The sequence below is a fragment of the Silurus meridionalis genome, chromosome 2, assembly GCF_014805685.1.
Source record: "Silurus meridionalis isolate SWU-2019-XX chromosome 2, ASM1480568v1, whole genome shotgun sequence".
NCBI lineage: Eukaryota > Metazoa > Chordata > Actinopteri > Siluriformes > Siluridae > Silurus > Silurus meridionalis.
The window spans coordinates 14806269-14878357 of record NC_060885.1 but is presented as its reverse complement, the minus strand read 5'-3'; the positions used below and the strand labels follow the sequence as shown (position 1 = coordinate 14878357).

General features: G+C 39.7%; 1 protein-coding gene across 2 annotated transcripts; it reads right to left on the bottom strand.

Annotated features, from left to right (window-relative positions):
• Positions 1-14117: 14117 nt before the first annotated feature.
• bcl11aa (BAF chromatin remodeling complex subunit BCL11A a) lies at positions 14118-58910 on the bottom strand. Of its 2 annotated transcripts, none has more exons than XM_046875141.1 (3): positions 58373-58910; positions 54867-55205; positions 14118-19280 (listed from the first exon to the last, which is right to left on the bottom strand). In XM_046875141.1, the coding sequence occupies exons 1-3, from the start codon at positions 58425-58427 to the stop codon at positions 17236-17238; spliced, it is 2439 nt and encodes an 812-aa protein (XP_046731097.1). In that variant the 5' UTR covers positions 58428-58910; the 3' UTR covers positions 14118-17235. The 2 variants fall into 2 exon arrangements, with proteins under 2 accessions (XP_046731097.1, XP_046731105.1); XM_046875149.1 differs by having other exon boundaries at positions 54867-55202.
• Positions 58911-72089: the final 13179 nt, after the last annotated feature.

Below are 72089 nucleotides of genomic sequence, written 5' to 3'. Positions count from 1 at the left end.
TCTAACAATCACTTTTCTGAAATTGATCACAATACAACTTTTAATTAATATTTTTTCTTCAGTTTGTGTCCTTTTTTGTAACAACTGCTTTTTTTTACTTTTATTTTAAACTAATAGTCATACAAGCATGTATGTGAGACATGCAAGTGTTAATATGGCACTATGGCACCAGTGTCATCTATCTACAGTGGTCATGAGACACTAGAGACATAGCAACAAGACCAAAACCAGAGAGAGACACAAGCAGGAGACCTGAGACAGCAGTGAGACATGTGTGTGTGACAGGGAAGGAACTAAAGAAGAAAGACAGAGTGTTATCTGAAGCAGCAAAGCCATCTCTGGCTGCAGGGATCTTTGATGGTGGAAATCAATAGATACTCAGAACACAGTGGCATAACCTTGTCAAGGCTGAGCAAAGGTATACTGGCTAAAATAGCAGGAAGGAGAAAAGAGAGAGTGAGAGAAGCAGGGGAAGTGAGAGGAGGAAAGAAAGTAAAGGGATGACAATGGAGGAAAGTAGTGTCATGTGGCCACCCACAGCAGCTTAGTGCCTGAGTGGTCAGTAATCATGGCCTTACGGGCTTTTTAAAAGCCATCTACTGAAGCGGCTCATCTGACAATGACCACAGCAGAGCAGCCCACTGATCTCATGGCTCACACTCACTCACATATACAGTATACACTGTAACAACCATACTATTAGTTTCCAAGCATCATAGTACACACACACACACACACACACACACACACACACACACACACACACACAAAGAAATAAACATGGACAGAAATCAATGTCGGGGGAAAGAAAAAGCACCACATACAAGATGCTAAAGCAAGCATAGTCTAAATTCACTTATCCTCTAACATGTAGATGTCTTTAGGTCCAAACGTCTGCACCTTCATAGCTCAGGGTACAGAAGAGTTGGGTTGCATGGCCCTCTTGACCTAGTCCCTAGGTGCCAGTGGAACAGACATGAGCACATGTCCAGAATGTGTGTGGGGTGAAGGAAAGAAGCCAGTGCTGGTGCCAGGCACACTGATTTTGACTCAGCTGACCGTGTCAGTCAGGCCTTCACAGCTTTATAGATCACTGCGGGTCAAAACACAGAGACCCGAGGACATCTTAGAGCTCTGTCGCCTGACTGTCTGCTACATGTCTACTCGCACTTGCACTTGCAGGATTACTGCAGTAAAACTAAAATTTCTACACCATTCTAATGAATTAAAACAAGTAACCTAATAATAATAATAATAATAATAATAATAATAATAATAATAATAATAATAATAATAATACATGTTTTTTGCTCCAATAATAAAAAAGCAAGCATGATTGTATATTAAGTTAGTAAGGTCGTAATTCTTTGGAAAATTAATCACTAAAATAAAAACGTAGGAAATATAAAAATAACCTGAAATATAGGAAACAAAACAAAATAAATGCACCTAGATATTCTCATATGGTTGTTAAGGTTTCCTCCAGGTTCTCTGGTTTCCTTCCACATGACATATGTTTCCTCTTGACACTGTTATGGTTCCTTAAAATTGCCACCTTAGATAAACCTGCCTCTAAAAATGCAAATAAATAAATACATACATAAAAAGTAACTTTATACCACACCAAATTTTAAATAAAACAACTAGCATGCATGTGCACACACATGCAATATATAGATGCACATACATTTACTACATTTGACACTTGTATCCAATGTAACTCAAAAGTGAGCTTAGCAGATGAAGGTCACAGGTCCTACTCAAAGGCCTATCTGTGGTGTGTTACCAAGATGTGAAATTTTCCAAACAACCTGCTGAGTCAGGCAAGTTAGATGTTGTTTTGCCCCATTTACCCAGACTTTTGATGTGTTTCCTGCTTCCTGATTAACGGTAATATTTAAAAAGTGAAAGGCACCCTGTAGCTTCCTGTGTGTGCATGTGTGTTAATGTTGCTGTAGGGAAAGGTCTATCAGTCGAGGTTGCAATGTTGTCTTGGCTCTAAACTCCAAGAGTAAACGTGACTACAATTATAGACGCTGATGGACTGTCACTCTGCTTTTTTAAGCTTTTATCCTTATTTGCTTTTATGTCAGTCCGTCGTTAGTCACTTTTTCTTTCTCTTGTTTTCATATTGTGAGAGGGCACGGGGCTGCCTTTGCCTCCAGGAAATAGCGGGCGATTTGCAGCAGCTGTGACACACAATAATTCAACAAATTCACTTGCTGAATGACAACGACTTTGTTGACAAGCCAATTCAATTAACCAGTGAAACCAACAGGAGTAACACACACACATAGGCAAGCAGACCCAGGGTCTCTATCTCCTTTTATTTTTCACTTTCGCTCTGTCTTCCAATGACTCTTTCTCTTTGTCCAAATGAGAAGATGGCTGTGTGCCTGTGTTTGGCACCTAGAGAGAAGGTCCAGAGCTCTGGCAATGATGTAGTCAGTGAGCAAGCACTATATACATGTAAAATAGAGAGAGGAAGAGATGAGAGGCAGTAGTACTGTGCACGGAGTGATGATAATTAATAATGGTCTTTCACACTAGTTCAGCAGCAATGGCAACTGCATTCCAGCATGGCTCTGACCTAAGCCCAGACGGCCTGGTCCGCCAGCTTGACCCAGCTAATGACGGAAGAGCACTGCGGGCTGCTATTATAGCCTGATCAATCATCCACCGATGGTCCCATGCAAAATGCATTGCGCTTGTCTTAGCTAATGTATCGATATCGGACCTGAGGAGACAGCTTAGCCAGAGCTGCTCACTTGTTAGTTTAATTATTTCCCCAACTCTAATATCCTGTCCGTAACATGCATATAAGGGAGCGTTAGTCATTTTGTCACATTTTTACTTTAGTACACTGTCTTCTCTCTCATGTCTTATTCATTCCTTTTTTTGGCCCTATGGTCAGGAAGACTCTTCTATTAAGCCGAATCCTGACTAATGTGTGCCGTGATGTTTTGCACACGGACTCACACCAGACTTGATAGACAAAGACATATATGTACATATACTGTATATAACTGTTTCATACCAACAAGGATTTAAAGTGTTTCGACCGGAAAATAAAATATGAGACTGAACTGATACCAAGAATTAGTGATGCTGTGGCTTGGGGGCAGCATCACTATTAGAGGGACTTCTTTGGCAACTACCTTGTGCAAGATATAGCTGCAAATGTAAATATTGTGGATCAAAAAGTCTGTCTGGGAAAAACTGTGCATCTCTATACTAGCAAATGTCTACATGTGATTTATGTAAAGGTTCCACTGTTTAACGGGTGGAAACACAAACTGGTTCATAAACTTCTGCTTGTCTCCTAGAATAGAATAGTCTAACGGCCTTTATTTGTCACATATACATTAGAGCACAGTGAAATTCGTTCTTCACATATCCCAGCTTGCTCAGAACCTGGGGTTAGAGCGCAGGGTCAGCCATGATACGGCGCCCCTGGAGCACAGAGAGTTAAGGGCCCAAGAGTGGAAGCATGGCGATACTAGGGCTTGAGCCCCGATCTTCCGATCAGTAACCCAGCACCTTAACCACTGAGCTACCACTCCCCCTAAACATCTATCAGAGTTAAAGGGTTTGTTACAATATAAGTATACATATGATGCCACTCAATGATGGGGTCACAGTGTTGGGAGAGTGGGCGTGTTTGAACGTGGCATTTTTTCAGTTCATTCATGCCTGTTTTCTAAAGAAAGAAGATCTCTGCAGATGGGCAATGGAATAGGAGATCAGCAACTAACATATTTAGAATTAAAGGTTAAATGGTTTATTGATTCAAAAAGATCAATAGCATATTATTGTATACAGGGTACACTCATAATTACATATTAACAATATAATCAATAGTAGTTAAAACAAAAGTAACCTTAATGTCTCTTAACTGGCATCTTTTGTGGTATTATGTAATAAACATATAATAAATTATATGATTTAAAGTGGCTCCCATTACACTGAGTCTGGGTCATTCACTCCCAGTTCTCTCACCTAGTCAACTTTCTCTTCATGATTCAAGACAGTCAAGACAGTTGATTCCAATACCAATGAAAAAAAGCTGTGTATAGGAGAGAGAAAACATTCACAGAAAGGGCAGGATCTTAGCAGTGTATGTAGCTCAAACTTTCTTGGTCAACAGATCTGAATTGAATTAAGCATTATATCAAATGTACTTTATTGCTTTCAATCCCCAAGTATATATTTCACTACAGTTTTGAGTACATTTTGCTGTATTCACCAGTGCTGTGAATTATCAGTTTATGTGTTTGTGTTTTTTTTTTCTTTTTGGTTGGAGAGGGAAAATACAGTCCCAAGCAAATAAATAGATTTTTCTCATCATTCAAAACCATATCAGTATATGTTTTATTATTATTATTATTATTATTATTATTATTATTATTATTATTATTATTATTATTATTATTATATTCATGTTTTGCTTTGAAATAGCTAAGACATGAGATGAATTATTGAAAAAAATTGAAATGTTACAATGATGCTCCTTGTAACTCCAGAGCTGCACATTGTGGAGATGTATGCTGCTGGTGGTTTGGTGTTAATTGCCATTAAAACTCTGATCACAAGGAAAACGTTTATAAGATCATGCTCAGCTGCATTTGTATTTTTGGTTTTCTTTTTAAATGGTTTGGCCTCTTGAGTTGTGCAGCTCTCTAAGCACTTTTGAGAAAGATTTTGAATCTCAAGTTTGAATCCCAATGATTCCAACATCCATTCATGTCTTAAAGTCCTAGAGTATAATTGGCAGAGCTGTTTGGATGGGAGGAACACTAGCTAAATGTGGTCAGCTCAATTATACGGAAGGGGGAAGTTAGTGGTAGTTGTCATGAGGTATTGAAGATCTTGCTACAATTTCAAAGAGAAATACAACATCTCTAAAAATAAATGCAGCTTATTATTAGTAGTGATAATTATCACATTTAGAAGAGCAGAGTCCATGTTTTTGCATTTCTTGGTTTCATTGAGTGATTGGTGGAGTGTGTGGTCTCTCTCTCTCTCTCTCTCTCTCTCTCTCTCTCTCTCTCTCTCTCTCTCTCTTCTGTGCTGTCTGAAGGGAGAGGAGAGATTAATAAAGAGCTGATAGTAATTTAAAAAGCAGGCATGCATATCTTGGGTTGGCCATGACACCCCTCTCTCCTCTAGCCTTCTCTCTCTCTCTCTCTCTCTCTCTCTCTCTCTCTCTCTCTCTCTCTCTCTCTCTCTCTCTCTTTAACTCTCCCTCTCACTATATGCACACCCATTTTTCTTTTTCTCTTCATTTCCTTTCCCTCTACCAGACAATCAATTTCCGCCTCGGGCATAGCATAGCGCACCTCTCTTTCTCTTCCTTTTTTCTCTCCCTCTCCCACTGCCTTTCTCTCCCTCTCTTGTTCCTTCTCCTGGTCAGACAACTGGAGCTGACCTTTTCACCGAATGCCGTTATTAGAGAAACTGACATTCAAACCCCAAGCCCAGAGGACACAGAGTTGCGGTGGTGGCCCCCCGGTCCCCCCTCCACTGCCCCAGGCTCACCCATGACCCCCTATTCCATACTATGCACCCTCATGCCAATCACAGAATATCATCTCCCAGAATGCACTATGGCTTTTCCGGTACATGTGTGGACTGTTACTGCCCAACTGGGCAATGCTTGCAGGATCATGTGACTTTAATGACCATAATTATTCTATATACTGGATAGAAAAGAATTGTATATAATGGGCATTAGACAGATCTTAATTCCACAGCAGGTTAGTGCTTTGAGTTTCTATAAGGGGTGTCCCATTCAGTGTGTTCCTCTATGGACTGTGAGACACCAAGCTGACATTTACTACCACCAAACAAGGCAGATAGATGATTGCCTCCTGTTGCTTCACTTCTTTGTTGGACAAAAGTTGGATTTGGAAAAAGAAAAAAGGTTAGAACAAATAACCTACATACATGTGCATAATGGCAGTAGTTCATATTCATCACCTATTTCATGATATTTAGTAGAGTCATATGCAGATTTGGACATAGCCAGAACAAGAAGTCGTTATGAATTTCTAATAAGCGCTCTGTTCTACCATGTAATTGCTGAAAGCTACAACAGATGAGGAGTTTAAAAAATAAATGAGTTTTGTTATGAGTTTTTTTTTTCACATGCACTCATAAGATAGACTGAACAGCCAGTCAGAGAACTCTTTCTTGCAAGCCTCCAATGTCCATTCAAAATGCTCAGTCGGCACTGACAGGCTTTGACAAGGGCTGACTAGTGTCAACAGGCTACTACTAGCCCTACAGCCTCATTCTTTTGTCTCAGTGGGGTAAACCACATGAGAGTGATTGAAATGGACAAAAGAACTGAAACAATTTTAATGAAGACTGAGTTTTTGTTAAACATTCATCACTACAGGAGATTATTAGGCATTAGTTGAAGGAAGAAAAATGAAGAGAGGGTTTTATAAGGCACGGGGGGAAAAAAAGAAGTAGTTTTTACACCAGCATTTGTGTTTATTGACTGACTGGATGAGATGCAGATACAGGCAATTTGGACAGCTCTACAGCATTAGAGAATGAAAACACACTTTCTCCCTAATTATTTGGCCTTTGCCTTGGCAGACTGGGGTTATGATAATTTTGTTATTTTTAGGTAATTGTTTCCAGTGTGCAAGTTCAGTGACATAAAAGAGCTTGCCATGTTTTTAATCTAGAGGACGACGGTTTAAAAGGAATCGTGATGTGCTCTAATGACATGAGAGCCAATCATCTGCTCACTTTTCACACAGGAGGCAAAGCAAAATAAACCACACTAGGCTGGATTGCTTCTCTACCTAAAACAAAATTCTTTGAGAGGCTGTTGTGTGAGCATGTGTAGTTCTTTGTGTATGCATTCAAGTTAATGTGTGTGTATGAGAGAGAGAGAGAGAGAGAGAGAGAGAGAGAGAGAGACAGAAAGAGGGAGAGAGTGAGGAATAAACAAGCAGCAAGTGGTAGTGCATGGCCTTTGTGCATGTGTGTACATGAATGTATAAGTGTGTGTGTCTTCTACCATTGCATTTGCAGTGAAAAAGAGCAGCAAAGCAGGTATGTGAGGAGGCAAGGCGTGGTCCAGCCCAGTCAAGCAGGTCAAGCATGTGACCACTGGCAGAGGTGTAGGGTGTGGAGCAAACCAGTGATTCTAGGAAAAGCGTGAAAGAGATAAGCAGAGCAGGGGCCAAACAGCTCAGAGTCAGTGTCAGGTACAAAGTATGCCTGGGGGAAGACGACCAGAGGTAACACACCACAAACAGCTTTAGGTGTGTTTCTCTAGCGCTCAAACAACACATTATGTTCTTTCTCAGCTTGTTTTGTTTAACCCAATATTGTCTGTATTGTGATTTTGTACACACAGCTTTTGCACATTGGTATTACACCTATTAGAGACACAGGGCATTCTGAACATTATATAGATTTACAGAAACTTAATGTAAAAAACTATACTATAACCAGCATTACCCATGAGTGTCTATATAACACATTCTCTTTTTTCTTTTCTTTATCTGATCTTTTCTCTATTAATTTTTAAAAATTTTCCTGCCAAAAAACTCTTGTAGCCTTGAGTCAGGGCTGATTTGCACTTGCCTAATGCAAGTGGCTCACACTCAGAAAGAGAGAGACATGGATGAGAGAACAAAAGAGAGAGATGGAGCATTTAGTAGAGAAATAATTAGGATGTGTAGGACTCATAAAAGGCACACCATAGAAAAGGTTAAAAATTACCCAAGCTGCAAGCCCAAAGGCTTACCTGAATTTAACTAGATTTTAAAAAGAAATAACACCAGTTTGTGTTATGAAGAACAAGCTGCAGTGCAGAAGTGAGTAACACACTGTTAGTATCACTTGTTGGGTTAGAAGCAGCAGCAGATGATGATGATGATCATGATGATAAAATTCTGGTCCAACTTTAATAGTCTTGATAACTAACAGAGCTAAGAAATAAGGACTAGGCTCAGCAGATGTAGCCAGTTTGGGGGAATTTGGCATGAGGCTCCTCCTTCTCCCCTCTTGTCCTCCAGGGTTCCGGAATGTTGACCATACTGACCTGAGCCATTTAGCATGATAAGTAATGGACACCTGTGCCCACCCCCAACATTCCTCAAAAGGCTGGGAGCACCAAAAGATACAATCACAGACTCCAAACCCAGCTCACCAGAACAGGAGCACAGAGGTCAGGGAGTCCACGTACGTACGCACTCACACTCACACACAACCACACACATACATTTAGAAATGCATACGTACACACCACCTTGAACAAGCACATATTTTGACATAATGTCAAAGACAGCCTTAAGGAGAAACAAATGCATATACCTTATACAGATTTAAACACAACAAAAGCACATAAAGCAGATCAAGCCTGAGTGATGGTTCTTTGTGTGCATGTATACATATACACAGAATATGTGTGTGTGTGTGTGTGTGTGTGTGTGTGTGTGTGTGTGTGTGTGTGTGTGTGTGTGTGTGTGTGTGTGTAAGAAAAGGGCTCCTTAGTATGATGAATATTCCTCACCTGTCAAACAGCAATTTTTGGCTGGTCAGTGCTTGCCTGACCTTGGCTATGTTACGCTTCTTATACACATATGCAACGTGTGCACACACATACACACAGATACACAAACACACACACAGACAACACCCCAGAAAACACTGAGCAAAATGTTATTTAATGTTATGGGCCAGCAATCCACAGCAATGGCAGGCACTGAAAATGTGGAAGAGGAAAGTATTGAGGTTGAATTGATCTGGCCATGATAGTTCAATATTACACAACATGTTTAAACTAAATTTTTTAGCTGTCATATGCAATTTTACTTAAACCTTTATGAATTTAGTAAAGTTTTCTGAAGTCTGAAGTCTTTCAAAAAAGTAAAAAATAAAACTTCTCTGAGTCAGGGTTATGAAAATTTTGAATTTTATTAATCGAACAAGAGGTGAGTTTGTCTGCAGAGCAACTGCTTAACACGCTTTGGTGCGTATTTTTTGCACAGATCATATCAGGTTTTTCTTTTTTTTTCTTTTTTTTTTCTTTTTTTTTTATACAAACAAAAAGCCTCTTGGTTTCCCCACCACAATCATCTTTGGTCAAGGTCACCCTCCTGCACTTTTAAAGTATTCCACAGTACTTTTGCTTTTATGTTTTCTTTAACAAATCTTTATTTAAATAGCTAAACATTTAAACATAAAATAGAATGTGTCACTAAACATTGCATATACTGTATCATAAATAAAAATAAGTATGGTGTAACTACTAAACCCTCAACGCAATTCCACAATGTTTAGCATCTATAAATAAAAAGAAAGCAAAATTATCTGCCATCTATATTTTGACTCATGTAAGGCATAAAATAAAAGGTAAAAAAAAACCCTTATATATATATATATATATATATATATATATATATATATATATATATATATATATATATATATATATATATATATATATATATACACTCCTGAACTCCTGATAATGGAATATTTAAAAAGTTTTTAATGTGAGTAAAATGTTTATATACAGATATATATATATATAAAAAAACATTTTACTCACATTTAAAACCAATATGTGGCTTTTTAAATATTCCATTTTCAGGAGTTCAGGAGTGTAACAATGATAAGGTCCAAACTGGCTCAATAAACACAAACTTTAGTGAGGCCTCTCTTTCTTTCAAAAGCCTATGTTGAGCCAGACATATTGTAATGCATGAAAGGAAAAGAGAGGCTGGGGTTCAACTTGATCATGTAGCGTGCTGAGTTGAAAACATGTCCCTTGGATGAGCAAACATGCTAGGTGGGGGCTGTCTGTGTGGGATAGGGGCTTATTTGAAGGGGTGCAGGGATACTTAGGGGGTGGAGCTCCATAATCCTTCCCCCAGACTCAGACATGCAAGTTCCATCAGACACTTCCTTTCTAGAGGGCCGCACCAGAAAAGGTGTTCAGTCATGTGAAACTTAATCTGCAACCCTGCAACCACTGACCTCTAACCCTGACTGTCTTTAGCCTTAGAGAGACAGAGAGGGTGTTGAGTGAGATGGAGAAGAGGGACTGAGGGTGGAGGAGAAAAGGACAGAGAGGGAAAGACCTTGAAGTTGTAAAATAAAGATGCAATGCCCTTTTGAAATTTGTTACAGGACAAGAAAAATGCTTGCGGCACATTTCTAGTGTATTCTTTCATATGTGCATATTTCTCTGTGCGTGTGTGTGTGTGTGTGTGTGTGTGTGTGTGTGTGTGTGTGTCTGTGTTTTGTGTGTGCATACACTGGAGAGCAAGTGCCAAAACAGTCTGAGGCTGCAGACAAAGTGCATGGGGGTCACCTTAACACAAAACAGTGTGTATACTAGACATAACATGCAGCCTGCATTCCCTAGCTGAGACGTGGCCATGCTGCTCCTCTCCCTCTCCCCCCTGCAGCCATTATCAACTGGGCTGAAAAACCTCTGTGGTTCAACTTTAGCTGTCCTCTATGATTACCTGTTTTTTCTCTACTTTTCCATAGTGAAGGTGACCCTGCCGGTTCGGCTCCGCAGCAGCAATTAACCCGGGCTGCCCCATGTCCTTTCCTCAGCTGAGCAGGAGCGACACGTGTTAGCAGTGGCCACAGACAGGCTTAGCAGAGAATGTGAGAGTGTGTGTAAGGATGTCCATTAGTGAGAACTTCTACAATATCACAACCACAAAACAATCATTTCTACAATCATAGAAGAAAACATTCCAGCCAGTGTGTGGGTATATAACGAGTATCAGAATCAGAACTACACATCCCCAAAAAACTTAGATTTTTTTAACTACCTAGAATAGAATGTTTCATCATGTATCTTCCACCAACAGCTGGTTGAAGTACAGAGGACTGAGCAAAGAAATGAGATCACTGTCTTCTCAAGCAACAGTTTTGACTCTCTGACCTTTAAACTATAAACCAGGGCAGTACCCCTTCCCCCAATCTTCGCCAAACACACACACACACACACACACACACACACACACACACACACACACACCTCCCTTGCCCTACAATCTCCATAGTCTGAACTTTATCTCAGTTGTCCACACCTTGCATTCCAGCTTCCTTGTCTATCTATAGACTTTAGACTCTTCACCTCTGTAAACAGCCTGGACTAAAGCAAGGCTAGTTATTATTCTGTCACACTAAATGATGTGAAAGACAGAGAGAATGGAGGGTTGGTGTGAGTTTATCGTAAAGGCCACAGAAATGACCATACAATACTATAAAACTCTGATAAGATAATGAACTTCAACCCCAGATAACTGATAACCCAAGTTCAACCTGCAAGAAGTGTGTCCAAGTGCAGCGAGTGAGAAAAAGACAGGAGAGAGTAAATGAGTATGTGTGTGTAAGTTACTCATGCAGAAATCAGTTTTCTATTTAAAAAAATACTAAAATACTCTTTATGAAAGTGTGTGTGTGTGTGTGTGTGTGTGTGTGTGTGTGTGTGTGTGTGTGTGTGTGTGTGTGTGAGTGAGTGTGTACGTGCTTCAGAATCTGTTTATTCAAACCTAAAGGGCATTGCAATCTCCACAACAAAGTGTTCACCTGGGATCAATCACTTAGCTTATTAAAGCACTCATATTCAAACTATGCTGCTGCCTTGTGCATGTTTCCCTCCTTTGCACCATTTGTGATTAATTATCCCACACAAATCTAATCATGGCGCACACATGGCTGCTTCTAACTATCTATCTATTGTCCTGCACTTGAGGGGAAAAACAGAACAGTGAAGTGAATGATTCCTCCTTTAATGAGAATGGAGTAGGGGCCAAAGTTGCAGAGGCACTGATCGACCCCCATTCACAATGCAGGTGTCCATCTCTATGGGCTCCTTGAGACTACATTGACAATACACAGAAAAAAAGTTACGGGTAGTGGAGTAAAGTAGATGGTGGAGAACACGATGTTATCTCAAATGCTTATTTGTACAAGGTTGAAACAACACTTGACTGAATAGTGTCTAATCTAGTCTGTGAGTAGAAAAGCTATTTTTTTTTTTATAAATCTTTTAGTTGGTAAATTGTTATAAATGTTTTATATGTATATCCACTAATCAAAATATTAATTTTAAAGTGAACCCACAATAAATGTGACAAAAATATATATTTCTTTAAGTTAGCAATGTTTTATTTTAATAGATTTTCCTTGCATTTCAATCTCAAAGGGAAAAACTGTACTTTCTGACAACCCATTCTATGTAAACAGATAAAAAATGGTGTGGATCTTCATCATCCAACCCGCACATTTAGATGTGCTGTCCCAAACAAGGTATTCTTGGTGTAGATATGGAGAAAATATTCAAAAGTTGTTGCTGTATTTGTTTGAATTAATACAACATGAAAATGATTGACAATACTATAACTTTAATGCTCCCAAGTGTTTTTGGCAGAATGTAGGAGGTCAAAAGAAATTAACTAAATAGAATGTGAATTCTGAAGACTTCAGGCATGCTGTATAAATATATTTTTCATTAGGTTTGGAGGGATGCATACTTGTTTAATTTATGAGGATTAACTTGCTGTACCAAAAATGTAATGAGTGAAATCTGTGAAATCTTTATTTACACAACACTAATCAAGCACACAGCAGACAACAAGTGCTTAAGACTCCTCACTTAGTAAGTTATTTGCTTAAATTAATAAGCAATGTGATAGTGGCAATCAAGGCTGTTATTTATTTCTTTAGTGTAATTATTACAAATAGCATGTGACCAATGAGACTGCTGCCTCATATTCCTTTGCTCCATCTGGTCTTCAGTAAGACAGGTTTGGAAATTCATGGCTATAATCCTACTAACCTAGATATTCAGATTTATAGGATTCATAAAAGAGTGAGCTATTGGTAATGAATGATTAATGCCAATTTCACTCACTGTGCTGTAAATGTCCAGCAAAGCAAATATATTTTTATAACTTTAACTTAGCGGCCAGTGTCCATTAAGATGCATTTACTTTGTGCATTGGCCTTGTGCACCTTCTTACACCTCAGAATAATTTGAACAAACCCAGAAATGCAACTGCAATGCTGGAAATGAAGCATGATCATTTTCCAGGCCCTTGTAATAGAGCATTAATGTGTAGTTGGTACCACAAACTGTACACAATAAAAGGCAACAATAAATAAAGTTCATTTTATGTCAGCAGTCTAATCCAGTATTGGGCAAAGCCAGGAGAAAATAACTTCCTGCAAACCATAAAGAGGGTTATCCAGGATGACTTCTGATTTTTATTTTTCCTATAACTACACCTCTGGGGCAATTCTACACAGACATACAAAAAATAAACCTCAACCCACAGCATTCATTTTTTTTTCCAAGTGACTGGAGAATTCTATACTATAAAATACTGAGAAAAAACTGAGCTCATTTTCTGGGGATATGGGGTTATTTTTTTAACAGTGACAAATGTGCTCAGCTTCTCACATAAACACAATATTGAATCCTAGTAAACAGCATGAGAGACTGTTGGTGACTCAAGAGTTTTTGAGCCTGCTAAATTATTTCAAATAGAGGAAAATGTCACTGTTTTGTTTCATTCGCCTGCACTTTCATATCTGTGTAAAAAGGTAAAAATGGATAGAGCTGCTAGCTGGAGGAATAAAAATAGTGCTGATTGGCAAGAGATGAGGCTCAGGTCTCACCCACATAGCAGAACACAACTGAACCTAAGTACAAGTGGAACTGTATTGAGTAGAATTTTATTCATTCCATGTTCGAGTCTGATTTAATTAAAGTGGTTTTTTTTTTGAGGTAAAGTAAAAAAATGATTACTGAATAATAATAGACATTAACTTTATTTCCAATCATCAAATGTTGTTATTTAGAACACAGTGGCCTCTTAATTGGATTTTTTAATATATTATATATTTTTATATATTATATATATTTTTTAATATATATATTTTGTATATATAGACTGGTGGCTCCACTGAGAGATTAATTAGAGACTAATTAAACTGCTCTTTATATATGAGTGTCTATCTATCAGTCTATCGGTCTATCTATCGATCTCTTTGTTGTGTATTTGTGTTTTGTCTGATTCATTTATTCATGTCAGTACTACAAAAATAAAGCAATGTAATACTTTGATTTTTTTTTATTAATTGGTTTCAATAAAGGGACAAAATGGGTGTGTGAACAGGATAATGCAGACAACTGCTGGAAAACACAGACAGTGGTTTCTCCAATAAAACTCAACATAGACCAGAAACAAATACAACAAAAAAAGCATAAGTTGTAAATGACCTTTGGTCATTTTTTAAAAGAAAACAATAATAACAAAAAATTATCAAAGAAAATAAACAACAAAAAAGATCCATTCCATGTCTCTGTTTTGAACAGAGCATTTATGTAATAATAAATAGTGACTCCCATTGTAAAAGATAAAGTTCAAGTTCAAGTTACAACAACAGCTTTCAGAACAGGAATAGAAAAGGCTGATAACAAAATATTTCGCATTGCCATTTACAAAAAAGTATGAACTCAAGCGGGCTTTTCCATTAGTTCCATTTTCATTTTTAAATATGCTTTGCATACGAAAGTCATCCCAATCTAAATATAAAGCACCATAGTATTTGGCAATGAAACAAAACCTGCAAAACATTGATTAATTTTTTATTCATTTATTTAAATGATGTTTATTTCTGTACGGATAATTTACTGCATATGACATTTGTTCTCTTTATGATACTGGAATGTATTCAGGTGAGAAGACAGAGAAGCACACTACAGAAGAACCCAACATCAGCTTGCATTACTGCATACAGAATGGCAGCAGAAGAGGAGAGTCTAAAAAAAGAACCGAAAAAAGATATGTACAACCACCTGTTTTAGCTAGTGTGGACATTCTCAAAAGACTCCTCGGGGAAACCATTAGATGGCCTCCTTTATACAATGCCACATACTTTAGGTTTTTTATTGATTTTTATGTAATTTTTAAACATACAAATAATTCGTACTATATTATCCTGCCAAATTAAAAAAATATACCGTGGCAGCTTGTTGTTTTTTCCACTACCAAAAAAGGTACAATAATACCTTTTGAGAGAACAAGCAACAGTTAAAAATACAAGCCTCAATATAAATACTATAGTGCCTACACTAGGTGAACATTTAATTCAAATACCATTCTAGAAATACAGAAGAAAGTAGGTCATAAATGTGTTTTAGCATAGGAATTGACCATGAGTGTGCATTTTCCTATATTTAAGTTCTCTATTATATATTTATATATAATCTTAAACCTTTCCCCAATGCAAGTTATGTTTGACCTGAAGAGCTATGAAGAGCCACGGTGGAGGAAAAAAAAGGAAATAAACAGAAAATCACAGATTTTTTTTCCCATTCTATATATATTGTGATCAATTCTTGAACACCACCAAGACAAAGAGGAAAGAGAAACAACATCAAAATTAAATACAGGTTCCCTAAAAAAATGATTTGCTAATTTTTTAAAAATGCTTTATATTCATATTCTTAAAAAAATGTTTTTGTACAAAAAAATCTTCTTGCAGTGAAAGCAGCAAGTTTCCATAGTCCGTTGTTTGATAGGAGGTTTATGCCCCGAAGCTCGTACTTTATATTGGAGTTGGACTTTATTTAAGGTGGTGCTGGACTGGGTAAAGAGTTGGCTTTATGTTCAACAATGACACATTTTTCTGAACTTAAAAGTAGTTTTCCCTCATGTTAATACCTGTAAACTGGGAAACTTTAACAGTGCACTTTACTGTCTATGCAAGCAGTCATAATTTATACTCAACCACTATACCACTAATCAGAGCGTCAGACACAGACTGAAGAGGCAGAGTGTCAAGTGCTATCTAAAGACTGAAAACATGGTTGTCAAAAGTGGGCAGATGTTTAAATTACCGACAAAAAAAAAAAAAAAAAAAAAAAAAGTCCTCCCAAACATATATTTCACACAAAAGTTGTGTCTTGATCATCTTCCATCTCCCCTCTTTTTAATTGAAGAAACACAGGCATAAGTACTCCAGCCAGTGTTACAGAAAATCGTTTGGGGACCATGATTCATACCTGTAAGCAATTCATAGTTAATCATCAGATGAAATTATTCTTCAAAATGATTTGTTAAAAACACTGCATGACATAGTCTGCAAAGTGTACCTATGCAGTGGATGTTCATACAACCCGATACACGCTTTAGACTGCTTGCTACTGAGAACAGAACCTTCACAAACTATGAGGGAGCTTATGACTGTGGATTAAAAACCTGTACCACCGAGGACAGTACCCTTAACTGGAGAGTAAACATGGTTCAATCTAACACAATATTGGACGTACCATGTATAATAAAAAATACTATAATTGAAGAGTGCATGTGTTATAGGTAGCAATTGATGATTAACTACAAATTAGCTTTTAGCTTTTTGATTATCATCATTTCCATGTAGACAGTGTCAAAGTCAGGTACTTGATGCAAGAACCTCAAGTGAATCAAATAAATCCATTTCCAATATCTGGCTGAGATTCCAAGCTTAGAGAAGTTAAGAAGATTAACCAATGCAGTTCAAGATCCAAGGCACTCTTTTTGTTTGTTTTACCAAATGATAGTACAAATTCAAATTTTGATGACTCCTTGTTTTTTTTTAAAGAAATTCAAAGGCTGTCAATACTTTATGTTCCATAATAGGGGCCAATTAATATTTTAACCCTATGTGGACAGAATATCTTTTTGAAAGATTAGTTTAAGTGCGATTCCCAGCTCCTCCGAAGAGGGTTAAACAATAAACGGTTGTCCTCCATGTTACAACACAAAACTGTACATGATATGTTTTACAGAATGTATGCAGCATGGTTGCTTTTTTTCTCTTCTAATTTTTTGAATAAAAAACAGAACAAGAAAACAGCAACACATTTACTCAACAACTAACCAGCCAGGGACAATTCTTTTTTTTTTAAATAGCCAAAACATATCATGCATGCTGTCTAATTATCAAAAAGGGAAAGAAAAAGAAAAAATACACAACATGTAAATTATTGCACAAGAGAAAGGCTCGAAGTTTGCGTCAATGCAATAGTATTGCCCCGATACAGAACATGCATTCAACGGTAAATGAAGAAGGATGTGCTGGTGGTGCCAAGCACGTTGTCTTAGCTTCCACAGGACTAGCCAAACAGGGAAAATCTACAAGGGTGGGACTTGAGGAGGTTTGCTGCAAGTGTGCCTCCACTCACCATCACTATTCAGTTTTAATTTCATTATTCAATGCGCGATCACTGTGCCATTTTTTCATGTGTTTCTCCAGGGTGCTATACACACTGAAAGGCATCTGACAAATTTCACATTTGTAAACGTCCTTTCCCACTTGCCCATGTGTTTTCATGTGCCGTGTGAGCTTGCTGCTTTGAGCACAGGCGTAGTTGCAGAGTTCACACTTGTAGGGTCGCTCGCCTGTGTGACTACGCCGATGCACTGTTAGATTACTGCAGTTTTTAAACACTTTGCCACAGTATTCACAAGTATCACTACGTCTGCCATCTTTTGAGCTAGGTCTACCAGGGCCAAGGTGTGGCGTGCTTCCACCACTACCTGTACCACTGCGGCCAGAGACACCACCGTCAAGTTCTCCCGGGGGTGTAGAGAAGCGCAGGCTGCCATTCTCTGAGGAGTGCTCTGAAGATGAGGCAAAAGGCGATTGTCTGGAATCCCCAAAATTCAAAAAGGGGTCCTTCAGCTGGCGTGAGGCAGCATAGCCAGCCAGCCACTGGGAATAAACATTCTCAGTGTTAGGGATGGTTGGTGTGGGAAGGTCAAAGTCCTTCTCCAGCTTGATGCGTTTGGAAAGAGGGCTGAGGGAACTAGGGCTGCCCAACAGAAGCTTCTTGGACAGGCCCACAGAGGCTGACTCACTAGGTGAAGAGCCCCTGCCATTGATAGTGGAGCCTTCCTGCACACGATCTGACTCCATTGCTGAGTCTTCATCACAGATATCTCTGTGTGCATTGCTGTCAGAGTTTAGCACCCCTCGCTTATGTTGATGGAAGGCCTCACTGTAGTGCTGCATGCTGGCTGCTAGGCCCATGCCCTGCATCACCTCTGGTAAAGAGCGTGGGATTCCATCCTCAGCCACACCTAGGCGCCCACCATTGTTTTCATGGTGTCTTGTGGCTTCTAGGTTCAACCCAAAATGGAAGTTGTTACGAGTCCCTTCTCGTTCCAGCTCCTCTTCTTCCTCTCCTTCCTCCTCCTCCTCTTCTTCTTCCTCCTCCTCCTCTTCTTCTTCCTCCTCCTCCTCTTCATCTCCATTCTCTGGAATCAGACGGTCATTCTCACTTTTGAACTTGGCTACCACAGACTTAAGAGCATTACTGGCACTCCCCACTAATTCACTGGTCCCAGGTTCAGGGGAACTTGCTGTGGAGAGGCCATCATCAGATTTGACTGTTGTGGGTGAGGTTTTCTGCATGTGTGTCTTCATGTGCCGTTTCAGTTTGCTGGCCTGGGTACAGGCATGGTCACAGAGGTGGCACTTATAGGGTTTCTCGCCTGTGTGGCTGCGTCGGTGCACAATAAGATTACTCTGGAACTTGAAGGTTTTACCACAGAATTCGCAGGCCTTGCTCTTCATAGGTGTGTTGGGCAGTGGCGTTGGAGTAGATTGGGAGCCAGAGGGGGACTGCATGGATGGAAGGGGAGGGGTGGACAGGAAAGGTGGCTTGGCTCCTGATTGGAATGGTTGCAGAAGCCTTTGCATGGGGCTTGGCCGGTTGGGTGAGAGGGGGGGAGTTGACCCTGAGGTGTTGCCAGCCAGCTCTCTGAGCCTGCGAGAAAAGTCCATAGCAGGGGGGTCCAGGGGCATGGGGTTTAGGCGCAGCACCCTGTCAAAGGCACTCGGGTGGTGTGTGGCTAGGGCTAACTCCTCTGGGCTCAGATGTTCCATGCGATGGGGGTCCAGGTGATGGCGGGGTGGTGGACTAAAGAGTGGAGGGGTAGGCGGAAAACGCCCCTCCCGGAGAGGGGGACCATCACGTCCAGAGTTGGGAATTCGAAGCAAGTTGAAGGGGCTGCCTTCAGGCAGGTGAATGCCATGTAAAGGAGGTTGGGAGGCATGATCAGCACCCATCCCAGAAGGGGCACCAACACGTGGTGTAAGAGGACTCCCACGTTCACTCTCCAGGTAGATGCGGAAGCCATGAGTGTTCTGGGCATGCTGCAGAAGAAACCATGCGCTATTGAATGGTTGCTTACAGGTTGTACAGGTGTAGCTACTTGGCTCATCTTTACCTATAAAAAAAAGAGAGAGAAAGAGATTGCAATTAGTCCACCCAGTCAGACACTGGAAGAATTATAGATAAATCTGTTGTGATAATTATTTCTAAACACCATAATACAACACAAACATCAAAATAAGTGTAAACAAAAAAGTATTTGAGTCCACAGGGCAAAATCTTTCAGTAGTCCATTAAATGATTATAGGTCCACAGGTTTAAGAAAGTGTGGAAAAAAGTAACAACTTTAAGAAGCTGGACAAAAATGGAGCTCCTTTCTGCATACTCCCACTCCCTCATCCCCCTGGCTTTTTCTGAGCAGAAAGAGGCACTGCTGATTTACACTTAATCATTCATGAGGTCTCCCTCCTCTCTAGCTCAGACCTTAGGGCCCGGCACAGCCACCAGTGCAAACGCTCCCCAAAGCAGCCGCCTTGCCACCTAATGAAAGTATCACATAACAGTAAACACTGTCCTTATTAAAAACATGCTTCCGAACAGCACCACAGGCCAAGGCTCAATAGAGCCCAGCTTTTTAGAAGGTCCAAACAAAGTGAGGACAGAGCATCTGAAGACACTCTACTAGGGGTTATCATGGTCTTAGAGCACAGTGGGGAATTCAAGCCTGCCTACGCCTGCACTGCGCACAGGCATTTCTACTCACACAGCTGCTCAGCAGCAGGGCTGTAAAAGCAAACAATACCGCCTTCTCAGCTGAGTGCAGTCTTTCATTCATGTACAGAAATAAGCAGGCATGAGGCACAAACACAATATATAAACACAACAGTAGTAGTTCTATTGAAGGTTAGTGAGGAACTAGAGAAAGTAAGAATAACAGAGCATTAATGGCTTAGCACAGCCTGTAAACTAAAGTGGAACCATGTAAGTGCCTTTCCAAGTCATTCGTAGGAATTATACTTCATATTCAACATATTTGTGACATATGTTTACAGTCTATTAGAACTTTCTGAAATAAGATAAATACATAAAGGACATAAATAGACACCAGACTGTTCAGGCACACACACTGAAATGGGAAACAGTTGTGATTGTTTAAAAAGAGAAAATGTTTAAAACTATAATTTTTTCAGCCGTACTTTGGCAATGACCTACTGCATTATTTGCTTCAGAATTTAATTGTTATTCAAATGTAGACTAAACCAAAATATTTTTATGTTTAAATGAAATCATGAACAGTTATTGAGTCTTTTAAAATTTCAGAACAGATACACACCAAAGACTGCAGTTAATTCAAAAATGTATTTGTCCTTGATTTGTTTAAAATAATGAGTCAATTTTTTCCATACAGACACAAGGTTTTTGTCGTTTGCATTTTAAATATATAGTTGTCCAAATAAATATATTATGTAATGCAAACACCATTTACAGCTCCAGTGGAAGCAAGCAGAGGTTTAGTTTGTCTACATGCCTACAGACAAAAAGGTCTGCTTAGTTTAATTACATACAGTAAATTATTGTATATTTGATCAACAGGTAATAGCTTGTACACTGCAAATTAACACTACTGAAGTACCACTCCTGATTCCAAAAGTACAGGGTCAGATAGTCAGAAAAAGGTCTTACACATAATAGGAAAAACACAAGCCCAACAACAAAGAGAAAAAATGGACATAAGAACCGGGCTGAATTCTCCTCCGAAACCAGAGGTCTTTAAACTGCTATCATACACAGTTTTCTCCCCATCCCCGGAGAGGGAATGAGAGAGTGTGATTCGAAAGAACAGTAGATGGGGAGAGAGAGAGAGAGAGAGAGAGAGAGAGAGAGAGAGAGAGAGAGTGTAGAATGGAGCTGAACAGGCAGTGCACCCTCTTTCATCTCTTCCTTTGTTTTCCTCAGAGGGGGTTTCTCTGAAGTCTTCAATAGCCAGCAAAGCATGTAACAAGGCGAGCCCGCAGTGTGGAAGGGAGGCAGGCCGGAGCCACCGAGGGCTTGTGGGATAATCCTGTTAATGCACACAAATGAGGGCGGTTCAGGAAGGCTCGGCACAGTGGCATACAGCCTCTTCCAGACACTCCCGTACTCTTTTGTGCTGTCATGATTTTGTCCAAATCCTGGACCGCTTTTTCCGCAGAGGAACATACACACAAGCACTCACACTCTGCATGCACAGAGAAAATACACTAAAATAACTATATTAAATGGCTATAGTAAACTGAGTTATATTTTGTATATATTTGGGATCACATATTTTCTAAATCAACATATACTGTATAATTGCTCAGGGTATAGAACTGACTTGGCCCTAAAAATGTCATTAACCTAAACATGTGTCAGTGTCATTTTTATCGACATAGGGTTCCTAGGAAAAGCAATCAAAAATATCTGATGCAAACTTGAAGGACCATCTAGATAGACAGAGTGAGGGGTGGCATTGAGCAAAGGGAAAAAACAACACAGTGCAGCTCAAACGATTCTGCCACCCACGACTGCCTCCTGACAATCGAACTAAAGACCAACAGCTGAAAGCTCCATGCCAAATCAAGGCTGCGCACGACTTTATATCAGGGGGTTGATGTGAAGGCCAGCAATGGACGGTAAATTATGGATCATTACAATCTGCAGAAATTACAGTTAATTGCTGCCACCTGCAAATGTTTAACCTAGTATACATTTTTTCTATTATTATGCAAAGGCTATTTTACACAATTTTGCATCAATGAAATTGTGATGGCAGGTTTTAGTTAGCAGTTAAGGGACAGTCCGTTCCTTTTCACATACCATCTTGATTCATTTATTCAATTGCTTCTTAATTACTCGCATTGTTAGCAATATCAATTATCAATATGCATAAAGTTTTATAATCAATAAAGCAATTTGCCTATTTTCATTATTTATTCAAAACCTTGTGCATGTAGCTAATGGCAGGAGGGCATGTTGTATTTATCCTAATGGTTGGGAATTTATGTCTCCATCAGGATGGAAATAGATCACAGTTTACTGAAAACTGCACTTTTACAACATTTTTAAGTGTAAAAGAGTCTGTGTGTCTGTGTGTGCATGTGTGTGTTGGATGCTGTAGTATGAAAGCTGCAGCTTCTCTGGCCATTGGCTGAGACGCAGCTGAAGGACGGCTTACTGCTGCACCATGTTTAACAAGGGCTTGCTTCATTTGATTACACATGGCAAGGCCCGGCAGAATGTGTAATCATCTTTTTCACATGACATTTTGAGTATCCAACTAGACAAATAATTGCCGCAATAATTGATAGCTTTGTGCAGGCAGCGACACTGCCGACTGGCACGACTCTCGCAGACACCAGCTCGTAGCATGCTGGGATGCTGCCTGGCATTCTCACATCCAGCTTCTGCTCAGCTGACAAAACTGCTATAATCTGTCCTAATGACAGGAGTCCGATAAGCCACATTGGACAGGTACTCCAATAATCTGCAATTAGACCCTTATTTTACAAGAGGGAATAAAAGGCAACGGCATGCCAAAGAGGTTGACCTCCTCCATTTTATTTCTCTCAAAAGAGCATTCTTTGTGCCATTTCAGAATTTGAGAGCTCTGCTTTTAAGATGTGTGAGCAGTAAAATCTGAACGGCGACCGACAGCCTCCCAGCTGCTCAATATGCATGGCAGAAAGAGTGACAAAAAAGAAAGAAAGAGAAAGACTGGGAGACACACACTGAAATAAAGAGAGAGAGAGAGAGAGAGAGAGAGAGAGAGAGAGAGAGATCTCCATGCTATTTTTGTCTCATAGTGGCTGCTGGCTCCAGGAGTTTGTTCGGCGTAATGATAATCTGTGGCTTGACACTTTTAAGCATTTATGGGAAGTCGCAGAGCGGGCTTGCTCTAATTTGCAGATTCCTCAGTTAATTAAAAAGCCCTCCAATTTGCAGCGAATGCGGGTTAGCGTGGACAGGCTGGGAGTCTAAGGCAGCTGGTGACACACTCTGGACCGGCCTGCAGGCGCTGGCACACACATAGCCAGTTTCACTCTCTTTCTTGCTCTCTCTTCCTTTCTCTCTCTCTCACTCTCTCTCTTCCTCACACACACACACACACACACACAAGCAAGCCCACAATGCTTGCTGCCAGGTTTAACACGAGGAAATGTCAGAGCGATGTTACAGCACAGAGCCATGGCAAAACCACATCCTCAAAGGACTCACTAATCCATCTACATCTTTCTCACACACACACACACACACACACACACACACACATTTAACGACATTTAGATAAAGGCATGCTAAAACGCTCTTGACGAAAAGGGAGGCTGTGTTACAGTGCAATGATGGCTTGGCAAGGAGCGACCGGTACCCATGGTGAAACAAGAGACTTGGAGGAAGGAAATATGCTGTGAGACACCCTCCCTCTCTCTCTTGCACCCCTGCAGCCCTACTCCCCACTCTCAGATCCTGTACTTTACAAGAAAAACAGGATTTCCAACTGCAAAATAGATCAGTTGTCCCAAATATATATATATATTTTTTATATTTTTAATAAAAAAAAATTATTAAGCTTGAACATGCTATATCATAACAAATAAACAGCATTTAATTCTACAAATACGCATGGAATATTTGATAGAAATCACTATTGTCTAACAACAATTGTAAAACGAGTTTTAGCAAATGCCAGTTCTGTGTTTGTGCATGTGTGTGTGTTTGACTTGATGTTGATAAATTTTTCTGCGAATGTGAGTGACACAGAAATTGAGTGTGTGTATATTTGGAGCCGCATCTTCAGTTGGACTCGCTAAGAAAGCGTGGTACGTTGCTGCTTTCGCTGTCTGGATCGATAGTTGCGGCAGACTAAGATGGATGCCAGATTAAAACAGCTTGGGCAGCCCTGTATCCATGACATGTAGATTCAGCCATTGTTCATCTGCCTCCCACCTCACACACCAGCCCCCTCTGTTCCCCTTTATAAATACACACACACACTCAACAAAAGCGACGGACACATGTACACACCTATTCAAAACCCACACACACATGCATAAGAGTCCAGGACATTTGGACAGTTGGTATTTAGTGTGCCGTTTTGGTGGTGAGTCTTCCTATGCCGAACCCAGCTGTCACTCACAGACAGAGACTCCTTTTGTTTCGTCCTTGACGGTTGTGTTAAGATTCAACAGCACTCAACGATAATAGTTATTGAGGTAATGGAACAATTCAGTAACAGGATTAGTGAGTGCAGGGTGAGGAAGGACAATGTCATGTAAAATCATTTTACTATTTTATCAGTAGTTAATGCTTTAAAGAGCATCTGCATCTATTGGTGTTAGACACATATGCAAACTCTTAAACAGACTTCATTTTCAAAACAGCCGGTTGGAATGCATGAAGTACATAACAAAATGGGTAAAACAGACAAAATCGATGGTTCTCGTGGTGTTTTTTCTATATTTAGAGCATGACTCATATTCCCACCGTTCCCGCTGTCAGTATTTTCTTTTACAGCTATGCTCCGTAAAAACTAATGATAGAACGTGTTGGTGGCCTCCGTATTTGCGAAACTCCTGGGATCTGCCACACTGCCCCATTTTTGGGTATGTGCAGTGTGTGTGTGTGTGTGTGTGTGTGTGTGTGTGTGTGTGTGTGTGTTTGCCTTTGCATATGCATATGCATGTTCACGGATCATTTGAGCTGTGTAGTGTCCATTTGTATTTTGTTTTCACTTGTGTGATTGTGCACGTGTGTTTATGTATGTGTGTGCTTCTGACGTGCATCAGTATTCTCTGGAGCAGTATCATTCAGCCGACCCAGTACAGCTCACACACACTCAGCTCTTTGTCCAGGCCAGACTCTTTGTGGTGTGTCGAGTGACTGACCACAAACAATGGCCTGTTTGACCAACACTTGTTCACAGACAAAGCTGGACGGAGGAAGTGCTGTAAAAGACTAGCACAAGTGGCTAAAACACTTTCTGTCTCTGTCCCTAATCCAAACATTATGCATTTCTCTATTTCTATCTCTCTCTCTGCCAGATATTTTACAGTAATTGTTTACTGCTCTCTCTCTCTCTCTCTCTCTCTACTTTTGCTTGGGAATTACTACAGATATTACTGGGTATTGCAATTATGGAAATATATAGAACTATATAGAAATGTAACAATGCACTTATTTGGTAGTTTTATTTAAGAATCATTTATAAATGCATCCAAGTCTTTATAAAGTTTATCAGTTTGCATGCACCCATGCTCACCCTCCAGCTACCAAGTAAGCAAGTAACCTCAAAAGATTTATAGAATAAAATTTGGCAGTAATTAACATTTATTACTTCAAATAATGTCATGAAAATGTAACGGTTTCCCAACTCAGATTTGATGTCAGTCACTATCCACCCTTCACCTAATAAAGTATTAAGATTCAAAAGTGGAAAACCTGCAAGTGGGTTTGTGCCATTAAACAGACAGCATGAAAGAGAGAGACAGTAACCTTTAAATGATCACATTTAACTTTACATTTAACTTTACATTATACCATTTCTTGAAACCACATAAAAGGCATGTTAAACTTTTATCCTTCCTCATCTAGAAGAGTGCAAGTGAACAAAATGACCACATTATAGTTTTTAGTGTCCTGTCGAGTCAACTTCTGAGAATTCATTTCACACAAGCACAAGGGGAGAGAGAGACCAAGAGCCAGAAAAATGGATATTGATGTGTGAGGGAAAAGAAAAAAAATTTACAATACAAAAAACCCCACAAAAAAAAAACATTTTTATCGTGACCTTTCTGATAAACTTGTGACTCAGCGCAGCATTACTGCAAAATTGTAAACAGCACGACTCAGCCCAGGCAGAAAACATAGCGACACTTCTTTGTAGTCTTATCCATGTAATCCCTGTGATAGCTGAATCCTGCACATACACCTCAGTGCTCAGGCCTGCTGCAACATAAATGCAGTTCACAGCACCTGAGACTTAGACACACCTGACTCCCATTCTTTTTCATTATTAAGGCAAGGAAATATGCACTCATTCGAATCACAAATACAGACAATACAATTGTGTATGCCTGGTAATGATAAAGAGAAAACAACAGGCTTTTGTGAGCAGGATTTGTTTTACTGGCTACTGGTCCAATTCTATTGGTCTGTATATCAGTAAATCATAGAAACACCTTAGCATTGATTCCAATATGTAATATTTATATTAAAACAATATAAAATTTAGATGAGCCTTATCATTGTCATTACATATCATTACATCAATATCAAACAAAAAAATTATTTGTAATCGTATTCATGTTCCATGTTTATTTCAATGTTGTATGTTCCATGATATCCAGCTCTTCACTGGCTCTCACACCTGCACAAGACACATCCTGGACTTGATAAGAATATTCTTGTTCTGAGACAGTGAAGAACCCTATCTTCAAAATTTCATTTAAGCATTTGCCTCACCATCAGCTATAATGCCATCACTGCTTTGTGCTTTTTAGATGTTGTTTTTAAATGTCAACAGTGAGTTTCTTGTGTAATAAGTAAAGTAAAAATCAAGCTTGGTAAAAAGTGCAGTGCCCTAAGTGAGTAAATGTGCATGCGAATGCTTTTCTTAATGCAAAGTAGGCTGAAGTGGAGAGGCTGTGAGTGCATGTGTGTGTGTGTGTGTGTGTGTGTGTGTGTGTGTGTGTGTGTATATAAGAGTAATGAGAACTGTAAAGGACAGATGTTTCTTATAGAAGCCTGCAATTGGTAGAGACACAGATTTAACTTAATAGGTTTAGTTACATCTGCACCATTCCTGCTGAGGAATGTACAGAGCAAGTAAAACAATACTGCATCAAATGTTTATAAACATTTACTTGGAAAATAATAATATATTTAATATTATAGTTACATTTGTCTAAATTCTATTTATGTTTACAATTAAATAGTCATATTTTTATAGCATTACAAAAGCGCAATAGTGTTTGTATATCTCATTTCAGCTCTCTCTAACTCTCTCTGTCATTTCACTGGTGCTGGCGACTTTAGTCTACATTTAAACCCAACCCAAAATGTCAAAATTACAGAGAGCATGAATTACAGGATAAAAAGCTCATATCTTCATTCTTCGCATTTTTTTTTTAAAGCGATGTAAAAAAACATACCAGAAAGTATATTTGCTGCTGCCGCTACTACACACCTGCAGCGAATACGCACACAAACTCACCACACACACACACCAATGCTGGCAGGCACATACACACACTCACACACATGTTCATAGTGCATAAATAGGGGACATAGGCAGACACAGTCTCTAAACCATAGAGGAGAGGAGAGGAGAGGAGAGGAGAGGAGGAGAGGAGAGGAGAGGAGAGGAGAGAAGCTAAAGAGAAAAAAAATGAAATAATACAAAAGAAGGAAGATGAGAGAGACATTTTTACTCATAAATAGCCTAATTAATCACTGCACCAACTACACTGCTCCACATGCTTCAATTAATTAGAGCAAGAATCATTTATTCATGTAGAGAGCTCCGCACAAGGTTTAGCACAAAACCACAGGCTCCACACCTTAAACTATTACTGCATGAAAAGGTAATAAAGAAGGAGCATATCTAAAATGCTCAATCCTTGACAACCATAAGGATTTTTAAAGGGAAAACAAATGAATAATAAAAAAGTATAATTATTATTTTTATGGCATGACTCTTGTTCTCTATTTCATCCAAGAGCCGGGCCATCATCAAGAGTGTGACAACTCATTTAACTGGTTAAAGCTGAAAACAAGTATTTCTGTGAAACAAAAAAATCCAACAGCAATGCTTCATGATCAAAGGGGAGAAATGTCAGAATGTAAAAGCTCCTCAGTAGTGTGGTTGTGAGCTTTCAGAGCTTCACTCTTTGTAGGCTCTCATGGAGAGAAATGCGGCACAGGGACAAGAGAGTGAAATTGTGCGAGAGAGTTATTCGCAGCACGTTTCTGCATAAATGTATCACTGCATCACTAAGAGAGAAAAATTGGAGCAATGCAGAACCAGGGCCCGGGGCATGGCTTCAGACACTGTCAAAACATTTTCAGCCATTTTAATTAGAAGACCAAAGCCAGTTCCAAGGCTCCATAACATTTGCTTTCAAATAATTGCACTTCACTCAGCATATTCACCCTTTTTGTCCCTTCCACATTCAGCTTTGGCAATTCATATTTCCATTAGGACCATTTTTGAGCTTTTTCAATTTGAATATATTTCCTTATAGGTCTTTCAGAGGAGATACGCAGTAGAAGGGTGGGCTATTGCAGGTCATTTTACATATTTTACATTACCTATAAACTTTTTTGTTGTTGTTGTTTGTTTTTGTTGTTGTTCCTTTATTGTCCTGTCAGAACTCTGAATAGTTAAAATATGACTTGTATGTAATTTTTAGATTAGATTACCTTTTCTAAAGAGAAGGTCATTTAAATGATATGGACACACACACGCTGTCACACAAACATGCAAAAGCTTTGCAGCAAAAGTGTTGTGAAGAGAATGAGGACCTGCAAGGACTTGTAGACCTGGCTTGCCCCAGCAGCTGCCGGCCAGAGGGAATCACTCATCACCTTTACAAAACTGTGTACCATCATCCCCTAGAGCAAACACAGGGTGCTGGCCACACACACTCTTACACACACACACACACACACACACACACACACACACACAGACACACAGACACACACACACAAACCACAGAAATACTTTCCATCTGACAAACAGGCATTTCTCCTTTTATTTCAGTGAGAATGCATGTGGGTAGAAAGCTGTTTGGATCAGTTCTTTCACCTTTCCTCTGTCTTGCTCCCTTCCCTTGTTTCTATATCTCTCTTGTTTTCCTCGTACCTCCAACGCTCTCTATCTGTCCATCAGAGGCTGTGTACAGGTGTTTGTTTTTCCTGACCCTGACTATCTTTGGAGCGATGCAGGCTTTCGTTTGTTGCTCATAGGCAGCAGGCCGACTCTGACTCTCCCTCAGGGTTGCACACAAAAGTGGGGAGAGCTGCAGAGAGAGAAGGAGGGCTAAAGGAAAAGTTCAACCCGTAACCCAGAGGCCTCTTTGCACTGCTGTCTCAAGAGGAGAAGCTCTTTGCAAAAGAGACCCACACTCCCCCAGCTTTTACACTCTTCCACACACACCGATATACACACACCTCTCCACCTCCCCATTGCCAAGAGACCTCTCTCTGGCTTCCTGCCGTCCAGAGCTCTGAAAATAAGCAGTAAGTAAAAGGGGGAAGCACAAGAGAGCAACTGAGCGAGAGAACAAGAGAAGAGCAGAGGACAGGACACGAAAGGAAGGAGGTGAAGAAGAAGATGATGAGGGTTTCAGTCACTGAGAACCCACTGCTCGTCATGCTTGTTGGCAGCAGCACCACTTCAACCTCACCCTGTCAGAACTTCTGCACTCTCTACCTCCATTTTCCAGTCTTTCTCTGATGAGGAAACTGTCTTTAAGTGTTTTCATCCAAGAGCACCAATCGATAATCGGACATTTTTAACACGGATTTATCACATCAACAACAAAACTGCATAGCATCTACAACAAAAGCCAAGTGTGTGATTCTCTTGACAGAGAACGGGAAAGATGGAATAGGTTTTTTTTTTACATGGTGCTGCCTTGAACTGCCTCCTGGTGCTGCTGACCCCTCTTCTCTAGGTCTGAAGAGCTGACAGACAGAAAGAAAAGTGTGTCTGATAGCGAAAGAGAGAGAGAGAAACAGAGGGGGAGGGCAGGAGCAAAAGAAAGAGGGAGAGAAAAAAGAGAGTTTGTGCTTGTTTTATGAGTGTTAACACATGGCCAATATCCAGATCTATCTGATTTCTGTCTCTTTTGTGGCAGCCCCAAACACAGACTAATTATTGATAGAAGATTCACTTAGATCTCTGTAATTATACATCCAGATAAAAAAAAAAAAAAAACACAAACCTAATCAGAACCAGAATCAGAATACTCTAAGATTCTTCAGCACACAACGGATTACTCTGGCTCATGGGAGGGGAACAGTTAGTCTAAACCTAATATAAGACATTAATTCAAAAACAATGTCAAAACTGATAGAAAATTAAGTGGAAATCATGGGTATTTATTTAAAATAAGGAATACGTGGAGTTTGAGTCGTGGTTCTGCTTGCCCATGAGGTTAAATCGAGTAAAGGCTGAGAAGAGAAAAGGAAAGACAAGCCCAAACACATCCAGCTCCATCACTCCCTCATGCCCCAGGCCCATCTGAGAGAGCGGGACAAAAAGTTCTCTAAATTATTCAAAGCGGACGGCCACCCATCTACAGAGCATTGTGTGTGTGCATATGTGTGTGTGCCTATGTATGTGTGTGTGTGAGTGTGTATGTGTGTGTTAAAACAGAAAGCAAGAGAGAAGCAGAAGTTTGATCAACAGCAGACGAAAGGCTGTTTTCCAGTAGAAGGCTGCCTGGGGCCAGTTGTGCAACAGAACACAGAGGCACGGGACCATAGCAGTGCAGTCAATAACGGCACAGCCTCTGACATTTACACAAACATGAAGGCCTCGCCACCAGCGCCAAACAAACATCCCAAAAACACTCGGCCTTTAAAGACGGTCTGCTGATCCCTTACCTCCCTCACCAAATGCAGGGGAACAGGGGAAAGACCAAGTTATCAGGAAGCTTTTTAACAGCACACACCGCCTTATTTCATCTCAGTTGATTTAAAGAGTGGGATTGTAAGGAGATTGAGAGGTGTTGGAAATCCATTAGCTTAACTGCCTGCCCACTTCACTTATTATCCACTACGTCCAGAGAAATGAGCTCCTGTCCTGGTTTAGTTTTTATCTTACTTAAGAGAAATGAGATAGGGCAGCAGGCAAATGAAAAAAAAATATATAATTTGCACATTAAAAAGTTCCAGAAAACTATTTGCCAACCTTTTTTAGTTTTGTGTGTGTGTGTGTGTGTGTGTGTGTGTGTGTGTGTGTGTGTGTGTGTGTGTGTGTGTGTGTGTGTGTGTATATGTCTGCATGAGAGTGAGTACTCCATTAGGGCATTTTGAGATCGGCCTAATGTGGCTAATGTTCCCATCAGAGGGAGCCTAAGTGCTACACCACACATCCCCCCATCCATCCACCCACCGGAGCACAGTGGTCGCGAGACCTTCAAATGCTTTGCTTTGAGGAGCGGCCAGCGCCTTTTAGCCAGGCCCAAAAGATGGCCGAATGGGAGAGCCCAGCCCAACCACGGACGCCCTCTCCCAAAGCTACGGGTCCACTAATTACCCCCATCTCAACGCCAACAAACAACTTTTAAGACCTATTAGAGGACAGTTGTCCGGGAAGGGGTTTTATAGCCCATTAAAACCAAGATATTAAATAGCTATTCACGTAAATTCAGGCTGCCTCAGATATCGTTTGCACTCCAGCACTAATAGTGTGTGGGTTAGCACCGCTTAACTGACTCTTTCAAAGATGCCATTCCACCTCACAATTAAAGCTCAAGCTTGAACATAAATGTCTTCCGTTTCCATGAGTTTTCAATGGAATTCATGTCTGAGCATCTCCACACCCTCGCCCGGTTTCTTCCTACTGTCCGCTTCCGACCCAAGATTCTTGTTTACTATATGAACATATTTATTGTCTTTACCCCTTTACTTTTCCTAAAGGCCTAAGAGGAAATGTTGTTGTTGTATGGAAGGAAAGGGTAAAAAGACTGGATGTGTTGGGGCAGGAGCATGTTTTTTTTGTGTGTCAATCAGAACTTCAGTGAGCCAAACCTTCCCAGCCAGCATTATCGTCCCAAAACTATTTCAAATCTTAAACTCATTTCCAACTCCCATTGAGTGTAGCTACCCCACCACTGTTTTACTGACTATAAAGTCCCATCTTCTAATCCAACTATGTGACTCCCACATGTGACACCCATGCCTTTCAGATGGAGAACCATGTGTGTGAACAACAGGGCCAAACACAAATAGTGCATTGTTTCAAGGGCGACGAAAGACAGTCTGATTTCATGCCTCCCTTCAAGCGTTTGGCTGAAGAGAATCTAAAGCGGGTGCTTCAAGTCCAGTTCTGTAGATTTCCCATCATGTCCTACAGCCATATACACAAGGCTTACTCTCTGCACTGCCAAATTCACTTTTCTCTTCTCCTCAACAGGCTATTTCTAATATGATGTTCATTTAAAACCTCTCATAAAAAGCACTCCTACACTAAATTCTACACTATACTATCCATATTCATATCCATATACGATCCAAAATATTAATATATTTGTACATATTTAAGTTCACAGAATAAGAGAGAGAGAGAGAGAGAGAGAGAGAGAGAGAGAGAGAGAGAGAGAGAGAGAGAGAGAGAGAACCAGAATAGTGCTTTAAAGACAAAGTTAGACTAGACTGGCTTTGGCAAAAAACATGTTAAAAGTAGACACTGGCAAAAAGGTTTTAAGGTGAGTACAGAGGCATAAACACACAGGGCAGAACACAACTAGTGTCCACATGTCTGTATAACAATCCTCCTTATGTGTCAATACATTCAGGATTATCATAGAGTAGAGATATTGAGAAAGAGGTAGACAGAGAAATAGCTCATTGTGTATACAGAGATTAAGGAATGTAGAAGGGTAAAAAAGAATATTAAAAATATCTCTCTGCTCCTCAGCTCATTTGATTGCATGCATGTGTGAGTGCACATATGTGAATAGAGAACAGAACCAAAATGTTGCGGGTGGGAGCCGTTAATACAAGAGTACACTGATCTCCGGCTTTACCGCTGGTCTTGGTTTTTTTTTGCATTTGCATTTGCCACATAACTAAAAAATTATAGGGAATTGTTTTTATGGAGTTTTATATTGAAATAATGAAATGTATTAATAAAAATATAATTATTAATTATAAAATGAAGTAAAACGTTAATACAGTACAGTACTGTATACATAAAATAGCATTTTCCGGGTGGCATCCGTTTATCGTGGTTTTTCGTTTATCACAGGCGGTTTTGGAATGTAACCACCACAATAAATGGAGGATTACTGTATTACCTTTACCATCACTAACACGTCTGGAAGATGGATGCAGTGTGTGAGGGGCTGTGGCATCTGCTGTTTGCTCTAATTCTTCTCAGCAGAGTCTCTCAGTCACACACATAATTCGATGTATTCCAATCCATATCACGCCATCATATGTTACCAGCATCAGCTCAGCTCAGGGCCTGAAAAGCTCTCAGTGAATGTACCAGCAAAAGTCTAACTTTTTTTTAAGCATTATCAGGTGTTTTGCCTTTGCTAAAGTGGGTGTTATGACCAGAGCACAAGGCCAAGCTCTGTCTAAATAGCTTAACAAAATTTTGCAGACCCAGTGCCAGTGAGCCAAAGCACTTGCACAACTGTTATAAAAATGCTAATTGAGGCAGTTGTACCTGCAAGCCCTCATAGGCAGCTGAAGTCAATAAATCAGGGTTTAACCTCTCAAAGAGCGAGACCTTAATGCATGTTGAAACACTACCTCCACACCCTGCCAAAAATTGCGTCCATAGTCCTATAGATCAGAGGGCTGATCAGAGGGCTGGTCTATAGGAGGAGAGATAGGCACTATGGTCAGGACTGAGGGAGGGGTTAACTTTTTTCCACAGGTCACCCAGGTTAAAGTAGTATATCTGAGAACTTTATCTTAATTTTCCAGGCTGAAAATTTACTACAGCAAGTTTTAGAAGCAGCTGGGTGGGAGCTCTGATAATATCTAGGTGTATGAGTGTCTTTGACATTTATAATTTGATAATGATGTGTAATTATTTCAGAAAATAGCACCAGCTTGTTTTATTTTTACGTTATTAGATTTGGTCAATTTCTTTTTTCTAGAATTACTGCATATATTTTGCCTGTTCAATGTTTAAAAAGTTTGTCTTGGTTTTAACCTACCCTCTATAGGTGTGTGTTATTTAAAAGCCAGTTATTAAAGTCTTGACCTTAGCAGTAACTGTGCTAAGAACAACAGAACAGCCTGTGAAAGCACTTTTCAGCTTTTTCACACTCTGAACTCACAATGAAGAGTTATTCCTTGCTTAAGGTCAAATAACAAAGCTGGGCCATTTACATGAAATAAATTAGCTAGCTCACTTGTTTTGCCAGCAGCTAATTGCTGATTGCAGACTGGAAAATAAGAAAAAAATTGTTATTGCATAGACACTAGCTGATAAAAAAATTTAGTTATATGTTACATTATATTTAAATACAAATCATCAATTTGTGAATATTTTTCTTGTATTTTCTCTGTTTAGATCACTTTTTTCAAGAAAATATTCAGGAGAAAATTTGGAATAGCAAAATACAAATAAAGAGCAACAATTGCCAACTAAAAGTTCCCTCAAACAAAGGTCACATATCTTAGCTACACGGCAAGGTTCCTCCGAAACATGATATCTCTTTTTACAACCAACAAATGCAGTCCATGTGGCACCTTAAATGACAAACACCCCTTTTATACTGCTCTCTTTTGTTGAGTGAAGTTCAACTTTTGTTTGTGCATATATATGATCATCAATGTGCTACGAACCTACTGAACTGGGTTTGCCTATGTGTTCTATTGAAAAATGCAAAGTTAAATAAATAAAAGAAAGTAGAACAAATTGGGCTGAGAGCATCTAGCAAGCAAACAACATTTATAAACTAATTAAAACTCATTAAAAAACAGACAAATTCTAGCATCTAAGATTTGTGCAGTCTAACATCATTACTCTCATCTCTGCACTATTTAGACAGGGAGCGTGGTGTAAACCTTATGTCATTCGGCACTGAAACCCCAGCCACTCTTCACAGTCATTTACGACTGTCACATTTCACACCTTTAGTAAAGGCTACAGCAGGCCACAAGGGCATTCCAACCCTAACTACAGCCCAGATTTCAACAGCCATAACACATACACACCCATAACATACTGATAGGTGTAGATGCACCAGTACAATATTAAGAGAACTTGTGTGTGTGTGTGTGTGTGTGTGTGTGTGTGTGTGTGTGTGTGTGAGAGAGAGAGAGAGAGAGAGAGAGAGAGAGAGAGAGAGAGAGAAAGAGAATGGGGGAGAGAAGAAAAGAGAGCAGTGCAAGGAAGTATTTAAGAGAAAAATATAAGGCTGCAAATGACACTGGCATATCAGCGGATTAGCAGTCATCGGTACGGCAGTGTAACATAGGCAGGGGCTTAGAACAGGCCAGGAAATCCCCTTACTACACACATACACACACCTGTTTCTACTGGCTGTGTCCACTGAAAACAGGCTTTCACCTGAAAAGACATGCAGAGGAGGAACGAAGCTCTCCAAAACATAAAAGTCTAAAATAGGATCTTAAAGCCTGTTGTAAAAGACAACTTGTGACATCCTCACTCATCGTTAGGGTGTGGGCCACCGCTCATTATCCAACCACAGAACACTGTAAAGGGGAGAACATCTCGGAGTGGCTCTGCTTGGTGAGAACTTAGCTTTTTACCCTGTAAGATGCAAGGCAGCAGCAAGATGGAAAGCAATTTGGTGGGCAGCACCAGCCGTGGCACCTTTTCCCGACGGTACCAGATTACATTCCCAACAACAGCTGCCTCCTTTGTCCACCCGCACCCGAGCCAAACTGCGCCTAAAATTTCATTTAATCTGCTGCAAAACCAGAGTGTCAGCCACTTAAATGGCAGCTAAAAGCACTGCTCTCAGATAACTGACTGACACTTGCTAATAATAGACCCCTGGCAACAGCGGCGCAGCGGCGGACATTTTGTGTAACCATAGACGGACGGTGGGTGCCTGGGAAACGGGGGAGTGGACGATCTCAGCTCCTCTCCCAGGCCTGAGCTGCCCGCCTGCCCCTCGGCCTGATTAGCCAGCGCTAATACCACCACTGACCCCCTTTCCCTTTCTTTCAGGACCCAACCGGCATATAACAATAGAACTGCATGCTTTTGTCTGGAAGTCTGAGGGACAAGGAAGAAAAGGAGGGTGAAAGGAAAAGTGAGACAGAGCAAGTGAGGGGGGAAGGCCGTAGAAAAAGGAGAGAACAAGGATAGGATGATATAGAGGTGGTATATCAAAAGATGTCTGCACACACGACACAGGTCTTTGGAAGCTTGAGACATAACACTAAAGTACTACAGATAACATCCGAGCTGGGAGAAGCAGAGAAGGTTATGGGAGCGAGGGAGGGTCAATGAGAGGCAGAAAGGGGTTATGGGAGTGAGGGAGGGTCAGTGAGAAGCAGAAGGGGGTTTATGGGGGAAGGGAGGTTGGGGTCAGAGGGGATACAGGAGGGAGGGGAAGAAGGGGAGACAGGTTGAGCAGCTTTTTCAGTATGGTGTCATTACAGAAGGTCCCAACACGCTCAGCGTGGGAATCTGAGACAGAACCCGGATGGTACAAGGGTTGTGCCCCGAGCAAGACAGAGCAGCACACATACCGCCATGTGTTTCAGAGCCATGGGCCGTGCAGTAACAAACACGCACATAAAAATTCATACACACTCAGCTACTCTGTCATACACACATCAGTGGGTATTTATAGAGATAAGGAAACACCCAGTGACTGAAAAATAAACACGCAGTGTGCAAAACAGAGGGAACAACAGAAGAGGTTACAGCTCGGTGGCTGCGTAGACACCAGCATTTCACTCTCTGTTTTGATTTTCACTACCTAAAACTGATTTCCGCTGCTCAGGTGTCTTAAAGTGGATCTGTCTGGCAGGAATATCATACCACCAAGGTAGTTTCATGAAGGTAGAGCATAGAGAAACTATTTTCGAATTAAACGAATAGCGTGGCACATACTCTGAAGGACGCAGAAAAGAGTTGTAATATTGGACAAACAAAAGACAGAAGCAGATTGAGAAGAAGAGGAGAGATCTCTCACTTCCTCTCCTCACACACTGAGAGTTTAGTGGAGGATGAGAAGAAGTGAATTGGGGAGTATTTTCACTTCTGTATTTGTCTAAAGGCCAGATGTCTCACCTCCTGTATATATATATATATATATATATATATATAGACATCTATAAGATATATATATATATATATATATATATATATATATATATATATATATATATATATATATATATATATATATATATATATATATATATATATATATATATATTAAGTCTAATCTTATTGAAGCCTGAATGGGCCCAGGGTAGGGGACAGGACTACATTTTTTATTGATTTTAATTTATTTATCTTCATATTTAGTAGCCACTTCATCCTGAGCAGGGGCACAGTGGATCTGGAGCTTATCCCGGGAACTCGGTGGAGTAGGCAGTAGTACACCCAGAATGAGATGCCAGCACAGTCCATCTCTCTCAAACACACGCACACACACACTTATTCACACCTAAATGTACAAATGGGAGAAAACGGGAGAGAATGGCAGAATGTGGGGGAACCCACTCATACACAGAAAATACACACAGAGAGTAACTGAGCTCGAGGATCCACCAATATGTTGACATATTAGAAGTATAGCTTGAGTAAAATGATTTACTGTATATGAAGCAATTATGTATGTCGCCTGGTTATTGAATTATGCATTAATTTATTAACACATCATATAATGCAAGACTCAAGTCAAATTCTTTGATTAAAAAGCACATCCAATTTGATGGGACACAGATGGGATTTCACTACACCCTGACCAGGATAAATCAGTTACATGAAGTAAAGTTTCTAGTCAGAGTTAAATCAAAGTCCACCACTTATGCACTACATTACTGATGTACACATATCACCATAATTCCCTGTATAATAACTTTGTTAGCCCCACTCAATCTATGCAGCTCCCATCATCTTTCTGCACTGTCTTAAGCCTCATCTCATAACACAAGCCAGGGTTGAGGTCTGGTATATAAGAATAACACCAGCTAGTTTTGCAGTGGGCTGTGGATTGTACATGAGCAGGGTGGAAAGCCGAGGTTAAGCAAATTAACCTCCCTACTCTAAACCCGTGTCGCTGGCGTTGGATTCGCCAGCAGTGCTCTGTGCTGACACATGACGGTAGAGGAATCACAGGCTTAATACTGGCAGCCTGCCTCTCCAACTTGGCAGATCGTGGTCAGTGGGGGGGTAGAGAACATGATAGAAGCAGGATTTAGAGTGCGCTACACGGATGCTAATGAGCAGCGGCCAGGCCGGATTTATTTGCATTAGAAGACACAGGCTACTCAGCGTGCTATAAATTTGTTGTGCTTTATTGGCCTTGTGGCATGTATACATCAGAGATAATTTGGTTAAGACTGTTAGGTCTATTACACAATGAATTTCATTGGAGAGGGGAAAACTAACAGCATCGAGGGGTGTTATTAGCAGTCATGTGATGAGAATCCTGAATAACGGGATGAGTGCGTTCCCTCGTTTAAACTGCTAAGGTCTCCACTTAAATTATGAATAGAGTTTGGTGCTTATAAACAGAAAAGTGTTCGGGAAAAGTTACAGCTATTACAGTGGCTGGGAGAATTCTCTGGTCTGCACACACATAGTCTCACTTTCACACAGAGAAAGAGAAATCAATCATGAACTGTGTCGACCCTGAGAATATATATTAGTTCTTGCTGTTTTTGACCGCTTTCCTACTGGACAGCTATATGATGGCACACATCCCTCAGAGGTCTATGCTACCATTGCTCACACCTGTGTTCATGTTTGTGTGTTTGAGAGAGTGATGGATGAGGTCAGCCCTCTCTGAAGGGCAGAAGGGACATGGCTCACAGCCTATTGATCAGAAAGTGAGCTGAACAGTTAGCAGGCCCTGTAGGACCAGTGTTCTTTACTACTTACACACTACATTTTCCTTTATTATCTTCCCTAGTCTATCCTTATTCCCCCATCTGTCTCTTTCACCTGCACCATGGTTGGTGGGGGTAGAGGCAACACAATGTCAAAGATTAAACCATTTTCCCTCATTTCTATATGAACAGGAACTACGTTTTCAAGAAAAGAAGTAAAGAGCTGAAAAGCAAAAGAATAGTATTCGCCAATCCTTCAGACTGCAGGGCAGAAAGGGTCACTGGAGAATTGAGTTTTCCTCTGCTAGCACAGCTCACAACCAAGCTGACTGGTCAAGCAGAAAGGTGCATCTGTGTCTGGCAAGAAGGGTATTTTATGTTACAAATGGCCAAGAGAAAAAAAAACTGTGGGAGAGAAAGAGAAAAAAGAAAAGCACAGAGAAGAAACTCAGAGCGCGTGAAACCCCAGTGGTCATCTTGACTCAACCATGTGCAACATTTGAATAGCATCCTGTGCAGCTGTGTGTGTATGTATGTATGTGTGTTTCATCCAAACACAAATACTGTAAGCCCAGGGAGACCCTACACCTGCTTTAACTGCCAAAAAAGGAGAAAGCAGTGGAGTCAACACCAAAACTTATGTTTTGAAAAACAAAAGCTATTTGCGTGCACACACACAGACACACACAGACACACACAGAAACACACACAGACACAGTATTTTGACTATGGAAAAATGAATGCATATGAGACATTGCTCCTGTGTGAATGTGTGCTGAGCAGAAGCGTGATGGCTGGTGTCAGTTTCAGTCGGTCTTTCAGAACTCTCTCTGGCTCAGAGCTGGGCCTCAGTGACCAGTTGGCCTTTAAGGACATGAAAGAGGCCAGTATCTCTGCTGCTGCACCATTCAGCCATACAAAACGCAAACAAACAGCCCGCCAGACACAGAGGGCCAGGGAAAGCCGGGCACTGGAGAACACAGCAGCCATGCAGCGCCAGTCTACAGAGAGATATGGGGACAGAAAACCCCGCGTCTATCAGTTTTAGCCATCGCAACATCTACAGCCAGCTTGGCTTGAAAGCTACAGAGTCTGAGATCAGTGAAGCACTGGAAGTGCAGCCACTCAAGTCCTACACAAGCACCACTGCAGCTGAAAACATAGTTGCAGAGGCAGCAAATCTGTGGCTACTGATTGAGCAGAGATCGCTTCATACACACACACATACACACACACACACACACACACACACACTCCAGCTAACCAGAATCCCCTAGTGCACACCATCTCACACATGAGGCTGACCAGCAACTTATCAAAAGCATTAACAAGTTTTTGTTAAAAGGCTATAAAAGTCTGGCAGGGTTAGAGTTCATGCTGTCAGCTCTGGAGAACAGAGTAGCATGGCTTATGGAAGCAGAGTAATGCGTTTAACAGTACACAGTTTTAAAAATGGAATGTTGCAGAAAAAAGAGTGTGATAGGGAGGGTGAGAAAGAAAGAGAGAGAATAACTCCTACTCAGACCTCTGTGTGTGCACTGGAAAGCCAGAGTCATAAAACAGTGAACAAAGAGCAGCTAGCCTGGCACAGAGTGTGTGTGTGTGTGTGTGTGTGTGTGTGTGTGTGTGTGTGTGTGTGTAAAGAGAGAGAGAGAGAGAGAGAGAGAGAGAGAGAGAGAGAGAGAGAGAGAGAGAGAGAGTAAGAGAGAGAGGGAGAAATAGAGATAGAGAAAGACAGATAGGAAGGATAAGTTTGCCAAGATGTCAAAATTGTCTCATGAGCTACAGAGAAATTCAGGCAGAAAGTTAGCCACGGTTTCTATTGATTGCACTTTGCTGGAGAATGCTCAGAGGATCAAGTTCAGACACTCACCACTGCACAAAGATAGGTGCCTTCTCCTCCTCTGACTTAACCCATATCGCCCGAGTGCCACTCAGTAAAAAGAAAGTGCAGTGTCATACAAAGAATCTGAGTTTTTGGCAGATATAATGAAGATATAAAGATCTATTAAAAGAATTGACATGGTATCTGATAGTGTTTCTGTTGTCGGAGAAGCACCAGGATGCTGAACAAACACACACTAACACACATGCACAGTGCATCCTGGGCAGTGAGACTTTCTTCAGGCAAACTGTTCATAAAAACGGCACTTTAGAGAGACCCCATACGGCCCAAAGCAAACATTACAGATCCTCCTGCCTCTGACAGCGTCTGAAACCAGACCTGTTGCAAATGCTTCAGCCATTCCCGCAAACTCATCCCAGCAAAGCTTCAAGAAAGAGAAAGACAAAGAGAGGGTGGAATAGTGATATAGAGTAAAGGAGAGGAAAAATAAACAAAAGGCCACATCTAACTTCTTTCACTCCATCACAACTTTAATGCACTCCAAGAATGAAGAGAAGCTCCATTAGAATTATTCAGTGGTATAATGTGGTATTTAGGACATTAAGCGTGAGAGGTCTGTGTGCCTGTCTTAACAAAAACTGAGCCAAGACCAATTTACCTCTATAACCATACCAGGAACTGACAGTAAATAACATAGCACACAAAGTTTTTATGTGCAAAATTAAATTTGGACTAGCCAAAAAAAAACAATCCAGGCCAATTATACCTCAATAAATGCCCTTGCATTGAGAAGTGAGGGGGCAGGTTTCACAGTGATGCTTAGGCCAAAGAGCGACCACAGGTGGCTGTGTGGAACTGGAGGGCATGTGCATTAATCATTGGTACCAATCTCCTGGTCCCCACACACACAAAAAACACCAAAATATGCCACGGTAAACTTAATCCATACATCACCCTCTGCCAGTGCTGACCCCATTAGCAGGGTCTCCCTCCTGGCATTAGCACAGCATCCCCAGTCCCACAAAGGAGCAGTAGATGATGATTATTGCCTCCCACTGCTCCTCTGCCCTCTGCTGCTCCCACGGACTCAGGGACAGCAATAGGACAAAGTGTTGTGCAAAATAGAGTACCTGGAACAGTAGCTAATCCATCTCCCTTTTTTTTTTAGAATGGTTTACTAGTCTGGGTTCGAAGGTATACCATTAGAAGTCACTGCACCAGAGGTCAGTATGTCGAGGCCAGGCGAGCTTTTCCTGAAGCAGGGTCCAGTGCTTTGACCCCAATCATGTTACATGTAAATAAGCCACGTAGCCAGTTTCACACTGTAATACTTAATATGCACTGTAATGCCAGCTGCCTCCCACAGCTCACACAAACACACATGACCCAGTGACTCCAAAAACCAGGCAGTTTCTCTTAGAGCAGATCAAGATGTCATTCTGCACAAACATTCACTAATAATACACAGCCCATTTCTGAGCTCACACACTTTCACATCCACATGCCCTGCTACAGCTCTTAACAGTCAGTCTGAATACAGAAATGTTAATATGTCGGTCAGCCAGCTCTGGTCACTAGAGAATACTGTGGTTATATTTAACTGGCACCAAAAAAAAATTATCTAATTTATTGAACGTTCTAGACCAAGAGCTTCCTTTTAGACTGCACTCAGGCACCCACACAAATAAATATTATTAGTCACCAGATGCACATTTGGAGAAAAGAGCCAGATTCAGCACTGCAATAAAATAGTTATTAAAAAATACATCAACACACTATTTTTGTGAAAATAAACAGTGTGGTCCGGAAATTGCTCATGAACTAAAACACCAAAACCATGGTTATAGATATTTTAGGTATATGATGTTTCTCAGGAGATTACAGTCACTGAGCATGGTATGTTGCCTGCAGGTGAGTGCGTACATTCATACCGGTTTTGCTGGTTTCCCGTCATTCAGACCAGTACTGCCCTCTGCCCTGTCTCTACCATTCACCTTTGATATAGCAGGTAGTTTGCAGCAGGTGGAGATCAGTGGTGTGTCTCTGATAAGAGGGAGCACATTTATTGCCTTCTGTTCCTTAATGGCGGGAACCTTCTGTCCCCTATATGACTGCCAATCCACTAAGAGCACAACCATAACCACTTGAATGCAGCACACACTAGGCAGACAGAGTGGCTGTCAGGGCCAAAGCGCTGCCTCTCTGGACCCGCAAAGGGCTGAACTGGTTAATCAACAACTGGCAAGCTGAGAGAGCCAGAAAAAGAGGTTAAGCATCCTATGCTAAAGAACCTGGCATGCTCAATCAATAACATAGACCTTTCTCAAACTACAAATTGGCCCTGGGTTCCTTTGAGCACCTTCCATCCTAAATAAAGCAGGAAAGCTGGCTGAAAAAAAAAGACGATTGAGTCATGAAGCTGGTTTCCAGCTGGACCTGTGCAGAGAGTTTGGTGGGGGTAGGGGGTCTTGTGGGGTGATGAATAACTGAGTTCTGGTCAGAACTGGCCTAAGGTTCACTGGCCATCCCTCAGAGGAAGAGGAAAAATCGATGGCATCCGCCGCTGACGGGTGTAAGTGGGTCATACATCAGGGGTCCAGGGGTCCAGCGCTGCTTAGCAAGCATAGACTAGGCAGCCAGGCTGGAGCACAGCCGGCAGTGACAGGCAGCATAGAGGAAATGTCCCAGCTAGGGCACAACACAATATGTGGCACTTTCCACCTCAGCCGCATCTTAAGCGAATCTCTTCTGCAGCTTTGAACCACCACCTGACAGTTTTAAAAGGTTTAAAAAATACTGCTCCTCTGACTCGGGTGAAATGTAATTTTTTATGAAGTAAATAGTTTTTCTCCCCATCTAATAAGTCTCCTTTCTTTAGTATATCCCCATTTTATTAGACTGTTGAGGATCGACAGGTTACTGTTATCAGAACAAGACTTTCTTTTTTCTTTCTTGCCTTTTGTTTTTCTTCTTCAAGGTAAGGCAAGTTGACAGAGCACTGGCTACAAGGCCAGCTAACCGGTCTAAACTGGTTCTGGCATGGGGAGGTGCTGGCAGTGAGAAGTGTAGTGTCGTTTTTTGCCTACAGCCAAAAAGAACTGTTGATGTATCGTCAGCAGGTCTGGTGGCAGAGAGAAAGGGTGATGAAGGGAGAGCAAGATAAAGGGAAAAGAAAGAAAGAAAGAAAGAAAGAAAGAAAGAAAGAAAGAAAGAAAGAAAGAAAGAAAGAAAGAAAGATTGTGAAAAAGTTGTGAAAAAGTTGTGAACAAGAAAGACAGAATAAGTAGAAGCAGATAGTGACAGTGTGCAAGAAAGAGAGAGAGGAGGGTAAGAGAAATTGAAAAGGCTCGATAGAGCAGAGGCTATGACACTGTCTCATCAAATGCCTGGAATTCAGCCAAGTTCATCTGTTAATGGACAACCACCGTAGGGCCCTACCCTTCCCCCACCAACTGACACACTCCCCCACCTCCTCCTTTTCCTCCCTTCCTCTTTACTCCAACTCCCAAACACTTGCTCTCTTTCTCACTCTCCTCTTTTCTATCTGAAGAAAGCTAGACATAGATTATTCCTGCGCCTTTCCCTTTTCTATTCAAGATAAACAAAGTGCTTCAGGTTCAGGGCACACCCTGGGACCCCTGACAAAGCCATCTATCATCCTGTCTGGCTGAGCCAGTCTGACCACACTGAGCCCAAGGAGACTAATGGGGCCGCTGGACAATTTTGCCTTTGTGCGGCTGCCCCTTCTGCTCCAACATCGCCATTCCTTCACCCATTCACACACAGATGTGCTCTACCAGTGCCTCTGAGGTCTAGATGAAGCTCCCGTCTTTCTCAAAGAAGCAGGAGTTCCAAAACCAACTAAATCAAAACAAAATTTATGATAGAATAGTGAAATCAAGAGAAAAAGAGTGAATGAGGGGGTTGTGGTTTTAGTAGGGAAGTTAAAGAACAGTAAGCATCATCCCCAGACGTGTTGAGACACATGCGGTTGCTGGAGCTTCCCAGGGAATGACATGCAGGGGAGAAAACAAAATAAAGGGGGGAAAGATAAAAGAACAAGAGAGTGATAGAGAGTGGGAGAAGAGAAAAAAAACAGCTGTCATTCACAGGGTTTAAAAAGTTAGAGCTGTTTTTTTGTTTGTTTGTTTTATGTTTCTTACTTCCTTTTAGTTTTTTCCACTTTCTAACCAGTAACATCAATATGAGATTTCTCTCATTGTTATTATAAGATGATTTATATTTTTTATTGTTAAATCTTGTTAAATCCGTTTTAACACTAAAGGGCTCTGCTCTCAACAGGAGACACAGCAGTGACTATTGTTACTGGCCACTGTCAACAAGGAGAGACTGACATGGCACCGTGCCTATTGTTCCGGCAGATATCTGATACTGAACAAGGATTAGGGCAGAAAAACATAAAGCACCCCTTGTACTTTAAACAACAACATAAAGCGTCCTCCAGACTGGGAGTGTGTGTTCTGGGAGCTAAAGTAAAGAATGTGAAGAAGAAGAAGTTCAGTGTGTGTGTGTGTGTGTGTGTGTGTGTGTGTGTGTGTGTGTGCACACTGAGCTGAGAGAACAGGCTAGAGGCAGAAGCGTCCTTTGGGGATAGGTTCCTGTTCAGAGCACAAACAGACAACAGCACACACACAGTTCACAACCCCCGCTGTGAAACAAACAGCCCGGTGCCTTTGCCAGGATCTAATCCCATCTCATGAACGCACACATATACAGTACCCACACTTCACTCTGCAGATACAACTATACTGCGTTCCATCCAGGACTCCAAGCAGGCCATGCCACTGACAAAACAAACATGTTTCTCAAGAACTGCTCAGCTACGTCTACCACACAATTCTGTTAAGCCCATCTGCTGCTTCTATCAACAAGCCGAGATCAGCCGCCGAGAGTGATAGAGCTGTACACAAAAGCAAAGAAAGAGACTGAATGACAGGATTAGACAAACCGGAGAACACTAATGAGAGGTAAACAGACTGAGCAAGGAGAAGAGGTAGAATTTAGAAAGAAACAGCAAAGAGGGGGAATGGAGAGAGGAGAGTAAGAAAGAGAGAGCACGAGAGACAGAGTGAGGTGTGTGTGTGTGTGTGTGTGTGTGTGTGTGTGTGTGTGTGAGAGAGAGAGAGAGAGAGAGAGAGTGTGTGTGTGTGTGTGTGTGTGTGTGTGTGTGTGTGTGTGCATGTGTGAGAGAGAGAGAGAGAGAGAGAGAGAGAGAGAGAGAGAGAGAGAGAGAGAGAGAGAGAGAAAATGACTGCTTGTAGTCATTTAATCACTGAGCAGAGTGGACTAATCAGCCTCTAATACAGAGATCAGGCACATCCTGGATGGAGCGCTCATCCTCTCTCTCCGTGAGTCAACTAAACCTCCGGCGTCATTTCACTGTTTCTTTACCCATTTTGGAACGATAAATTATCCATTAGATTTCATCATATCTTACTAAAGCAATTACATCAAGAAAATGATAGCGCGTGTGGAATCAATTATGCATGCCCTTGGCCGGAGACCAGAGGCTGGGAAGTCAGAGAAGGCAGTTACACACACACACACACACACACACAGGCCATACTTACATACACATGTATCCAGACACACACACACACACACACACACACACACACACACACACACACACACACACACACACACAACAAAGCCACACACAAACACACCGGCAAAAAAACACACACCCACAAATAAAGATGACTCGAGATCCTGGATCTCACAGATGTGCCCCATCAGTTCATCTTACTACCTAAAAAGTTCATGCACTTAATAATTTATTTGTGTTCTGGATACGGTTTCCCAGCTGAATATTAACAACTTTGAAGCGTGCTCGAGCCAGGGTAGGGCTAAAAGAGTCCTGAGGAAACAGTGCCTGCTGGGTCCCCCTAGCCCTGGCACTCTTCCCTCCTCCTCCTCCTCCTGCCTCTCCTCCTCCTCCTTCTACCTCTCTCTCTCCTTAACTTCTTCATTTTCTCCCTTTTGCTCTTCCTCACTCCCTCTCTCAAACGTTTCCATTAGTGAAAGCTCTGCTTTAACATACACAACTTATTCTCCCCCCAGATTACAAATTCCATTTAATGACAATTGAGATTTCAGCATTTCCTTGTAGTATTCACACAATGCTGGTATGGAATAAAGAGCAAGAGACAAATAAAACATACAACAAGAAAGCAAAGAAATGTAATAAATATTCCTGTTGAGTTTTTGTTTCGTTTGGATTTTTAAAATTTGTTTGTTTATTTGTTGCTCGCTCATGTGGTTTTTCCTGAGCTCGTTATAGGATACTTTATTTTACTCATCTTACTGACAGATTTCATTTTTTTCCAGTTACATATTTATATATATAGATAAAGGGACTTGACATGGGTCTCAATAGTTCCAATGATGAGAGAGAGTGCGTGAGTGTGTGTGAGTGTGTGTGTGTGTGTGTGTGTGTGTGTGTGTGTGTCTGTGTGAAGACTAGTCAACATCTGCTTCCACACAGGGGAGGTGGGGTACATAAAGATCTGGCTGTCTGCTGAGCTTTATACGCATACACAACCCCCAGCCACAGACAGAACTGTGTGAATGTAGAGTGAATGTGTGTGTGTGTGTGTGTGTGTGTGTGTGTGTGGTGGGAAAGAAGACCCCGCTTGAGTGTGTGTGTGTGTGTGTGTGTGTGTGTGTGTGTGTGTGTGTGTGCTGTGCTGAGGCTGATCAGTAGTGATTAACTGTAGCGCCATATGCAAAGTGCTTTAATGAAGGGGTGCCGAGTCATCATGTAAATTAAATATGTCAAATCTCCTGGTGAACTTTCAATCTTAACATGCAAAACGTTTCCTTATTTTACATCTTGCACTTTTTTCCCCATGTATAAAAAAACCCCCAGAAGTCATATACACAATTTTTACCTTTTCAATTTTTTTTTTAATGATTAAACATTCACTGTGTTAAGCAGCACACACATACACACACGCACACACACGCACAGGCACGCTCTCTCTGCAGAAGGTCTGACAGGCCGTGCTGATGTGTTCGGAATGCACATGGTAATAGGCCAATCAAAAATGCAAAACAATTGGCAATTACTGAGAGGATCTAATGGTCATTAGAATTTACAACTAGGTAATGAACTAAAGTCTGCCCATACCATGCATATTCATAAAGCAATTTAGGCCTTGAAGATTAAAGAAGTGCTTAAAATTCAAATGAGCCTGAGCAAATTATCAGTAAGATTCAGTCAGGAAATAGGGAAGTAGGGGCTTGTGTATCTACTTTGTGTGTGTGCGTGTGTGCGTGTGTGTGTGTGTGTGTGTGTGTATGTGTGTGTGGAGATGCAGGGATGTCTTCTGTGTCTAAGCGTGCAGTGTGCCATTTTCCTGTTAACCAGGTTTTGTTAACAGGAAAACAACAATCAGCAGTGTGTGTGTGTGTGTGTGTGTGTGTGTGTGTGTGTGTGTGTGTGTTTTACTAATTTCTTATTCTTTAGAAAAATTGAATGTCACTAATATTACTGACTTACTGAGTTATGTATTTTATACTAACTTTATACTATTGATAACTAAAGTATTAAAATTAAAATTTGCAATATGTGGAATTATAAATATGAACTGAGAATATTGCCTGTACATGCCCTGACATACTACAACTATAGAGAGCAGGAAAGAATCATAGTCTGGTATTTCATATCAGTGAACAATACATCCTGACAGAAAAAAAAGATCTAAATGTAGATGTCAGAGAGGTTCTATAGTTGTATTAGTAACATTCATTTAACATGAATACAGTAGAGTTTTGACATCGTGCATTCTAAATATAAAGCCATTAATATATTAGTAGACAGGCAGGAGATGTGACAGACTTTCCTGTGCTGTGTGAGGGGTGATGACCCCCGCAGGCACGGCCGATGAGCTGTCGGATTACACTCTAAACAATACACTCAGCAAGATTTCCTAACTTTAGCATGGACACACACTATCCAGTCGCACACCACAAATACAAGTGTATCCATTCTGGAGGTAAGAGTACTTGAGTTATGATTTTGAGAGAAGACTTACAGTTAAGAAGAGTTAGTGATGTTTTTTGAATATGGAGAATATTTTCTTCAAGTATTTGCTTTCGAGAAAAAGAGTTTGCATGTCATATGCATACTTTAAATATGCTTAATACTGGCAAGACCATTAACTGTCATTAGACAAACAAGAGTTGTACCATGCTTAAATAAACATATAAGAATCGTATAAATGTGCACTGAGTTATTAATTGTTATTAAGAACTGTGAATATGAAAAACTATATTAAAAACACATTTCGGTATGTTTCTCAAAAATAAAAATATCAGGTTTCCCTTCGCAGCCTTTACTTCTACTACTGTGAACAGCGGAGAACACACACACACACACACACACACACACACACACACACACACACACACACATTGACAGCCACTAAAACTAGGCAAGCCTCCAATACTAACATGAGCACAGCAAGCAATCAGTCAGTTCACACACAAGCAGAAACATATACACACACTAGGTCGGGTCTTGGCACGCTCCGTATTAAATGGGCACATGTCTGAGAAATGTGTCATGGATTTGAGTGACTTGTAGCATATTCAATGCTAGCACTCACTTTTTCTTTGTATTTAAATATAACATTAAGCAGGTGCCCACTGTCCTGCTTTCATTTTCACAGAGTAGCTATGTGTACTGGAAGAAACAGATCAGTAAGGAGAGAAGAAACAAACAAAAAAAAAAAACAGAGCCCTGGACGTGCCTAGAGAGAGTCGACTTCTACCATTTGTAACCATTAGAGCCCAGATGAATTGATCACATTGAGTGTCTTGGATGACAGAAGCTGAAAGTGGTGAGTGTCACTGTTGGTCAAGGTGACCTCACACACTCTTGCCCTTTGAAACGTGAGAGGCAGAGTGAGGAAGAGGAAGAACAGAAGTATCAATAAGCTTGAAAAGCTGACAGTCATATTTGGAGGGGGCTGCTTTTATAAAATAAGACTAACACACCAGAATTTGTGTGCGTGTCTGTGTGTTTAGAACCGTAAAGGTAAACAGAGTAGTAAAAGCCTAGCCTGCCATTGGCTGCCAGTCCTGCTCTGTGCCAACTCTCCTCTGGCACTGTCCACTGAGGGATGTCCTGTTGCAACATTGCCAACTCACATACCCTTTCATGTTCTTCCGCACACCCCTCAACACACACACTCGCACGCATACACACATGCACACATGTCTCTCAGTAACCACAAACAAATGTAGAACTGCACACAAGCACATATAAGCGCATTCTCAAAAGTATAGAACAGTAATTTTGCGTCCTTCATCAAATGTTTCGAAAAGCCCACTCTGTAATCCACTGGAACTTATAAATACACTTTGTAGTACATAAACATTTTTATAGACACACACTCAATAACAATATGACAAAATTCAGTGGGTCTGCACACTATATAACCACACACATGCTCACACTTCAGCTCAGCAATGACATCCCAAAGCTAAACAACAAAAAAATTATAATAAAGTTTTATTAAAATAAAAAAAGAAAGAAAAGGAAAGAAAAACAGCAAAGCTCCTAAAGGCAGTGGTTACCTGTACTGTATTCCCTATTCTCTGTTCCCCAGTTCAACATTGCTCTCTGCTAATATTAGGAAACAGGTTTCTCTTATTTCTTTGAATTGCTTTAAACAGTAATTCTGGATCGTTCCGGCTCTGAAGCAGTACAATACTGAGCAATAAGAGAGGGAAAAGACGGGAGCAGATTGACGAGAGCTGAGATTTTTTTGCCTGTTGTGATGGAGGAGCCTCCATTGTCCCGTTGTGGGAGGGTCGCAGGGAAGAAGCGTCACAGGCTGGTGAGACAGAAAGGGTGGCACTGTGCCAGGCTTTGCCCGTCTGCCTGCTAAATACCTTTGTTCCCAACAAGCTGGCTTTTACTGAAAAACCAGGTGAAGAGGACATTTACAGGGCTATGATCTTTCACAAAAAAAATTCTCCTAATAATAATAATAATAATAATAATAATAACAATAATAATAATAATATTAATATGTCTTCAGCACAACAACTCACAAGTCAACAAATATGTGTGCCATGGTCCATTAAATGAAAATAAAAGCAAACGAGCAAAACCCACCCCCACAGTACACAGCCGACTGGATCATGCAAATCAGTGCTGAGGATGCCGGATATCACAATGCATCTGTAAGCTATGCTCTGAGTAAGAGCCACCGAAACACGCAACTGCTTCAGGAGAGGAGAATTAAACATTATCATCCACCATTAATTAAACCGCATCCCTAAGGACAGTATTATGCATCTCTTTCTATGTTTCTGTTACTCTCTCTCTCTCTCTCTCTCTCTCACACACACACACACACACACACACACACACACACATATCTCTGACTTAATACATTTTTGAAGCTCAAACAGGGGCGGTTGTAAATGTTTCCAAGCAGAAGACTCAGTGGAGCAATCTCAGCAGTGAAAAGAAATAAACATGCATTCTTCAAGAAATTATATGCATGTTTCCGTTCCGATGCATATTCATAAATAGCACCTTTGTAGGTGCTCTTACACTGTCGTAGCTTGGCAAAGACATGTTTCTTTGTCATGCACACAAGGCACTTCCTGATAATGCGTTTAACAGTGGAAAAATAAATGTAGGAAAATGTATGGGAGGCCATGCATATTCAAAAGTAAATGCATTGCAGCATTCACAAAATAGGCATCTGTCTGAGCCCAGTCTCAATAAAAAATTTATCAAAAATATATATTTTTTTCACTTTTTGTAATGCCTGCACAAGTCTAATGTTCGATACATCAATAGATATATATTTTTCCAATTTTTTATTGTTTTTACAGCAACTATTCATTTAATATTCATGTATTTGTTATCACAACGATGAGATGCACGCATGCACAGTTATATGCAAAAGCAAAACGGTTTAAGTGAGTTCTGTTTTTCACACGGTGAAAAATGTGTTAAATGCACAGATACATTCACTGCTTTGACCAGCATTCTTTTCTAAAGCTGAACTTTGATGCGCTGATGATAATTAAAATAAATTATTTTAGAAAGTAAAAAAAATAATAATTACTTGGGGAAATAAACACCAACCATGTTACATTTTTAGAACAGAAACTTGCAGACAGCTTATATGCAAACTAATCTCATAGAGTGTAAAACAATGAAAATAGACATAGCTGAAAACAGCTCAGCAAAGAACATAAAAAATATATATTATCTGCACAGAGGCCTATTCTGTATTGCTCAGTATTCCACTGAATCAATCAGTGTGTCTGTCAGTTCTAGCGTGCAGTGAAGTCATCGGTTTCAAAAGAACGCCATGGCAAGCGTCTTGACTCACCTATACACCTAAATGTTTTGTTTTAATAGAATCTAATGAATTGTGTCAAAGAAAAAAAAAGAAGCTATTTTCAAATTTCAAAAGAAAATTTTTTTAAAAGGTTTAACACAATACATCTTGTTAGTCCCCTTTTCCAGGATAAACATATTAATCTTATTTAATAAATCACAGATTTAAGTGCTTTTTTCAACATTACTTTGGTTAAAAAAGGGATGAGTAGGAGTGGTGGATTTGAGAAACGAGAGAAGTGGAAAGGAAAACAGAAGACAGGCGATGGTAAAGGACAAGAAAAGGCATGAGAAGAAAGCTGCAGAGTCGATTAGCTCTATAGTTTTTGTCTGGGCCCCTTAACCAGGATACATGGCCTATTTGGGGCACACACACACACACACACACACACACACACACACACACACACACACCTCTACTCACTGCTCTTTTTCATGTATACACACACAAGCGCGCACTCGCACACACGGCACGCACACGCACACACACACACACGCGCACACACACACACACACACACACAGTCCACCAACCATTCCTCTGTGACAGCAACTGCCTTTCGTCTCTCTGAGTTACTCTATATGGGAATTGTGATGTTACATCACACATGTAGCCTCCATATTTGGTGGTTTGGACAACACTATAGACATAATTAGTTAAAACCAGCGAAAATCATTTAAAAAAACATACAGATTATTCTAATTATAGCAATATAAAACTTTAAATATAACAAAATAATAATAATAAAAATACTTTTTTAACTTATCTCCTCATACATGTGCTTTTTGCTTGTTTATTAAGTATGGCTAATTAATATTTTTGTTGACCTGCCATGAAAGAGTAACAGAGATAAAGGATGATAAGGTCATTCCCACAAAACTGCTTTAAAACATCACAAGCACATATAATACCAGTGACCCATTGATATCAGCTGAACCCTGCTACATTATAATGTAAATGAGTTTAATAACCCGCTTAGGGTCTGACAGAAACAAGAGACGTGTGTAATAGCTAGCGAATATAAAAGAGGTTGTATAATTTGCACAGAAATGGCATCAACGTTTTTTTTTTTTTAAACAAAGGGGTTAACTACACATTGCTGACCCTGCTTACCACAATTATATATTAAAAACCTACATCAATCTAATGTATGTGCAGGCTTCGAGAACCACAGCTAACCACAGTGTTCGATGAGTTTCACTAAAAATGTAAGTGAGTAGTGGAAACAGAAACAGCTGTACAGCTGAATTATGGAGATGATAAAAGGCCTGTAGTGACAGGCCCAAATCACTGGAGATGGGACTGAGCAGCCCAGGCATTTCCTAGAACCTGATCTTTGAAGCAGACCAGGGAATGGCCCGATGTAAGACCAGGGCAGAAAAACAGGCTGGAGAGACTCACTCACACTTTTTTCTGCTCCCTGCAAGCGCTCTGTCTAAATCAGTTCAAGCAGATCCGTGCGCATACACACACCTTATTTCTAATGTTAAACAGATCACAGGAATGACATTCACTAATGTTATTTACAAGAGCCATAGGAATACCTTGTGCCGCATTTTAACAATCTGCATTCCAAACACTTTTTTATAAGGTTGTTTACCATCAAAGTAATAAACTGCACTGTAATTTATTTCCATAGCCGTATTTAAAGTTTCACAGTTCCTTATTTATTGCAAGCAGATATTCAATGAAACATGTTTTAAATTAAATAAAAAGCTGCAATATATAACTAGAAGTGCTACTTGAGTGTCCTCTAACATACAAAAATAACCGCCTGGCCTTCCAGTGGTCTTTGATTTTTAGTCAGAAATGCACAGGGTTACACTTATATGGATACAATGTGGCTGTTTTAAAAAAATACAATGAACTCAAGATGCATTTGAGTAAACCACATGAGAGAGTAAAAGCTACACAGAACAGGGTTTCCCACGGGCCTGTGGACACACACTGAGGGGGACAGGCTCTCCTGAAACACCAATGTCTTCACCAACCAGCCCTCAAGTGTCCCAACTACACTTTTTTATCTTGCACTCTCTCTCATTTCCTTATTCTCTTGATGGGGATGAACCCGCCTCCTGACACACCCTTATTGCTTCACTTTCCGATCACAAAATGGTAACTTAATGTTGGGGTGGGATTTAAATACTGTGAAAAAAAACACAGCTGAGAAACCATAATGCATCATGGGGTAATACCTGAGCAGGTTTAACTGCTTAACTGCTTAGAAAGACAGACATCTGAATGGACAGGAGGTAGAACTAGACACACTCATTCGCCAAAACAAGCGTACAGCCAACGGTTTTGACATGTGATGTATGCGCTAAGACTGAGCTTAATTTTTTTTTTAATCCTACCCAGTCAGAATTCAGACACCCGCTTCCTGCTGACTCTAAACTGCAATGATCTCTGGATAATAAATCCCCAAAAAAATGTGTGCTTCATCTTTATAGCAAATACATTCAATATTATGATATGGAACCCCACATCCCTTCGTCTCAATCCTCCATACACTTAAAGGTGTCGTTAGTTGTGGACAGGAACTCCACAGGGAGAATATGTGTGTGCGATATGTGGCTCCACATCTACAAGTGTATCTCAGATACCTACATACATAACTATGTACAAACATGTACACTTACAGCATGCATCCCAAGCACATATAATCAATATCCCCATCACAAACATGTCTTTTGGGAGATAGCTACCTGTTATGTTTTCCTGTTTGGGACAGATTCCTCGAGAAGACGTTGACAAGCAATCGTCGTCCTCCGGCGTGACCTGGATGCCCACCTCCACGGGTTTGGATGTTCTCCTCAGTTCGCCATGCGAGGGTGAAGGGGGCTTATCCACTGTCTTGTCCATGCACATGGTGCCATTGCATTGCTTCCTTTTGTGCTCAATAAAAATTAGGATATCCCCCAAAGGGAAGTTCATCTGACACTGGCCGCAGGTAAGCAGGTCCTGGTCCCCCTCTGAAGAGACCTGCACCAGCCCGTGCTGTTCCTGCCTTTCCTCTGAGACCACGGTCGACAGGGGCTCGGCTGCTTGTGGGAGACCGCAGCGTCAAAACACAACACATAAGAGAGACAGACAGAAAATGAGTGATTAGTGGTGTTCTGATACACAGTATATGGACTGAATAATCATAACAATTTCATAGCAAAGGTATTGTTACATTTTATTTCCAGAACATTTGGCACAACCTGCCCTCTGCAAAGTTAATTATTATTATAATTATTATTACAAATATTGTTGTTCACAGTGTAATAAAAATCTAGGCACATTAGATTCTATTTGGTGTTTCACAATTTGGAAAACTTACATTGAAAGTGTATTTTCTTTTGTTCCAGAAAGCTAAAAAGCGAATGTAGATGAAGTAATGTAATATCTTGGACAGAAAAATATATTTCTCACCCAGATATTATTTCATCGAGGTTATGGAGACATCTTGACCACTTACCAAGCTATCATACTTTAATTAAATTCCAAGCCACCTTCAAACAAATATTAAATATTGTTTTCATTACCGTTATTTGTTCAGGAAATACAAATTGAGCGAGATATTTTTTTAATGATTTTCAAGTGTCCGGATCTCGCGAAATAATTTCACCTTCACCTTTAAGTGCACACAGAAGGGTACAATGTGCATTGAGCGCAACCTTCACCCCAAGCTGCCAAAGATAAAGCGCAGAATAGACGCGATGTGGCCACAGACTGCTGCCTTAGATCTTATTCAACAAAACTCCGAGCTTTGGCTTCCTGGGTTAACTACCTTGAACATAAGCAGCTTTTGTTGGACGAAAATTACACAACAAATCGACAATAAGCTCAAGACATTAATACACACACACACACACACACACACACACACACACACACACACACACACACACATATATATATATATATATATATATATATATATATATATATATATATATATATATATATATATATATAGTGTGTTTACATGTTTATTTCTCTTTTGCCTGAAGTTATTTTCGTTTTTCTTGCAGCCTTATGGGCTGTACAAATCATCTCCAAAAGTCAGTCCATCGTGCTTTTGTAGGAAACGTGTGCGAGAAATAATTAGAAACGTTACATAAATACGTTAATGCTATTCAACATTAAAATCTGTAATAAATATGGATATTTTTTTTTCTCCCTTTCTATAAAAAAAAGACGTTCCATTGAGTGAATAACCTAAACCACTCTCAACACATGTGAATGACTTTAAGAGCAGTTTAAAAACGATTAAAGTGACCAGAGTGTATACCGGATATGGATTATAATTGTTTGAGGACCGTTACGCAATTTAGCTTTAAGTGCTATTAATTCCCCAGTAAAAAAGGGTCATGATATATATATATATATATATATATATATATATATATATATATATATATATATATATATATATATATATAATTTATTTTGATTTTTCTTAATATTTTTTACTGATCGCGCTATGATTGATTGAGGTGTTTCTTAACTTAATGGTCCTTTTAAGAAGTTATAGACGATCACTGATCACTGAATACGCTTCATACCATTCAAAAAGGACAACGAGTTAACCAAAACGCTGAAAGTCAGTCTAACCGGACTGGGATTGTTAGTTAATTGAAAGCATAGTATGGGTATGCAGGATTCAGTTTGTCTATACTTTTTTTATCAAGCGCGGTTTGAGAAACAAACCAAAGCACATGGATCTGTTTTTTTTTTTGTAACGTGTTTAGAAGTGTCTGTAATACCTCTACCTCTATCCTGTTGTTAAATATGTAGATAGAGGTGGCGGTAAAATTGCTCAGGTTCAAGTTCATTTCCAGTTTGTGATCGTAGTGTGCCTCCTAGCGACGGGTGTCACACTTACATACATGCACACCGATCACTGAGACTCTACGGAGCAGCTACGGGACGCCGCTGAAAGCCAGCGCGCGCCTATGTGTATATCTGCGCGCGCGTGTGTGCGTGTGTGTGTGTAAACTCAATAATGTTACACGATACGTTACGATGTTACAACAACGCGGATTTGTATCAAGCGTGTTTATCTTTTAAGGACACTTCTAAAGCTCAGTGCCCTCTGAAAAACTCATATCCAGGGATAGTCCTGGCATTTTTTTACACAAACCCAACAGTCCGTCCGGATTATGTTTAGGGCTCTATTATACAATATGAAATGGAGCACACTTCGCGCGACGGAGTATTTATCAGTAATGATCTATTTGGTTATTGAAAAAAACGAGCTTCCAAAGCATATTAGCGTTTTCCCTTTAAGTTTACAGAGTTTGAAAATTCCTTGTTTGAGAATACTGTACAGTGTCGCGCTAGCTTTAGGTCACCAGGTAAACCAATGTGTAACTTATGGAAGTGCACCAGAACTGTAGTTCACCATGTGCACGACTTCTATAGAAAAGCGATTGAATGAAACAGGGAGAAATGACTATGTGGCGCTATTAGCGGTATTCCTGTTGCTCAATATTCGCTCGAGTTAACGCACATAATCTCTACTTTTAGATCAATACTTGCCATTCTTCACGTTTCGATAAGCAGACCCCTGATTATAGTTTAGATTGGTGTCATCGTGTCTGATATACCTGTAAGTTGCACTACAGATCAGCGAGCGTTCGTGTCTCCTCCCGGCTTTCAGCGCTGCCGCTTACGGCGCACGCGGCTCTTGTAAACACAAGAATTTTTTTTTTCCCAATCAAAATGCACTTCCACTTTTTTTTTTTTTTTTTTTTTTGAAAATCTTCCAGCGCATGAGGAGGGGAAATTGTGCCAGCAGCCACTCTCAGACTGCTTTAGAGTCGCAACATTCAAACCGAAGCATGCGTACCTACCATACAGTCCGATACCTTAACGCCTCTTAGGTGGCCGGAGAGACCGGGGCACGTGCGTGCAAAGAAATTAGCGCAATGTTTAAATAAGAAAAAAAAACTTTTCAAATGTCAAAAAGCGGCAATTTATGTCTGACTTGGGTGCAGAAAGGCTACGCGTAAAGGTCGTGTGCTGAATGGAAAGGCTCGCTGCGTTCCTCACTGAAGTCCACTTGACCGCGATCTGCGCTGTCCGCCGTCCGGTGTGCCTTCGCAAGTGGCACGCGCTCCGTTACGGGCTGCTTTTTTTTCTCCGCTTCTTTACGGAACATTACAACACCGGACCAAGAAAAGATGAAGGGGCACAAGAAGTGCACGACACAGAGAATACTTACGCGAAAAATCCCGTTTGCTTAAGTGCTGGGGTTTGCCTTGCTTGCGGCGAGACATGGTGGTTGGCGGCGGCTTTCAGCTCGGTTCACATCGGGAGAGCCGGGTTAGCAGGGAGACTCCAGAGAAAATATCTTCATCAATGCCTTTGACATCCAAAATAAATTAGAAATAATACAAAGATGGCGCGAGGAAGATGGATTGTGGGATAGCCGTCATGGCTTTTTTTTTTTAAAGAGAGAGAGAGAAAGAGAGAGAGGGAGAGAGAGATGAAAAAAATGGCAAAAGCCCCCCTGAGCTGCAAGTTCAAGTGCGGACGTGACGTCCCTGCGAACTTGAACGTCAGGAGATGGATGGACACAGACATACAAAACATGGGCAGGGCAAAACCGGGGAGTGGGAGGAGGGAGTGGAAATAACAAAACCAATGGACACTCATTAGGGGCTGGACATGAAAAATAGACCCGGAGAAGCCAATGGACAGAGAGATCAGGGGGCCGGACAAGAGGCGAGAGAGAGAGCGAGTGAAAGAGAGAGAGAGAGAGAGAGAGAGGGGTGTTTAATGAAAGCAGCGTGCACACACACGTCGAGTGTGTGTGTGTGTGTGTGTGTGTGTGTGTGTGTGTGTAGGGGGTGGACGTGGGCACACAGACCACGAAAAGCCAATGGACATGGGGGGCTGGACATGCGATCTGCAATGGGAGGGGGAAGAGAAACCTTTAATATAAGCGGCTTCAGTGGACACCGATCGGCGCTACTGAGTAGGTACGATGCGGCTGTAACACACGGAGATTCATCCTGCTCTGGATGAAGCGCACACCAGACTGTGTACTTCGATCAAAAAGGAAAGAAATCTAGAGAGCTTAGAGTACACCAAAGCAAAACAGTAAGTGCCAACAGGACAGACAGGTTATGGGGCGTGTTATGACCCAGACATGCGCTCCAGGATCCTATGAAAAATTGAGTAAATATTGCCTGCTAAATAAAGCGTCAACTTGCTAAAGTCGAACCGATTTGAGTGTTGTTTTGTTGTTTTTTTTTTTTTTGCGAACGGTGTAGGTGGGGCATACTACAAATACTACACAAGCAAAAGTTTTAAACACACACAACACGGTGACGAATATATCACGGGAGCAGCCCACTGAAAAGGGGGGCCTCAGTAATAAGTTTCAGATGTGTTCGGGTCAAGACGGCACTGGAGGAGACGGAGGAAGAGGTGGAGTGGGGTGGGGGAGTGGGGTGTATGGTGGGTGGGTGGGTGGGGGTAGGGGTGTTCGTGTAAGCTTTTCAACTCCGCGCGGATTTTGGTTATAAGATGCTGAAAACAGCGCCAGAGCTTTCTAAATAATGATACGTAAAGAGCGTCTAACAAAGGCGATGACTAAAAAGGCTTTTCCATACGAGGTGGGAGGAAGAGAGAGAGAGAGAGACACGCGCACGCATCTGTGCCGAACTCGATCAAGTATGAGTAGACTAAACGCGAGCGCGCGACACCGAGAATCACGGACAGTCTGCAGGAAAGGGAGAGAAATAAATAGGTGATTTTCAGAAAGAAAGAAAAAAAAGCCTGAGAAACGACCTGCGCTGGAAAAGGGGAATCTCCGAGATAATGTGTGGACAGTGAGCGAGTGAGTGAAAAAAAAATGCTTTCCAGGTTATGTTTGGTGTCTTCCGTTTTTGGACGAATATCGATCGTCGTGGCGCGCGCGGTAGCTTTGCGTTATCTACTGCAGCAATAAGTGTCAAGTGTCCCATCCGAAAGTGTCAAGGGTTTTGGATAAGAGCATCGTCACGCAAGATAACACGGGTCACCAAGTGATAACTTTTTTAATGCGTTAAAAAAAAATGATGGCATGTAATACGTTTTCCCAATGGACTGTATGCAATGATGACAGTATCGCTATTTGTCGCTGATTATAAAACCTATCGTGCAAACGCGAGAAGGAAAGACCAAGACACGTCCGTGTAATGTTACCTTAAAGATTCTGCCTACTCGCAGCTGCTGCGCGCTTGTGATTGAGTGGTGTGATGGTCTGTCGGCAGCGACCACATTAGAAGACTTTGTTTCCTGTAAGCGTTTGGGGGTCCGACTGGTGCGCAATTATTTGCGTAATTAAAACTGTCTGACCCATAGTCAGTAGAGAAGTCTATATCAAATATTATAGAGTGCAATAAACCTTGCGATTTGCGGTGCGTATTGAGAAACCTAGTCTTTCGGGACATTTAGCACTTTGCAGAGATGATCTTAATGAATCAGATTAAGCAGGCAAAGGAAAAGTCGCGCGGGAACTCCGGGATGTATATTTCATTGATTAATATAATAATAATATACTGCTTTAACTGAATAAATGTTTCTTTCTTTTTTTTTCCCCAACAGCCAATATTGGATATCGCGTTGCGCAAGAGGGACCAGAGAAATAGTTTTAGAGCGTTGAAACTTCGGTATGTTTTCATGCGTTTTTACGTTCATGTCATATGAGATTGTGCGCCTCGGATCGCCTTGCACGCGCAGCCAGCAGTAGTTAGAAACGTCGAGTGTTTATATTCTACTTCCTTCTCAAGCGAGCCCACAACTCATATATGCAGCGAGCACTGATCAAAGCAAATCAAGCGCTACACCTCCTGCGGGGGGTTTGGAGGGGGTACGGGCAGAGAAATCCCGCACGGGAAAGAAGAATCTCAATATGTAAACGACAGTGCGACTGATCCCATCACACATCAGCCAGCCCACGGTAAATATACTGGAATATCAGTCTCGCGCGGACAGACGCGCTTCAGAGCTGTCGCTCTCATTATAGACTTTAATAGTGTGTGTGTGTGTGTGCGTGCGTGCGTGCGCGTGCGTGCGTGTGTGTGTGTGTGTGTGTGTGTGCGTATGTGTGTGTGTGTGTGTGTGTGTGTGTGTTTAAGAGAGAGAAAGAAAGATGAATAAGATGAATGACCGACGCTTATAAATAAACACTTAAAGCTCAGTTTACCGGGCCCTGAGCAGCAGAGCTACTACAGCCCGATTTACATCAACTACCCACTTTAATGATAACTTCAGCCTAAAAGCATTCTCCGATTTACCTTTCAGTGTATTCTCCATCATTAGGTAATATAGTAGCCAATAAGCAATAAATATTCAAATAAAAAAATTACAGCACAAACAGGTCAAGTTGCATACCTTCTACGCAATCTGATCATGTTTCCGTTCTTTTTATATGCATATTTTATATGCATCAGCAAATTACATTTCACTGAAATAGGTACCGTTTACAGTTCCGCGGTGTAACCCACAGGAGTGTTATGTTTAAGCATGACCTACATGTGTCTGTCTGATGGAAATGAAACAGATAGATAAATGCACAAAGTCAATATGAATTGTGTATAGACGAAAAATATGACCCTATATTAAACCATAACTGAATGTGCACCATATCTCAGGCCTTCACAATTTCACTACGCAGTAAAAAAAAAATACCGAAAAAATAAATAGATAAATATGCACCAGAAACCAAAGTTTTCACGTTTATAAAACGGAGCAAGATTTGTCGTCAGAAATGGCGACACATCCTGAACCAATTTGCTATATTATCAATAAAAGCATGATCATCCAATTCGTAAGTTTGATCACACTCCACAGATGTGAATCAGCAATCAAATGTGCTGTTACTGATTGTAAATTAGGCATAAAAGTCGGCACAGCTCATCCTGCTATCAAATTAACTAACCTAACTTTAACGAGGGGAGGAGCCTAATAAAGGAAGTGATGTGATAGCCTGCATTTATTAGCAGATATATGATGAGATACTTTTTTAATATATAAAAAATTTGGTATCATACGAAAAATTAGGTTGTTGTAGTCGATAGTAAGAATTAAAATGAGCCTATGATTTTTCACATAGTTATAACAATAATAAAATTATTATTATTATTATTATTATTATTATCATCATCATCATTGTTGTTGTTATTATTATTATTATTATTATTATTATTATTATTATTATTATTATTATTATCATTATGATAGCTACAACTTCTACCACTAATAATAATTATTATTGTGATGCTATCGTTTTTTCTCTGTTCATAAAATGCTTAGTGATTAAATAAGTTTACGTTTCTCTTTAGGTAGATTCGTGTGTAAAAAACATAGGTACTGAGCAATGATATAAGATTTATTGATTGATTGATTGATTGAGTGAGTGAGTGAGTGAGTGAGTGAGTGAGTGAGTGAGTGAGTGAGTGAGTAAATCAATTAAAAAACTCTATTTGGAGCAAAATATACTCATCCCTCTTATATGGTGTGGCTAAAAATCACTCTGCACAGGTACATTTAATTCCTCTGACTGAATGATTAGTTTATGCAAACTGATGCTATTTTCACATCAGAGATGTCGTGCATCAGAGATGTCGCGCATAGTTCACTCCGTCGATACACTGGTGCATCAGTGTGTTTATACTCGGTCTTGAACACAGGAGTAGATTTAAAGACCGACTGAGAATTTAACCAGATCCAGTGACACATTTCAAGCAACGAGGCTTTAATGGTTTTCCAGAACACGGCACAATTTTTATTTCGCGACTTCAGTGTGCTGAAGACGGTGATTAGGCCTACCTTTAGCAGCTTGTAAACCCGTGACAAATACCTTAATAGTTCTGTTTTTAATCGCTTGAGAATTAAGCGGAATATGTATTAAGATAAAGGCCTACAAATATCCTTGGAGTTAAACGGGAGACGTGAAAATCACGAAAACGTGAAATTCTATATGGTGCTCGTCTCAGACTGTGGGCAGAAAATGGAAACCTTTTAACAATCTTAAGCCAAAATAGTGGATGTGATTCTCTCTTTAAATGTGGGGAAAAAGAAATGGGATGGAAATTATCTTTAAAAATCCCCAGTAAGTCATGCCATGGCTTTTTGAAGAAACTTCAATCCTTAGCAGTTCAGACATTTGCGGAGACTGAAAATTAATATTAATAGGTAGATTCCACTATGGCATTATCACAGGGAGCGATGTGTGGGCATGCCATCTGGGTTTTGGCAGGTATTAGATATAATCAAAGGGATTATGGGTCGGAGGAAAAAATATAAGTGAGCACTGGTTGTTATATATTTAAAAACAATCCGGAATGAATGACACGGAGACAGATAGATAGGAAAGGCATAGGCTGAAAATAAAAACAACACTCCCAGAAAGAGAAACTGAGCGACAAAAACCGCAAGACAGAGAGCTAAAGGCAAACGTAGAGAAATTATAAAGAGGTTTGTAGTTCAATTTGAATGATCTTACATGTGTAAATATACAATAATAAAAAACACCTTGTTTTTATTTGCATTTAAACGTTTACATGTGCTCTCTCTCTCTCTCTCTCTCTCTCTCTCTCTCTCTCTCTCTCTCTTTCACACACTCTCATACACACATACACTTGTCCATCACTTGTAGACTTGTCTTGCACTCAACAATGTCTACAAGCTTATACATGCCCATGTTTATTTGCTGCAATCGTTAAGTCGTTGTTAATTTTACACTAAACGGTAGTTATGATGATGAATATGGAGGCCAAGATGGTTCACTTGGGACTCTTGTGTTTGTCTGTGGGCCCACTGTGCGGGTTTTTTGTTCCTCATTTTCTTTGGAACTGTTTCAGATTTAACACCAAAAAAGTGACTGATTATGTACCGATAAAAGTAGGTATAATATTATAATGTTATCCAGGGTTTGAATATCTTAGCAGTCATGTAGACATATGCTTTCCCAATGACTAGAATAAGTATTGAAGAAGAGATCTAGATCAGTATAGTTATCGCAATCACGCAGAAATGTAATAAACCGTAAAATGAGAACTAATCCTTACGACAACGAACTAAATGTAATTTTACATGGTGCTTTAAATTGCAGTGGCTGATGGAAAACCGAAACGGATTTAATGGTACGTGGTGTTATTATACCGATCGGCCATGATCCAAGCCCCCTCTAGTGTCTAAATATATTATGACTAGAGGTATTATTTTTTCTCCCTTCGGTCGCAGCCCATAGTAAAGTAACAATGTGTTAGGATTCACAGCAGCCCCTTAGCACATTCACAGTACTGACAGTCGTGGAGCGATAACATCCTAGTGTTAAAGCTGTCGCATACACTGAGGATAAAAACATTTATACTGGCTGAGAATTAAAAAAAACCTATAATCAGCTACGGTAACTTACTTAAATTTTTAGCAGCTGCTGACACAATACAACACTTTGTACAAGCTATTTACGGTACATATAAGAGGAAACAGATTCCCTATAACAGTTTACTTTATGTAAACTAATCATTCTTAAACTCGACCTAAATGTCCTGTTTATAACAAAAAAGACAGTTTGATTACCTAATCTGCTACCAGACTATTAATATTATTATTCTTATTCTTCTTCTTCTTATTATTATTATTAGTAGTAGTAGTAGTAGTAGTATGATGTTGTTTTATGGTTTGTTAGCACCATTGCAAAAATAATGTAATTTTTAGACTGAATTACAACATAATAAATAAAATAAATAAATTCAACTAAAACGGCTTCCAACAACATTTCCCGCACATATATGTGCTACCACTATATATAGCGCCCAAGAATTAAAATTAAAATTAAAAACTCCGGGGGAAAGTCTGCACATATTTAGGTTGAATTAGTATTCTAACTCAGAGCAACTATTTTAAACATTTCTATATTTTAACTGTTTTCTGAATATTTTCCTGTAAATGATTTCTGGGCAAGAGTATGCTAAAATGGACTTTGTGCGAGATCGGTCAGTGATTCAGCACCATGGATAGCGTCAATCCCACTCTGACATCGGAAAGCGCTTCCGCTGTTTAGTCTAAACCTGAGCAATCAGGTACATGTATACAAATGTATTCAATATAAACGAAAACCAACTGAAAACCCTTTAAAAAGATCTGCATATGTTTAACAAAATTCGAACTTAGATAGAACATTTGCCATATTAATACAGACTAAGAGTATATGAAGATTCATTTATCCAAAAAAAAAATGTTTTGTAATACACAATGAAGCTTATACAGGAAGTAAATAAACGGGAAGTGAATTTTATAATTTTATGATTTAATATTCTTAATTCAATCCGATCGGTCAGACTAATGTTAAATGTATTTTATCGTTTTATCTCAAATTTACCAACTCTTATGTCTCTCTCTCTCTCTCTCTCTCTCTCTCTCTCTCTCTCTCTCTATATATATATATATATATATATATATATATATATATATATATATATACATACATACATACATACATACATATATATATATATATATATATATATATATATATATATATATATATATATATATATATATATATATAACAATCAAAATGAACAATCAAAATAAAACGACAAAGGACAAAAACTCTTGTACAAAAACATGTCGGGCTCTATATTTTAGTACTTTTGTCCAATGAAAGCTGCGATCAAATACAATAATGTTTATGCGCAAACTAAATGACCTCGTAATCATTAAAAAATATGGTGCAGTGTTGTGCAGTAACATAACAGATTAAACCCAGTTAAATAAACAAACAAACAAAACCATAATGTTTCTATTATTCTGTGCGGGAAATTACTCTTTATTGCAAGTTATATTTCTTCGCCTAGCAAGATTGCATCATTACCACCTTGACTGACTGATCTGGGATCATGTACTATATGTTTCTCTCTGTCTCTCTCTCTCTCTCTCTCTCTCTCTCTCTCGCTCTCGCTCGCTCTCTCTCTCTCTCTCTCTCTCTATCTCTCTCTCGTACTTGTTTCTGGTCAGTTGACGTGGCTAAACCTCGTCTGGCGGCGTTTGTATGACTTTCAGCATCCTGAAAAAATGTTATAGCATCCTGTATCACTTATAATTCGAGACCAGATGCACTGCACAGGCTAATGTATATGTAATTAGCAGAGCAGAGTCTCTGTATTAGTATGGGTACAGTTCGTAGAAACAATAGATAACACTGATGCAAGAATTTGCAATATTTGTGCAGCTGTTCTAGAAACATTTATTAACTTGCAGCCAGGCGATGTCAAAACAACTCCTGCAGTCAACTAAAGACAACAACCTTTCTTGTGCCTGTCTCGACGATGCGGACAACAGTGTGACTGCATCTGCCTGAAATCCAGCTAATGCCTGAGACACCACTGCTTCCCTGCTCGACGAATTCACATTTTTAATTAACTAAATAAGAATTTTTTCTTGAGACGTTATAAGTTAGAGGCTATTAAATCTCCGAAATGAATGCAGTATCGTCATTAACCACGTGGTGGCGCCTCATTTTAACTAATTTCGAACAGTAACAGCAAATTTTTACCTCTCAGCTCTCTCTCTCTCTCTCTATATATATATATATATATATATATATATATATATATATATATATATATATATATAACAGAGTCACAGAAAGAAAGTATTTATAGATCTGGCTCTAGCACTTCACAGTGCACATTTCTGTGTCACTCCAACGTCACTCAGATGAGGATGGGTTCATTTTAGAGACTCGTTCCTCCTGAGGTTTTGTCCTCATATCATCTCAAAGAGGTTTTGTCTTGCCACCTTCACCTCTGACTTGCTTATTAGGGATACATTTCTAAATTTAAAATTGTATATCTATGATGTTTATGGTTCTGAAATGCTACTTTGTGACAATGTCCATTGTTAATAGCATAATACTGTACAAATAAAACTGAACTGAATTTTTGGAACTGAAAATGATTACCAGGATTTTTTTTTTCTTTTGTTAAGGTTTAGTAGTTTTTAAAGAAAACAGTATCTAATTGCTGTCAGCAGCATGTTTCATTATGAGTATCAGAAAATAAAAATATTGTGTTAACTCTAGTTTTAAGTGTTTGTTTTGTTTACAATGTTGCATATTCCATCTCTACATGATCCTATATACCCAAATATCTGTACTTTTTTTTAGACAGACCCGAGTTTCTTTTTATATTTATAGTTAGAATAAACACTGTATATTTATTCTGCTTATGAATAACATTAAGACATATATGAGTATTAGGTTAATAGAAAAAAAAGAACACATTTACAATTACTTCAAAATCTGTTATTCTAGGAAAATATTTACAGCCCCAACTGTACAGTATACACTGTAATCCTGCTGAAGTACAATACATTAAACAATAAAACTTAACAAATGAAGCTGCAGAGAAATGTCATATGGCACATTTCCATTTTTTCATTTCTATCAATAGGATGTCATCCTATTTTTTTTTTGTAAAAATGCACACCTTCTTTATTTTAGCACATTAAAAAGTACAGCATTTACATTAACATTTGCTAGTGAGCCTGATATTTAAAATAACTTGCTATTATTTTGTGTAGTGTAACCCACTGATTCCATCTATGTTGTCACGTTATATTTTAACTGTTTCTTATATCATTTTTTTTTTATTCGGTTAAATCATAAAATAAACCAAATGAAATGATTGCTTTAATAAGCACATAATTTGTATTTCTTATTTTAATTTTGAATTTGAAATATTCCTTTATTAAACAAATTTCCTTAAGTAAGTTACTTTTTATATTTAAAGTTGTAAATTTGCAAGCTTATTTTCTACATTGCATAACAATACAAATGTTAGTCCTTGGTTTGTGTAGCAATCAGTGAGCTTACATCATTTCATATAATTAGCAAGCTACCCATTTCAGTGCATCATACCAAATTCAGTGCAGGAGCTGTCTAAATCATTCAGATGTCTGGAATTTGTAAAGGGATTAATAGGAAATTTGCCAAGATCACTCTCAAAGGAAAAAAAAGAAAGAAAAAAGGAAGAAGATGGGAAAAAAAATGATCAAGAGTCAACCATGAAAAGATGACCATATCAATGCAGTATTCAGAAAGGTAAAATAAAGAAGTAGCAGATTCAAAAGAATATTTACCTGAATCTGGGTGATAAGAAGACTTCTGTAACATTGAATTTAGGATAAATGCAGCACACTTAGGTACTCTTAGTAACATACATTTAGTTTATTTGATGCCGTACTATAGATGAATTAACTTTAAGTTTGTTGGACTGCATACGTTTGATCTGAAGGTGTTATATAATGTTTATACACAGTTTCTACTTTTCTGTTCAGGTATTGTAAACATTGAAAAGACTGTATTGTGATGCAAAGCTACAATGGAAGGAAATAGGAAGTTTAAACAATATAAAGAAGAAAAATACATTGTAGACAAAGTAGACATTTCACTGGTGGGGAAATAAAATGCAAATGCTACAAATGCAAGACATCATTTTTATAAATATGCTTCTGTGGAAGGTATGGTCTATATAGTGATATCCTATGCATGCTGCATTAAAATATTTATATTAAGCATTTTTAAATATGATAATATTGTTGTAGGCTTGTATTCTCAGTATTGGTAATGTGTACATACAGAGCCAATGATCTGAAATTATACTATATCTTTGATGCATTGTGAAGTCTAGGCAAATAATCAATAAAGTTGTATTGCAAACATAGTAAAAATGCTACCTGCCACTAAGCACAGTAGTGTAAGTCTGAACTGTATTTGATCAAATGTAGTGATTACATTTTTGTAATAATCAAACAAGAGACACACCTAATATTCTAGACATAACCAAAAAAAATAAATACTTATTTGTGAATCTCCTGGCATGTTTTATTATTTCAGGCCATCAATCATTTAAATTGCATTAACCAATACCACAGCTGCCATTGTGCTCTTGAGTCATGCAAAGACACACCTGTTATTGTGTTTGGACAGTATTGTTAAACAGTAATTACTGAAGGGGGTAAAACTGCACAAGCCTAGTTAAATATGATAATCTTTACTATTTATAAGCAGGTTTCCTATCTTCAGCAAAGTGTGTGTCTCACCTTTACTCAAAGTCTTTAAGGAGATGGCAAGAGAGCTTCTGTCTTTACCAACACAATGAAACATATCTGCCAAAAGAATCAGACATATGGTGTCAGACGTTCATCCAGGGATTTTAAAACAAACAGTATTTAAGATATATATATATATATATATATATATATATATATATATATATATATATATATATATATATATATATATATATTCATGTGACATGCTAGTTCACCATGCTATAAGACACACATAATGTACAACTTGACTAAACATGCTTTTTTTTTTTTTTAAACAAGTGTGAACCAGGATTTTAATCTTAAGGCACTGACTGAACTTGTTCCTGTCTGATACAAACAGAGCATGCTGTAGGGAAGAATCTTTTGTACAAACATCATAGTAAATGCTTTGCTTTTCTAAAGCTTATTGCTAAATGGGGTGAAATATTGCACAATTACTGGAAGTAAAAATTAACAAAACTGACAGAATCATGCAAAATAAATCAACTTTATTAAAAGTACGTGTATAACTGTCGTCCTGCCCCACATTTCAACCGACCATCATTGTTGACATCGTTGATCGTTTTGCACCTTGAAGTTCAAGTCAAGAAGCTTTTACTGTCATTTCAACCATATATAGCTGACACAGTACACAGGGAAATAAAACAACGTTCCTCCATAACCCTGATGCTACATACACAACAATCACAGAAACAGAAAACACAGGGCTAAGGACTAGTAAGTGTCCTCGCCACATAAAGTGCATGTGTGCAACCTGGTACAAACAGTGCAAAGACAACACAAGACAGTTCAAGACAACACAAGACAGTGCAAAGACAACACAGGACAGTGCAGGACAAAACACAAAACAGCTCCGCCAGTAAACCTGTTGTGACAAGACAAAGCGAACAAGATTAAACAGTACAAAATGTAAACAAAAATGTTGTGCAAACGAGCAATATAGCAGCAGATCAGAAAAGTGCAAAGAAAGCATTTAAAAAGTTTATGGTAATGAGGTGATGTAATGTGGGTGGTACTGAAGTTATGGGTGCGAAGTGAGTACGAGTGTGTGTTGAGTCCGGGTTGTACAGATCAGTCACACAGTTGTGTGTGTGTGTGTGTGTGTGTGTGTGTGTGTGTGTGTGTGTGTGTGTGTGAGAGAGAAAGAGTTCAATGTACTTCTTTGTTGAGGAAAGAAGCTGTTACACGCTGTTAAATTGAAGTCTTCTACAGCCTCTGGCTTTGCATAATATCGAATTAATTTTTAAACTATTGGGCTCACCAAGATATTTCATTTTTTTAAAGAAAAGAAGAAAAAAAAAAAAGAAATCCGTGCAACAATCTTAATTTCAGTGTACGCCGTCTGCAGAATCACAGATGACCACTAGAGGGGCTAAATGGCAATGATTTTGGTTTGTGGGAATTGGCATTGCAGTGCCTCAGTTCCTGTTTTCAGTTTAGATTTTTTTTCTACCTTGACTATTCACATATTTCTTATCAAATAGACCCTTGTTAATGGATTTGTTTATGACATCTGTGATTTCACAGGACATTACACATCATTGAGTGTCATTAACAAGCCATATAAGACTAGATGCATACATTTTATGTCAAAGTTTAATTCTTCTTCTGACACTGTAGTACATCTACAGTTACTGTACAGACCCAGTGTGTGTGTGTGTGTGTGTGTGTGTGAAGGTTGGGGAAAGTTGTTGTTTTTTTATTTTGTCTATGTTCTTATTATCTTCTACTGTTTGTACATGCACAGTGTGTGCGATAACCGAGTCAGTTTCCTTGTTTTTGCAAAAATACAGTATTCTGAGATCCAAGTGCACAAGAAATAGCAATGTGAAAAAATAAATTCTATCTGTTTTGCTGTAACAGAACATGGAAGCATAAAGACTTTTACAGTTAACTTTAAAGATAAGGAATTTGCCATTGATCAATTCACATTTACTGTTCTGTGCTAACGAAAAAAGATGACTTTCTGTTTACTCAATCTGTTCTGGTTTAGCTTACATGCCACTTCCCCATGTCAATGATTCAGCCTTTTAAAAAATCTCAATCTCATGTTTTGTTCTATTGAATGCTCAAGGACTAACATTAAGGAGAACATTATGTGAAAGGACATGTTTTCTGCTTTAAGTGTCTTACTACATACAAATAATTGTGGGTTTTTTCTGGGGGGGCGGAACTAATTAAATACAGACACTATGTCCTTCTGGACATATACTTTAGTGATTTAAAAAGTTCACAATAAGCAATGTAAATACATAAAACAAACATAAAACTAACAATTTAATCACATTTTGACGGTGGAGGATGAAGTACACAAACCATGTACATTAATTAAAATAGAGATATACTCTTTTAAAAAATATTTTAAAATATTGTAAAATGTTACCCCAGTAAAAGTGCTCCCTTTATACTTTAACTTGAGTAAAAGTATGAAAGTGTCTTTAAACTTTCACATGATTAAAAGTGTAAAAGTATTTACCTTCAAAGTATCCAAAATACTATGATTTATTTTTTCTATAATGTTCCTATTATCATTTTTCTCGCAAGACTCTTGTTTAATCAAATCAGTTTATATGAAAAGACTTTGTTACTCTTGGCACACCAATCTATTAATACAATGATATCAATCAGACAAACACTGACTTATATCGATTCAAATTATCAACAGCCTATAACCTTCTTTTCAACTACTTAAAAAAATGGTGTTGTGGCAAGTTAGAGTCAGGAGTTTCTTCCATCATTTATTACTCTCAAAATGTTTTGCTTGCTGTTGAACTGATGCAGAACTGTTGATGCTGATGATGTTGATGTGAAGTAGAAACCACTAA

What these genes read in the sequence shown, in the direction of transcription:
- bcl11aa (XM_046875141.1), bottom strand. Translation starts at nt 58,427, where the DNA reads ATGTCTCGCCGCAAGCAAGGCAAACCCCAGCACTTAAGCAAACGGGAT. An exon ending in AAGCAAACGGGATTTTTCGC is followed by an intron (nt 55,206 to 58,372) that starts GTAAGTATTCTC and finishes GTCTCCCACAAG; the next exon opens with CAGCCGAGCCCCTGTCGACC. An exon ending in CAAACAGGAAAACATAACAG is followed by an intron (nt 19,281 to 54,866) that starts GTAGCTATCTCC and finishes TTTTTTTTATAG; the next exon opens with GTAAAGATGAGCCAAGTAGC.